This window comes from Eutrigla gurnardus (assembly GCF_963514095.1).
Source record: "Eutrigla gurnardus genome assembly, chromosome: 10".
In the NCBI taxonomy this organism is placed as follows: Eukaryota; Metazoa; Chordata; class Actinopteri; order Perciformes; family Triglidae; genus Eutrigla; species Eutrigla gurnardus.
In genome coordinates, this window is record NC_139924.1 from 27,104,148 (window position 1) to 27,167,364 (window position 63,217).

Below are 63,217 nucleotides of genomic sequence, written 5' to 3' on the forward strand. Positions count from 1 at the left end.
CGGAGAGCCGAGAGGAGCCGCCTTAAAAATGTGTTGCAACCTTTCCGAACCGCTTGGATTCTGTGCACTAAATTAGGAATCGCACTGTCTTCGGCATGTTCCTGCTGACTTGAATACTTAAGACCCTTCAGCAGAGAACCCCCCACCACCACCACCACCACCTCAAAGACAGTATTCTCTTTCTGTATCTGTGAATTTGCTGTAAGTTTGTGGGTTTCAGTCAGATTTAAGAAAATGATCATCACAATTATAATAATTAGACTATTGTGGGCATTGTTATGGAAAACAGTTGACAGACCAAACACACTAATGGATGAGACAGCTGTTTACTTTAAGAAAAGATAAGCATATATTTGAGAGTATATGGATCCCCCTTCATCAATTATGTTATTATCGATCTAACAGATGATCAGCTGGTTAAACATTTGTTTATTTACTTTTTAAAAAGTAACTACATGATGTAATCTGTGTACTATGTCTAAATTATAATTGGTTTGAAATATGTTAAAAAAGAGATTTGTTTGTTTTTGATGTGTCTAGTTCAATACAGACAGTGGCTTTTGGGGGTCTCTAGCCCTTGGGGGTCCCTCCACTGGGTCCCTTTAGACCTTGGGGGTCCCTCCACTGGGTCCCTTTAGACCTTGGGGGTCCCTCCACTGGGTCTCTAGAGGCCTTGGGGGTCCTTGGCCTGAAAACGCTGAAGACCTCTGATCTATGTATTTCCCTCATATAATAATAAAGTCTGGCTTCTCAAATGTATTTCAGGAAAACGCTGTAGAAATGCAGTCTTCATGGTTCACCATGTAATGTGATTTTCTGTCTTGTGTAAGTCACAGGTCTGATCCCTCCCTGGGGTTGAAATGAGATTTAAATGTTGCCTTTTAGTTCCGACTGTATTCACCAGGCGATGGATGAGATGAATTTTTTGGTACAAGTAAAAAAAAAGTACAGAGGACAGAACGGCCTTGTGGTTGTTTGCTCGGTGCTGGTGAACTCATTGTCTGCAAGTCCGGCTAGTAAAAAATAAACTTTCTTGCAACTTGTGCCATCTCTCATTTCCCTTTTTTTTTGACAATAAAACAAACCAAACACAACCGCTGAGTTGTGGCAACAATGTTGCTGTATTATGTCAAAAAGGCCATGCCTGCAATAACGTGGCAACTAATGGTTTAAAGGAGCATCTTCTCAGGGTCATCTGGACGTGTTTGTGGCAAAAATGTAATTTGGATGTGGAAATGGAGGGAGAGCACGTTGTGTTATATGTGGGAGTTTATACGTGGCGACCTGACCTGGCACTCTCCGAACCGACAGCCAATCCGTGTCATCGCGTTTGACTGAAATCTGGTTTTCTAGACATCCAAGAAGCAGAAGTTTCACTTTCCTCCACGAAATTATATGTAGTTTTAACTTTACATAATTGGGTTTTCCAGCTGTGAAGGTCATAGGTCAACCTGGAGAGAAGTGGTTTCCAAACGGTCTGGCTTCGGGACCTCTTAATGCCAAGCCGTGACCCAAATCGAGGAAAATCTTCAACTTTATTTTACTTACTTATTTTAACTTTAATTGATTTAATAACAAGATGATGAAGTTTGTCAGAATATCGCTGTATGACTAATTAACAGACTCTCAACAATGCTTTCTTGTACAAACATGAAATAAAGAATTCCAACTACTTGAATCTATAACTATTAAAAGTAATCAGTCACTTATTCAGTCATTAAAAAGTGTTTTCAAAAAGACTCAGATTATGTAGCTTTAGCTGAGAAAATGTACTCCCCTTCAAAATAAAAGCACAGGATTATTTTTTTGCCCAGGCTGAAAACCACCGTTTCCTTTCTCGTGACTTTATTGCACGATGGTCAAATTATTTTGAGTGAAGTGACAAAAGTACAAATAGTATCTATCGCAGTAATGTAACAGCATTACAGCTCCTTTGTGTTTTATGTGGGCTATTCAGGCCGTTTAGCCGGGAATGCTTTAAAACCCAAAACCAAACGCTGCCAGACATTACTATAAAACTACTGAGAGCAGAACGGAGAGGAGGACACGACACGCTGAAGCCCAGCAATGTCATATTCTTTGTCTGCATCTTTTTCTGAAGACGCGCTGACAGTAATTATGTTGAGCTTTTCATTTGTGTCCCTGTAATCTAGAGTCTACAACACACGGTTTGGCATTTCAACATTCGTAACTATAAAACTCATTTTCACCAATTCACCAAGACACGCAAACATTTGTTAGAGTTGTTTGACGATAATTGCCTGAATTCTGTCAAATCAAATGTGTGTCATATTGAATCAGTGCTGCCTCCTATATTTGACTTCCTTAGCTTATCATCTCAAGGAGCCCATAAATAAATAGGCTTTCAATGAGGCGGCAACCTCCGGTTCTGAAAAGTGAAGCCAAAGCTGAAGAGCAGTAAACTTGCATTCCTTCTACTGGCCACCAGGGGGCGACTCCTCTGGTTGCACAAAGAAGTCTGATTCCATAGAATAGACAAACTCTGCTTTGCTCTCTTGTATTTTTTACCTCAGTAAACATTGTAAACATGATTTATGGTCTAAATCTCTAGTTTAAAGTCTTCTTTAATAGTTTAACACATTCATAAAATATATGCATACATATTCACAACAAGTTAATCAACAAAGTACGATGACAAAAGAGGACTTAAACAGCAAGAAGTTGCACACTGGTAGAAGTCAGTCACCTTCATATTTATTAAATCACGTCCAAGATTGCGACTGCGACACGTAAAGGAAATTCATCCTTGAAACATAAAAGAAGATCAAATCTACACACTGTATTTGCATGGATGACACTGTTGAATGATTTGTTTATGAAATGGAAGACATAACGCCACCTTGTGGAGATCACTCTCACTGCATCCCAGTCAGGAATTCGAAGCAAATATGTATTTACCTATTGTGCTTTTCTGCTTTTCTAAGTGCGATATAGGCCTTGTAGTTTGCTAGGAGGATGGGCTGTATTGCAAAATTAAATCCCCCTACTCTTTTTTCCTTGGTGGTTGTCGCAACATCTCCTTCTGCTTCTACAAAAAATGACTTCTGGTGTTTATCAAACCTTATTTGCGGGTCATCTAAGAAGTGGCCCTGAGTAGATAAAAGTAGTAGTATAGTAGTATAGTGTATTATATTAAAATTATATAATATATATATATATATTGAATTAAATAATGCACTTTTTATTTAATTCAAATTAAAGTATGCATTGTGAGAAATAAGCGAGGAAACTGTGCTGGAAAATGTAATACAAACTGCATGCTGCAGTAGCTACCTAACACCGGGAGGTGGCAGTAATGCGACACCGTGGAACCTCCAAAGAAGAAGAAGTGGCTGTCTTGCAGCCTCAGCAGCATCACATGAGATGGGGCTGATGTTGTGTCACGTGAGGTGTCTCTTAAAACATGGCTCCGACTAGCTCAGAAACAAAAACATCCTCTGACTGACCGCCGTCCGAAAACATGGTGGAAGTAAACGTCTCCCCGCTGCTTCTCTTCCTCGTTTCATAAAAGGCACCGATGCACGAGCGAATCATGCGCGAGACTGGCGCCGTTAGCTTCACGCTAGCTAGCTAGCTAGCTAACTGTCAACCGCTCCAAAGTGGTGAGAGGTGAGCTAAATTGTTAAACATATTGTTGTGTAATTACAGTGGAGTTACATTTTTAACCAGAGTGGCTGTTTTGGTTTAGCTTTGTGTCAATACGGTGGTACATACGGGCTTTTTGGTGTCGTAACGTTAGCCTCTTCGTCAGGCTAACTGTTAGCGCCAAGTTGTCGTTACTTCCCCATAAACGTTAGCCTTCGGTTTCCCCGTTCAGACAACAAATAACGTGAAAGGGCTCATGAGCTAAAATACATTTAGTGCTCAATGTGTCATGTGTAGCTTAAAACATGCATTGTTTTAAATTGGGACTTTGGACGTTGCCAGCTAGCATTATAGCTAACGAAATCAATGTGAACTTTTAACTACTTCTAGAACTTTATCGTGAGTAAAAGTGAGTTAAACATCTAGATAGCTAGCTAGTCACTAAGTACGTGTGCTTGTGGGGAAGTTTCCAGTTTAAATCTACTTTAATGAAAATGTCGCCAGCGGTTTAACGTTAGATGTGTTGTGTTGATGGACCGGAAGCAGGAGACATGTCACGTGATCACAGCTGAACTGAAACATCAGGGCACATCCTACTTGTCTGCCCTGTCTGTCTGTATATTGAGTGGTCCTCTAATGGAGAACTGTCCATGTTAATTGTCCATTTATGCTTCTCCGTTGTTTTCCTCAGAGGGATTAGGCGGAAGAGGAGATCTGCTCTCGATGACTTTGATTTCTTCCTCCGTGGATGTCTGAAAGTCGTCCTCGTGGGAGACAGGAAGTCGCAGCATTACGCAGCAGGACTTGATCTTTTGGAGACTCCACCATGGATTGGCTGATACGTGCGGTAGAGAAAGACTTGGGGGTGGATCGGCGGCAGCAAGGACCGGGTCCCCGTCCCAGGGAGCTCATCGCCCTCGTGCCCACGCGCTGGGTGATGGGTCTGAGGGAGAGGAGGATCATGCGCTGCGCCCGCTTCGACAGCATCAGCGAGCCAGAAATCCGCACATACCTCCAGTGTTCCCAGGCGAAGCTGCCTCCCGGCTGGACGCGGGTGTGCATCCAGGGTCTGAGGAAAGGCAAGCTGGGCTACAGGTTGGCCAGAGACCCGTGCCGTCAACAAATGGAATTCACGTCACAGGATTCTTACGTGAAAACCATGCAGTCCGTGTCGCAACATAACGTCAGGTACTACACATACGGTGATATCATATAATCCACATCTGGGCTCACAGTTGAAAGAAGATTCCCATTACAATTGACTATTATTTGCGAACTTATAACTAAGAGGTGAAACAATGAATTGATTAATCGATAAGCTGAGTGACGAATCTTTAATCTGCACCAATATTGAGAGTGATTACTTGTTAAATTAATGTGGGTTTTTGATTGTTGTTCAGGAAAAACAAAACATTTTGCTTTGGGAACATATGCGGGGAATTATGGATTTTTATTTTTACTATTTTCTGACTTTTTACAGAGTAAATTATTGATGGGTCATTCCGTGTCATTTCATCAAATTTCTGAAAATCTTCCCACCTGACCATCTCAGAATGTCCTGAAAAAATTCAAGTACAAAGACACACTTGTTAATAGGACACATCCAAAATATTAGGTCTCTACTGTCAATAGTTTTCTCATGAAACATCATTGAATGAAGGGTAGTTTAGACAGTTTTTGGCATCATGCTCTGAAAAGCCATTTTTAAACAGCAATATCTGGAAAACTATCTCACCTGTGGCCTTCAAAATTTTTACAGAGTATATCTGTTACTAATAGCCTCCAGACATTTAATATCAGGGATGTAGCTCAATGATAACCTAGTATGGTAGGTACTTAAAATTAGGCTTTTTGCAATAAAGTAGTACATTTGAAGAGTGGCTGAGCTCCCATTTTTGCAGATAAAATACTTCTATCACTTCTGCCTCTATCTCTGGTGTTAGCTTAAACATTCTACAAAATATGGTTTCTCTTAGATTATTAGTTTCACAGATATTAAGGCTCAAAAATGGAAGTAAACACATCTTTGCCCAACTTCAGGGTCATATTCCAAAAAACTGACAACACGTATCAGGTCCAAACTTACTTTTTTTGAAAGATCATATTCTTGTTAAAATCATATTTAAAAATTGGGAGGGTGTTTTGCCTCAATTTGTCGCAGTGATTTTTTAAAATCCTGATATTGGTGGGGTTTTTGTGGCCGTTTTTGGTACTGCATGTCTTATTATCCTACAAGTAAACATCACAGCAGGGCAATTCAAATGTGTTTTTTACCATTTACCAAAGACTTATATGTGACTAAACGCTACTGATAAATTTAGCCTCACGAAAACATTAAAATTTAGCACAGTTGTAGTTACAGAGGCAATAAGTCCTTGAATGTGAGTTGAACATGCTGAAAGCAGCTTTTAATGTCTTATGAACAAATATAGCATAATATTGAAGACTGTACATTTTGTCATACTTTAAGTATATAAATTACACAACTAAATCAAATAATAATCTTAATTTGAGCATAAGATTTTACATTACAGTACAAAAGTCTCCAAAGTTTGATATTGAATAACAGTTTGTCTCTATGCTCACTATGAGACAATATGTGAGTTATGATCAGAAATAATGGCCTCATTTATATAGCGCTTTTCTCCAAAGCGCTTTACAGGAATGACTGTCACTCACCCATTCACTCACACATTCACACGCTGACGGCGGAGTCAACCACGCAGGGCGACAGCCAGCTCGTCAGGAGCAATTGGGGTGAGGTGTCTTGCTCAGGGACACCAGGCACTCAGCTAGGAGGAGCCGGGGATCGAACCAGCAATCTTGCGGTTGCCAGCCGAACGCTCTACCTCCTGAGCTAAACCCCCCCATGTACTGGTTCAGCTCATGCACCCACATGGCCCTGCCAAGAGTTTCTACTGGCCAAGAAGAGAAGATGTGCAATGTTCCACTGCAGCATAGAATTGCAAGATTTGACGTTCCCTCTACAGTAACTGGGCGCATGTATGCCATCAAAAAAGATGAGCACAACAGAGCAGAGATGTACATTAGACAATTTCTAAACTGACTGCCAAATTAATGAATGTGACGAAGGAATTGGATCTAAAAGATGAAAAATGTGTGATCCCTCATAGTGAGCATAGAGACAAACTGTTATTCAATATCAAACTTTGGAGACTTTTGTACTGTAATGTAAAATCTTATGCTCAAATTAAGATTAAGATAAGAATTAAGATTTGGTTGTGGTATTTATATACTTAAAGTATGACAAAATGTACAGTCTTCAATATTATGTTATTTTTGTTCATGGTTTAAGACATTAAAAGCTGCTTTCACCATGTTTAACTCACATTCAAGGACTTATTGCCTCTGTAACTACAACTGTGCTACATTTTAATGTTTTCGTAAGGCTAAATTTATCAGTAGCATTTAGGCACATGTAAGTCTTTGGTAAATGGTAAAAAACACATTTGAATTGCCCTCCTGTGATGTTTTCTGGTAGGCTATTAGGACATGCAGTACCAAAACCAGCCACAAAAACCCCACCAATATCAGGATCTTTAAAAAATCACTGCGACAAAATGAGGCAAAACACCCTCCCAATCTTTTAATATGATTTTAACAAGAATATGATCTTTCAAAAAAAGTAAGTTTGGACCTGATACGTGTTGTCAGTTTTTTGGAATATGACTCTGAAGTTGGGCAAAGATGTGTTAACTTCCATTTTTGAGCCTTAATATCTGTGAAACTAATAATCTAAGAGAGACCATATTTTGTAGAATGTTTAAGATAACACCAGAGATAGAGGCAGAAGTGATAGAAGTATTTTATCTGTAAAAATGGGAGCTCAGCCACTCTTCAAATGTACTACTTTATTTCAACAAGCCTCATTTTAAGTACCTACCATACTAGGTTATCATTGAGCTACACCCCTGATATTTCATGTCTGGAAGCTATTAGTAACAGATGTACACTGTAAAAATGTTGAAGGCCACAGGTGAGATAGTTTTCCAGATAATGCCGTTTAAAAATGGCTTTTCAGAGTATGATGCCAAAAACCGTCTAAACTACCCTTCATTCAATGATGTTTCATGAGAAAACTGTTGACAGTAGAGACCTAATATTTTGGATTTGTCCTATTAACAAGTGTGTCTTTGTACTCAAATTTTTTCATGACATTCTAAGATGGTCAGGTGGGAGGCATTTGATGAAATGACACGGAATGACCCTGATCAAAAAATAACAGTTAGATCAATTAGTAATCAAAATATTCACAAGCTGTAGGCCTAATATCAGATTACCTTCAACATAAATGTACTTGCGATTGTGGATTCCTTTTAGTGTCTGTGTGTTTGTTTTTTGTGTAAAAACAAGCTTTATTCATCGCTACCTTTTCTGGTTAGGACAGGATTTCGTATCCACTGTTGGTGGGGCCGCTCAATCATGCACTCATAATGACATTAGGCATGTTCACTCTTGCTTGTTGTTTTTGGAAGGTTCCAGTGGTGAGAAAGTAAAAATGATCTATTTAGCTTGTTAATTTAATCCCCAATACGTTAAATGTCTTGTTTGAAGTGAACTTAAAGCTAACACGTGTGAGATTTATGTATGAGTTTAAAAATATCAAAGTTGAGTTGAACATATTTGAGAAAGGAATGAATCAATCTTTTGTCTCCCCCTTTTTTTTCAGGAATCTGTGGCGTGACGCTCATAACAAACTTGTGCAGACATATGCGGGAGCCAATGGGCAGATGCATGTTGCAGCTGTAGATGCAGTGCGTCATGCTTTACAGAAGCTCTTCAATTCCACGTTCATCTCATCCGACAGAGTGTCACCATCCCTGTCTCCAGCCAGAGAGAAGGACAAGGAAAACTACCTGCCACACAGTTCGTCTTGTTCAAAGTCCCAGTCAGAGCATCCATGTCCGAATGTTCTGCCTGCAGAGTGTCTGCTGGAGACGGCAGAGATGCTCTACCTTGTTCTACCTTATACTCAGTATTCACTCCATGACATTGTCTCCTTCAGCCCAGCCAAGCTTGCTAACAGCCATGCCAAAGTGTTGTTCATTCTCTACCAGCTACTAACGGCCCTGCAGGGATGTCACGCAGCAGGTCTGTCTTGTGGAGAGCTCTCCCTGCAGGACATAGCGGTAGATGAACAGCTCTGCAGCCGACTCAAACTCAACCTAGCCCATTACGAGGGACTGGGGCTGGAAGGGGACGCAAGCAATGATGTTACTGGCAGACAAGTGCCAAAAAGTGTCCTGCCAAGGAACAATTCACCCGTGAGCCAAGAAAACAAAAGACTTTGCAAAGACTGCTTTGATGGCCTGAAGAAGTTGGTTCTGGACTGGGTCCACGGACGAGTCAGCAACTTCCGCTACTTGATGGAGCTGAACAGGTTAGCGGGACGGCGAGAAGGAGACCCTAACTATCACCCGGTGCTGCCTTGGGTGGTTGATTTCACTGTGCCGTTTGGAAAATTCAGAGATCTCAGGAGGTCCAAGTTTCGGCTCAACAAAGGGGATAAGCAGCTGGACTTTACGTATGAGATGACCAAAGAGGCTTTGGCTGCTGCAGTGGGTAACGCGGTCGGTGGGGGCGGTGTAGGTGGAGACCTGGGTGGCTCTGTAGGTGCTGGTGGCGCTGGACAGCCTGACCATCTCCATGTACCTCATCACATATCCGATGTGCTCTCAGACATAACCTACTATGTCTACAAAGCCCGGCAGACACCCAAGCCTGTGTTGTGCAGCCATGTCAGATCCCAGTGGGAGCCCAATGAATACCCAGCCAGCATGGAGCGCATGCAGAGCTGGACCCCTGATGAGTGCATTCCAGAGTTCTACACAGACCCCTCCATCTTCCGCTCCATCCACCCCGACATGCCAGACCTGGATGTGCCTTCCTGGTGCAAGTCGTGCGAGGAGTTTATCGAGGTCCATCGGCGCCTTCTGGAGAGCAGAGAGGTCTCCCAGCACTTGCATCACTGGATAGATCTCACATTTGGCTATAAGCTGTCTGGTAAAGAAGCTGTCAAGGCCAAGAACGTGTGCCTGCACCTGGTGGACAACCACACCAATCTGACTACCTACGGTGTAGTTCAGCTGTTTGACCAACCACACCCGCCACGCTTATCCTCTTCCCAGTACGCCCCGGCAGAACCTCCTCTCCTTGGCCTTGCCGCTCTTAATGTGCCTTCGCTACACATCCCTCGAATCAACACCGCGGCTGACACCGTGGATGGAGTTGTGCCAGAGTCCATGGGGTGCGAGTCCAGTGGCTGGACCATGGTAGACCGGGATGAAGAGCTGGAACAAGGTATGGAAGCTCTGGACTCGTTGGCGTCCGCTGGCTCGTCCAGCTCTGCGTCCTGCTCTGTGCCAATGCCGAGCATCAGTACGGCGGGAGGAAAGTTGGGAGGGGAGCACACAGCACTTATTTTATCTCAGTCCCCGAGTTCATTCCCCGGTGATTTCACAAGCGGCTTAGGCACGGGTTTACGCAGTGCCATGTTACAAAGAGGTGGGCCGATGAACAAAAAACACGGGGAGGGGCCGGTGACCGCCGCCAATGCAGAGGAAATCAAGATTGTCCTCCCCGAAGGCTTCAACCCATTGCAGCCTTTGGAAGAGCTGGAGAAGTTGAACAATTTCCTGGTTAAGAGTCTGCACGCTGACGTACGTCACCATGCAGGATCCACGGACTGCACAAGAGATGGCGTCGTAACTGAATCTCTACCTTCTCTTACACAGCTCTACCAAAGAGACATGCAGGCCCTTGGCGTTGTCATCGCTGAGATATTCTACTCCTCTAAACTGAGAGGACTGAAACCAGGCTCCCCCCTGAGACAGCGTTTCCAAGCTGTTATGAAGCTGTGCTCTGCCAGCCTCCGTGATGTGCCACTGTCTTTGCATCATGCTCTGGAGACACTGCTGCTAATAGAGAAACACTCTGGAACAAGACATCGAGAAGTACCAGATTGCCCACGTCCACTCCTTTTCAAATATGAACCCATCCGCGATGGTCTCCCACCCCCACACCCCTGCCAGTTACTCAATTCGATCATCACCCCGTTTCCTTTCCCTTCCTATTTTGCAGCACTTCACCAGTTTATCTTTTCCTACCACGCCAAAATGGAGACCACGTGTAGTCTTCAGGGAAGAGATGTTGTCTTTCAGCTGTGGCAGCAGCTTGAGACACTGCTGCGGGGAAACATCACAGCTGAGGGTCTGGAGATTCTCCTGCCCTTCATCCTAGCCCTCATGCTCGAGGAGTCCACCGCTGTCTATGCGGCTTGGTACCTTTTCGAGCCCATCTCCAAAGTACTGGGTCCCAGAAATGCAAACAAGTACTTACTGAAGCCACTGATCAACGTTTATGAGAACCCTCACTGCCTGCGAGGACGTTTCTATCTCTACACTGACTGTTTCATTCTGCAGCTGATTGTGAGGCTGGGCCTGCAGGCCTTCCTGTCCAGCCTCCTCCCCCATGTGCTGCAGGTCATCACTGGCTTTGAAAGCTGCATCTCAGGCTCTGCTGGGGAAGCTGGCAAAGGGCTGAGGGGCGGCACGTGTAATCTAGGAGAGGAAGAGGAGGAGGACTTTCAGTGTGGGGAGGTGCGGCCGTCTTCTGGGTCCGTTAGCGGGAATATGGGAGGCGGTAGCGGTGGCAGTGGAGGAGTCGTGGTCGGGGGGGAGTCGGGGATGGTCGATTACTCGTCCGGCATCAGTCTCAGTGACCAAGTGTTTCTGTCTGAGGCAGAGGACTTCCAGAATGGGTTCTACAGTGGGGGAGGTGCTGGGAAACAGCAGAGCCAGAACTCCGCAGCCAAGGATCAAGACCAGGAGTCCCTGAGTGTGGGGAAACTAAGCGACAAAAGCAGCACGAGTGAGCTCTCGCTAAACGACGGGGACTCAATGCGGGATCGAGCCAGTCTCAAATCGGCCGACAGCAGCCAGGACCTGAAACACGCCAGCGAGGGAGAGGAGGGAGGAGAGCTGGAGGAAGAGGAGGTGGCTGAGACTAATGAGGGTAAAGAGGGGGCGGACGACCCTACTGGTGCCAGCCTGGAGCTCACTCTCTCCGGTTGCTCAGGAGCGACAGTCGCCACTCTCGAGGGTGAGTTTGTGAACGGGATGACGCTGGAAGAGACGGAGAAAGGCATTGTGGGAGAGCAGGAGGAGGATGACCACGATCAATCTGAAGAGTCTGGGGAGAAGGAGCATAAGATTCTTCTAGGTGAGTGAACGATTGAGGTTTTTGTGAAATCATTGGTTGATTAACTGATAAAATGTGAAATTATTTGAATCATGTTTAATCATCACACACAGATACAGTCTGCAAAACAGTTCGGTGGCTGTCGGCAAAGCTCGGACCGACGGTGACGTCTCGATACGTAGCCAGGAACTTGCTGCGGTTGCTCACAAATTGTTACCTTGGTATGTAAATGTGCAGCGTGAAAATTGCCTCATTTATGCATTTATATTTTGCAGTATTGACTCATAGATTGTTCTCTGCCTTGCAGGACTTGAGAAACACCAGTTTGTGGCCGTGGCTTCTGAGGAGAGCAGTCTGGAGAGTGTGGGGATGGGCAGCGTGTATGAGAAGAAACCTGTGGTTGGTGACCAGACAGCCGGACCCGTGTTGGACTGCCTCATCTACATAGCTCAACTTTACGGAGAGCCTGTACTCACCTACCAGTACCTGCCTTATATAGGATATCTGGTACGTTTAACGTTGCATTAAGCTGGTGTTTATTTGTCAAAATGTGCTTTGAGCTCACGTTTATGTGCATCTCCAGGTTTCTCCACCGCCATCGCAGCGTCTGAACACGCGGAAGGAGGCGAGTCTGCTTGGAGCAGTCGCCCTCACACAGAAGATCATCGTCTTTCTGTCCGACACCACTCTGATGGACATGCTGATGAAGATCAACCAGGATGTGCTCCTGCCGCTACTGGACTTGCTCACCACCCCCCGTATGGGGTAAATAACACACACACATTCAACCCAGCGCATACACATGCGATAGTGTTATTCATATTAACAATGAGCCTCATTCACCAACCATTCTTTGGTTTCTTATTTGGGATTTCTTCTTGGGTAAGAACAGAATCTACAGGATCCGTTATTGTGTTTTATTCAGGTCCACAGTTCCACAGTACTATTTCATACAGTGAAGTTTGTATTATAGTATATATGAATTATAATACACAGTCGTTTGAAAAGCATTTAAAACTAGTCTATAAAATTCAGTCGATAGTGAAAGTGTCTGTTTCATCACATTAATACTTCAATTAGGTGTTAATCTGCATGAGGAATAATGATGAAGTTATAATAATCATCCACTTATAGTCATTAATTCCACCCAGACAAACTAATCGCCATCATCACTGTATTATACAAAGCATTATGGTCTTTTAAAAGAAATAAACATTAGTCTGACACTTCAACACTTTTCATCCACATCTGCTGCTTCTAAATATGACGGCTCATGTGGCGTTCACTTCTTGCAGGAATATCCGCGTGTTTCCGTGTGTGCACACGGCCCTGCAAAAAAAATACATGGGAAGATTTTGGTTAATGGGGCCCATTGGTTTGCTTTTTACATGCTCAACTGTTTTAAAACATTTTTTAAAAGGATGGTATGATCAGAAACCGGGCCACAGTAGATTCTCAGACTCAGACAACTTTATTAATCCCACCAGGGGCATTGATTTCAGCAGCTTGCATACTGGCACAGTACAAAAACACAGTACACACAATAAATACATAGGGAATAAGTTACTAAAGTAAATAAATAGAATAGAATGCAAAGGAATACAGTGGATCCACCGAACAAAGTGAGCAAATACATAGGTTGCACATGTTTGACCAATAAGATTCACATAGTAAAAGGAATAAAATCATTATAAAGAATCTAAGAGACGATTCGTCATCCATCCTCTGCTCAGTTGCTGCCGTTCTGCTGTTCTCAGGTTCCCCAGCGGGGTGCAGACGCGCACCGCCGTCTGTCTCAAGACGCTCAGCCTGATGGCGCTCATCTGTCTGCGCATCGGGAGGGAGATGGTGCAACAGCACATGGCTGACACGCTGCGTCGCTTCTTTGCCGTTTTCTCTCTGCTGCATTCCCTGCAGCCCCAGGTACACACACACACACACACACACACACACACACACACACACACACACACACACACACACACACAGACTGACAAGCATGATGTCGAGTTTATTTCCAGAATGCTTTCAACAAGCAGATCTGTCACACAGAGCAGAGAAACAAATGACAGAAAGGCAGTTGAAAATAAAAAGGAGTCAGGAACTTGGAATTCAAACTCTCTGACAGACGGAGGGAGACAGAATATGCATCTGTGAGCATTGCAGGGTGGCTTTTCCTGTTGCATCAGATAATTTAAAGTTCCTTCATGTCGTTGCATCTGTTGTCTTTTTGAAATGGAGTTGGGGGGAAACAGATGTGGTGATTGTCTTGCTTCTAATGCAGCTGGACAGCGCCCCTCGCAGAGTTGTGGGAGATGTGACGGTTGTGGACGTCTGCACACCTGAAGGGTCGACCGTGACGTATGAGTTGGGCGTATTGGACGAGCTACAGACTGTGTTTAACCCTGAGATGGCCCACGCCTCCTACATCCCCTTCTACTGCCTCATAGGTCGGAAACGCCTCGTCTTGTGCCATGTTTTAAACACCTTATCCAATCGGGGGAAAAAGGCGATTTATTCAAATATGTTCCGTTGTGATTTCTGTAGGTGACACGGCAATTCGGAAGCTGATTCCCAACCACGAGCTGGTCTGGCAGTTGGCCCAGTCCTACCACCAGAGTCTGCGTCGGGGGGGTCCAGAGGCGAACCTCACAGCCCCGTCGAGGGCGGAGCTGCCTCCGTCCTCCTCGGGTCTCCCCTTCGGCAGACGGGTGGGCGGCAGCCCGTTCCCCGCGCCCTCGTCCAGCCTCACCTCGCTGGGAGACTCCGCCCCCGAGTCGGGCACGTTTGGGAGCCACCTGGTGGGAAACCGCATCCAAGTGTCCCGGGACACCGACTACGACGGTGGCCCCAGCCTGGGCTTAGCCAACTCGTGGGGACGCTCCAGCCACGGCACGCCCATCATCACCTCCGCCTCCACCTTCACCACATCGTCCGTCGGCGCCGCTTCCTTCTCGTCCTCCTCCTCCTGGGTGACGGGCCCGACCCCGGAGGACAGCGCCCTGAAGCAGGAGCTCCCTCGCAGCGGCCGCTCCCTGCAGGGCAACTGGCTGGCCTACTGGCAGTACGAGATCGGCCTCAACCAGCAGGATCCACATTTTCACTTCCACCAGATACGGCTGCAGAGCTTTCTGGGCCACTCGGGCACCACGAAGTGTTTGGCGCCGCTCGCAGGAGAGGATTACTTCCTGTCTGGAAGTAAAGACAAGACGGTGAAGCTTTGGCCGCTGTATAACCACGGGGATGGAACGCAGGAGGTGGAGCCTCGGCTGACGTATACCGACCACCGGAAGTCCATCTTCTACGTCGGCCAGCTGGAGGCTTCACAGGAGGTCGTCAGCTGCGATGGTACCGTGCACCTGTGGGACCAGTTCACAGGTAAGAGCCTCACATTAGAATGGTGCATCTAAAACTCGAAAAAGCTTTCTAGTCGTTCATTCAAACGGGTCATTGTTGTCCTTTTTTAAGGCAAGCAGATCCGCTCGTATGAAGCCATGGATGGGAAGAATCCCATTACGGCTGTCACCACCATGCCAGCGCCACACTGCAGCGTTGTGTTTGGCAGCGCTGATTCGATTCTCCGCTTCATCGACCCTCGCAAACCTGGATTGCAGGTAACACTTTCACTTAGCAGGCTCCTTCTGCCAATTATCAATGTGTTTTATATCAAATCAGTCAGGCTTCTCCGCTATAGAGCTGTGTCAGACTCGACAGTGACACATCTCCCCCTCCTTGTGTCTCCAGCATGAGTTCCGTCTGGCGTACAACAACGTGAGCGCCGGCCTCATCCGCTACCTGGCGGTGAGCCCTTCAGGCCGCACGGTGGCCGCAGCCTTCTCGTCCGGCTTCATTGTTCTGCTGGACGCACGCACCGGACTCATTCTGAGGGGCTGGCCGGCTCACGAGGGAGATATCCTCCAAATGAAGGTGTGTTTTCTCTAACCAAGGCCTTCACTCTTGCCTCTATGTGCAATTAACTCATACGTCGATGTATCTTTTCAGACTGTTGTTTTTGCAATGAGGTACATTTTTCTGAGCTTTCACGCAGCAAATAAAGGTATCAACCAATCACATTGGGTGAAATGGATATTCAAAATGTACATTAAAGTGTAACAACAACACGAAGAACTTCATTGCTCCTTCCACATACCAGATCTACTCCTACAGTTCTTACCTTTCACAATAAAAGCCCAAAATATATATAAACACAGCGTAACTATTCACTAGAGGGATTTTGCTAAAAGAAAACTAAATAAAATGCCTGCCAGACGCTGCTCTGGGTCAGTAGCACCCCGGTAGTTGGTCCTCTGCCTATGTGAATCTTTTCAAAAACTTTATATTTGGAAAAAGTGTTGCAAATTCACATTTCCGTGTTTATTCGTCACACACTTTAGTCAGCAGTTACAGATGTTCAATAAATATGTGGGTAGTCTTTTTGATTTTTTTTGGGGTGCGAACTTTACTGGAAGATGATCTGCTCGTCACTTGATTTAAGATAATTCTGGGTGATGCAGTTTGTCACATGACTGGGCGGGTCGCTCTCTATACTGTTGTTCAAATACAAGCTGCATCACTTTGTTGAGTTGTGCTTTCTGAAAGGGTTTAAAGGGGGTTGGATGATCTCTATATGGTTTCTATAGGAGATCTTGTGTCTTTTGAACAACCAGATGGGGAGAGAGCTCGTTTTGGCCCTCGTTAGCTGATTTGTAAGTTTTGGCGCTTTGATGCATTCCAACATGGCTGTTGTATCTGTGTACCTTGAGTTGACCCATATTACAGCCCTCTGCAGTTGTCAGGAAGAGGAATACTGCTCTTCAATGAGCATTCACCCTCTAATTTAATAGGTTGAGGTCATTTAATCATGAGTTAGTGCCATATATGGTAGTATGTATAAACCTGAGCTATTGCATGACATCAGTACCTTCCCAAAACAATTTGTCCGACAATAGATGTAAGACATCACGACATCACATACTTTAAGCCAAAAGTCGTGGCTGATGATACATATTGATAAAAAGATGACTTTTATTGTGGCGGTCCCTGAAGGCAGCGGTGGAGCGATACTAAGTGGTGCAGAGATGGTGAAAGTTGTACCCAGCAGGTCTGTTGTCAACAGTGCTGCAAGGATGAGCAAACTTTATTTAACCCCAAATTAGGTCAAGGATTGTATCTCTAGTTTTAAAGGCACAAGTTTAGGCAAATATGAACACAGGTTACTCATTAGAAAGACCACAGTGATTCCCATTGGCACAGTCATACTCCTCAGACTTCCCCCTTAATTTGTTTGTTTTTTATCAACCTGGGAAATTGACAAATATTTTTTTAGATTATTCTAAATATATATTTTTTTTGTAAATGAATACTAAAATAATCTAGTAAAAAAAAGATAATGAAATTTAACTTATTTAACTAACACAGGTTCTGTTTGTGGGGATAGTGATATAATATTTAAAATTAAATCTAAAGCTATGCACAATATTATCCAAATTACCATTAAAATAGGCTTAAAATGACACTTGAATACTTTACCTTACATTTTATTAAAAAAAAATCATAATTGCTTTACCCATTTTATATTTTAGTGGGAAAAAAATTAAACTTGAATAGGACAATCATAAATCATAAGGTCCTCCTGCATGAATAAAGGATGACATCTGTTCTTTTATCATTGATACTAAAATAGACCCTCGTGACCTCCTCTTGTGTTTTTACAGGCTGCAGAAGGAAACTTGGTCATCAGCTCCTCCACCGACTACACCCTCGCCGTGTGGAAAGAAATGGAGCACAAACCCCTCCGTCAGTACAAGTCTCAGTCCGACCCCATCCACGCCTTCGACCTCTACGGCCCCGAGATCGTGACCGGCACGGTGGCTAACAAGATCGGGGTCTACTCCATGGCGGATATCTCCCTGAGCCCCGTCAGCAGCACAAAGCTGAGCTCGGAGAACTTCCGTGGCACTCTGACCAGCCTGGCGGTGCTGCCCACTAAGAGGCTGCTGCTGCTGGGCTCCGAGAACGGGGCCATCCGGCTGCTAGCTTAGCAGCTCCCATCGGCTACGCCTAACACTCTTAACCACGAAAGTGTTTTATTCCTGAAGACACCGGGTGTCTCTCTCTCTGTCCTCTCTCCTGTGCTTCAGGTCAATTTTACTGGAAGGGCACTTTCTCTAAATCAGCACAAGTAAAGGCATTGTACATACAAGCTTCACGTCTACGAGTTTTGTTGGCACCCAAATAATGAGCAAAGGAAATCTGTGCCACGCAGTTAACATCCATCATGTACAGTAAATCCCATGATTTTTAAAAAAGAAAAAAGCCTATAGATGTATAGAAAGAATATACTGGGAAATTCTTACATTTATTCGTTTGACTAGTTATTCTGTTCAAACGAACGAATCGGAAGACGTGCTCAGGAAGGTGGAACCGAGCCGGGTTCTTTTGTAGTGTTTACACTTTCCCAAATAGATGCATACCAACACCAAAAAAAAAAAAAAAAAGCAGAAAAACACAAACCATTGACCTCAACTTTAATTTCCCTCGATGTTAGAATACATGCGTATCCAAATGCACTGATTAAACTATGCAGTATTTGTAGATCAAATGATTTGTTTGTGTTGGCGTTACTCCGTGTTTCATAAGAGTCGTTTCACCGTCGAGCGTTTATACGTCGGGAAAACAATGAAAGTCCTCGAGTCTCGGTGCATCTACTCAGAACCCAGACGCTGGACAAAAAGTCAATTTACTGATGCACAGCCTTTAATTCTACTGCACAAGTATGGCCGGAATTGTAACATTTGGATTCTCACTCAGATTTTAAAAGCCTGAATGTTTTTATCCACTAATAAATTACTTGAAGTTGCTTTGGGGATTTTTAAAAACGTGTTTAGAGATTGTTGATTTCGTGTGTTAGACTCACCACTTTATGACGACAAAAGCTAACATAGGAAACAGTCGATGCCAAGAGAAACACATACAGATACATGCTGCATGTGAATGTGTTGAGGAAAAAAATTATAAATTGATTGTTTTTTTTTAAATGTGGCTTAACTTGCTCCTCATTGTTTAATTGCAAATTGACCCAAACTCAACAAAACTCTCAAACAATCAAAGCTCTCCCCTTTGTATGATTTTACCGCTGTCCTTGTTGTAAAACACACTTTGTCTACTTTTCTAATTATTTGCCCAAAGCTCAAAATGCTCTGATAAATGTACACCTTTTTTTTTTCGTGATATTTTGTCTTTTGTTTTTGTAAGCTCAATAATCATAAAACACCCCCGACAAACGTTGTTTTGACAATTTTGCATTATTGCTTATTGGTTACGATTGTTCCAAAAGAAGAAACAAAAAAATCCTTGAAAACGCATATTTATTAACTGGATTAATAAAAAGTTGCTTCCATGTTTGTTGTTTATGTTCCAGTCCTGTGTCTTGTGAGTCAGATTGGACAAAGTCCCCTCTTGTGTTTGCAGACGGCTGTCATGTGATTTTTTTTTTTTTTTTTTAGAAGATATCACTTTTTTTTGCTGAGTGGTGAAATGTGACCAAATGTACTTAAAAAGGTTATTTCTTCTTCCTAATGCTCATCCTGTCCTGAGGAATCGGTGAACGCGACGTATAAAACCGCACGTTCCACTTGGTGTCGTGTCAATTCTGCGAAATGTGTAACGCATCAAAGCCAGGGGTTTCTGGGAAATGTGGACGTGTGTTTCACATGCGTAACTCTTGATATCAGCAAGCTGTATTTGTCTTTCCCACGCAAAGTTGGATAAATTCCACTTTTGCAATGAATCCGTCATGTTTTCTGTAGAAGATTTAGTTGTCATGATGTTCTTACTCACCTGCCCATTGATATGCAAAGAAGATAAAAGTCTTCGGTATTTAACCCCCGGATGAGTCTCGGTAGCTGCATTTACAAACAAATAGTGTCCCCAATCAATGCAAGTTGATGTTTAACCGCTTGCTGAGTGAGTGCCAGTCTTTCACTCTCAGGAATTCTGCCGTCCGCTCACTTAGTCGCTCCTTTTTTGGACTAGACAGCAGGGTTTTTATCTAATTTAATTTAAGGTAAGATCACATTTATTTGAATATACTGAGATACCGTTGTACATTTGAGAGGTTAGTGCACTTAATACTATTCATAGATATCTCCCTGTTTGTGTAAAGGTCTGCAAAGTGGGCTGAATATGAACATAATGCATCAATACTCAAAATAGTTTCTGCCACCGCAAGTGGGTTTTCTGTGCCTGGAAGTAGCCTGTAACGATGTTTTAGTCAACAATAAATCTGCATTACCGGGGTGATCTTCCAGGCAGCCGGGATGTGTCTGCTTTAAAAGCGCACACGTTGCATTTCTGTGTGGAAATCCTGGTGAGAAACCCAGAAATCCTTTTGTCTGACTCCCCGATGCTTTAGGCACATTTCCAGATGATCTGGGTTCCTTCAGAAGAGAGGGCGACTAAGTAGAACCGACGTGTTTGAGACCTGCAGGCATCACAGCAAGAAACTAATAAAGAAAAGGTGAGAGATGATTTCTTTGGAGATGATTGAACACAAGCTGTATTTTTTTAATAATTTCCCTCTCTTTCAGTTACATTGTAAGGACATGGACCTTCGTCTGACACTCCTGTTGATCTGTCTCTGCATTCAAGGAGTCCTGGTAAACCACTTATTACAGATGATTAGAATCTGTGTTGATTACATAATGCTCGTATAGATTTAAGATTTTTATTGTCACACACGGTATAAACAGTTATTTGCAGTTTCCCTTCACACAGTGACGTCAAGTAGAAAATATATTTAAAAAGTATTTTTGTATGGGCCCTGAGAAGATATGGATATAAATATGAAAGGAAATAGTGCAATGAGATTGTTGTTTTATGACAGAATGTTGAGGTGGCAGAAGATGACTCGACCCCTTTGGTGCCTCTGATCCCGTTGATGCCCAGTCACCCCAGAGAGGTCAGGGTTCAGGGTTTTCATTATACTTGTTGTGTCAATGTGTACTTGTACTTTAACACTTCTTTTCCTGCCTTTTTAGAATGTAGAACCCCAAAGTACAGCACAACCAGGAAGAGAACCCACAGAAGCACCTGTAATCCCAACCACCGTAACCAGCAGCCCCAACGGGAGCTCGTCGGAGGAAGAGCAGGACGACGTCTGCCTGTTCGTCGGCCGGAGCCCACAGTCCAGGAGGGTCATCGCCGCCGCCATCCAGAAACTGGGCGTGCAGCTGCTGCAGAACCTGGAGACGACGCCGGAGAAGCCAAACGTCATCATCTCTCCTCTGAGCATATCGTTAGCGCTCTCCCAGCTGGCTTTGGGTATGTGCACCTTTAACTCGTTAGTGTGTGCAATTAGAACGTGATGAATTGTGTCTCATCCATCCTTTTTTTTTTTTACAGGTGCAGCAAATGAGACGGAGGAGCTGCTGATGCATCATCTGCATGAAAACACCCTCCCCTGCTACCACCAGTCTCTGCATAACGTCCTGGCACAGCTCAGAAACAACGACCTGCAGGTCGCCACGCGGATCTTCCTCCGCCAAGGTCAGGGAATCATTCATTGTTGGACAAGTTTATTCTACACAGCTCAGTGGGATTTCTCTTGTTGCTCATTGAAGCACACCTAAAGAGAGGGTTTAGAGATATAGAGTGGGTGTGTGTGTGGGCGGGTTGTTTTACCGGTCATGTGGGGACATATGTCTGATAACGCACTGTGGGGACTCACCTTTTTTTCTCAAAACGTAAATCATTACATTTTCTTTTCCTCCGGGAAATGAATGTAATTCAATGTAATGTCCTCAAAAGTCATGAAAACACAACTGTGTGTGTGTGTGTGTGTGTGTGTGTGTGTGTGTGTGTTAGGCTTTGAGCCAAAGCAAGACTTCGTCCATGAGTCCAGGCGGTTATACGACTCGGAGCCAGCGGTGTTGGAGAGCCTCCAGCAGATCAACGACTGGGTGGAGAACGCAACCAACGGAAAGATGACGGACTTCCTGTCTGCTTTACCTCCCAACCTGCTGCTCATGCTCATCAACGCGGTCCATTTCAAAGGTAAAAATGTTCCACCATATTCCCATAATTACGCCGCTTTTCCCCTGAGAAATGAAAGTCTTCCTCTTCAGAAGCTCCTTGTAGAGTTTGAATGATGCTGTGTCGCCTGCAGGAGAGTGGAAAGCTCGATTCGACCCGCGCTTCACCACCAGAGGTGTGTTTTACCTCGACGACAAGCACACGGTTGACGTAGAAGTGATGGAAGACGCCAAACACCCCTTGAGCATTTACACGGACAAAGACCTCGACGCTCGGGTAAAAATGCAGTTTCATTATTTAAATACGGTTTTAAAAATGTACACTTACATGGGGATCTCTTCCTCCTGTGCAGGTGGCACGCTTCCCGTTCCTGAAGTTAATGAGCTTGCTGGTGGTCATGCCCATGTCCGGCCAGATGAATGTGTCTTCACTCTCTGCAAAGCTGAATATCTCCAACCTGTATAATAATATGCCCAAGGAGAGGGCTGTTCAAGTTAAATTCCCCAAATTCAAACTGGAGTATGCTCAAGACCTCCAGGATGTTTTCACCAAACTGGGTAAGACCTCATCATTTTCATCATGTGGGCTTTTTTATTTATTTATTTTTACCACACACACACATTCCTGTTGCTCAATGAAATCCGAGGGACTGACTCTGTCCTCTCTGCTCTGTGTTAGGCCTCGGGGCGATGTTTTCCAGTCCCAACCTGGCTCAGATGGCAGACGGCCCCCTGCTGGTCTCCAGCGTGATGCATAAGTCCAGCATGGAGATAAACGAGGAGGGTGCGGAGGCTGCCGCAGCCACCACTGTCGTCATCTCGCGCTCATCCAACCCCGTGTTTCACCTCAGCCAACCTTTCTTCTTTGCCCTTATGGACGATATGACTGAGGTGCCGATTTTCATGGGTGTCATTAACAACCCAAATCCTGGAGCTCCGATCTCGGAGAGAGAAGAAATTGGAAGTAAAGATAAAATGGGATTCCCAAACGATAAGAATTACGTTGGCTCATTTGGAGGCCCACCTAAATAGGGACTTACACATAAACCCTCAGACCCTCTCCAATGATTGTACAGATTAAATGTACAATATCAATTAGCTGGCTCAAAATGTGTGTGTGTGGAAACAGATGCTTCATGTGTCTTTGTTTCATTGTAGAATAAACACACTAAGGAGCCCGGTATCCCGTGTTAAAAATCAAATATTTCTTTCCAAAGATTTCAGTTTTACTGCATTAGATGACGTGGCCTCGGTCGAGTAACTCTTAAAATTATAATTAGATACAATAAAGGGTTTACAGCCACAGTAAAATCTCTCGGCATCTTTAATCGATTGCAATTTCCAAGGTATAAAAATGTAAAGTGACAGCATTACTGCATCATTTTGTATGTCGTTGATTTTTTTATTCTTTTTTTTTTTTTTAAAAGATGTCATCTGATGGGCTAATAAACTGAATTGATTTATACCACAACATGTCGAGGTTCTTTGATTTACGAGTTTTATGGTTTTGAATGAAAAAAACTGTATATTGAAATCTGAAGGTAAACTGATGCATTCATGAAACTCGGAAACGGCAAAACCCAAGGGACGTTTGTTGAGGGTGCTGCTGGTAATTTAACTTTTTTTTTATTAATATGCCATTCATTTGTCTTTTTCAGCTAACAGAGTTAACCACTCATACTTTGGCAAGTAACTAACTGGTATTTGCTCCCATTCCACTGGTTTTCTCCTCATCTCTGCTACGAAATATCGACTGGTTTTAAAGCGGTATAAAGCCATATTGATTGGCGAGTTTGCAGTCAATAGTGTATTTTTTCCCTTGACATCAACTTATTGTCCACTGTGTCTAATTTATTATTCAAACAGTAAAATAGTTTTGCGATAAAATAACTCAAAGTGTACGATTTACGGTGGATTGTAAAATATCCTATTTTTTTACTCTGCCCCTGAATGCATGGCAATGTGACGTCACGTCATTCTCGGCGCTGACATTCACGCTGGCTGATCTCGGGCCCGTTTCTTTACACTTGTTACCGCGCTAATGGTTGTTCGAACTGACGCCAGATCTGTGAGCGGAAACGGAAACGGCTAGGCAAGCGCGCGCGTTTTGTCCCAAGCTGTTGGCGCCACAGTCACAATTCACCCAGCAGAGTTCGCGTCAGTCGGTTTCACGCAGAGCTGTCTTTATTTTTACGTTAGCTCGCTAAAATCATCTTCGCGTAAAACATGACGAAGCTGTCGGAAGGAGCGATAGAGGTGAGTGACGCGGTGTTAGCCGTCATAACGCGACTTTTTTGTGTGTTTTTAACGCAGTCTTTGTTCGGTTTGGTGAAGCTAGCGGTGGTCTGTTTTCCTCTGCTAGCTAGCTTAATGTTGTTTTACTGAAGTTAGCTTTACGTAACATTAGCAACGTTCACAACGCTAAACAGCTAGCTGGTCTGTGTTGTATGACGTTAGATAATAAGGTTTTTTTTAATGCGTCCACATGAATGTCGCACTAGACAACACATTACTTAATTAATGAAGTGTGTGTGTGTGTGTGTGTGTGTGTGTGTGTGTGTGTGTGTTCAGGCTCTATCAAACGACACCGGTGGCAATGACGCGGTGCTTCAGTTGGTGGTGAGTAAAAATAATATTAATATTACTAATATAAAAGACTACAATAATGAATATAATTTATTATATTATATATTTAGAGAATGTGTTAAGAGGACAGATATTTATTGACAATAAAACAAGAACAAACTATAGAGACATGGCATTTTTATGTATTTATTTATTTTCTTCCATGTTAATGTGGTTTTTACTGGTGTGAAAACAATACATATAAAAAAAAACTACAATATTATTCTTTGGCAGCTCTTTAGAGAAACACCAACAGATCCTACTATGAATTTTTATTGACAAAAGACTGACAAGGCAATCACTTATGTGCACTTTGATTTTTTGATGCATCAAACTGAACAGAATAAATGATGTCTTTGGATTAGACAGATCATTTTATTTTTACATTGAATACTTTCACCTTTTCAGAACCTCCGAAAGATTGATGGAGGGAGCGGCACCTCTCGCTTTCGGGTGATGATGAGTGATGGAATCCACACGCTTTCCTGTAAGTTTGTGTTTATTTATTATATTTTTGTCAACAGAAGTTGGCTTTACTGTAACACAGATTTGGATCCACAACAGACAACGTGATGTGTAAAACACGTTATTGTGACTCTATTTTGTAGATTTTATGTTATTTTTGCAGAACAATAATTGCAAGAGAAGATTGATACTTTCACTTCAACTTCTGTTGTGCTGCAGTTCCTCTGCCACTATTAGAATTGCCATGGCAACGGCCGGCATGAATTATAACGTATCTGAAATGTAACTGTGGGAATTGGATTAAGTGCAGCAGACTCAACGGCCCATCACGAGCTACCAGACCGGAAAAAAGGAAGTCAACAACCCAGCTAGGACCTTTTAAGTCTGCTCCGCTTACCCAGCATGCATCCTGGCTGTCTGATGTCCAGTCGCAGGATAAAAAGATGGATGCAATAAGACTTCCAGGCTGAGCCAGCAGCAGGAGGTCGGCGGCGGCACCTTTATGGAGACCCGGCTTCATCCTGGCAACCCGGGTTAAGCTGTACTACTGGCCAGAGCGCGGGACACAACTTAGTCAAAGTTGCTGGACAATAAATAATTTTTGTTGCTGCTGTTTACATTCCTAGTGAGGCTAATTTTTAATAAATGTGCTACAGGAATGCTCTTCTGTTTGTTCAGCACTTTGGTCAACTGCGGTTGCTTTTAAATGTGCTGCACAAATAAAGTTTGACTTCATTCTGGAGCAGTTTATTCTGAAGAAACCCCTTTTTATTGTAGTATGAACACACATGAACATGTGCTTCCTCTCATTCTTTTTTTTTTTCCTACACCTTTTGCAGCGTTCATGCTCTCAACGCAGCTGAACTTCATGGCCGAGGAGAACATACTGGCCCCCAACTGCATCTGTATCCTGAAGAAGCACGTGACGAACATCCTGAAGGATAGACGGTACGCACTTCTTCTCCACACGTCACTTATATCAAGATGTTTTTCCACTGTTTTGTATGATTGTTTTCATAATAGTGAGAGTGTTTAGTAATTGCCTTCCTGCACTAAATGGATGCAATGTTGTTTTTATGTCTTACTGCAGGCGTGTGGTGATCATTTTGGAAATTGAAGTCATCAAACCTGGAAAAGAGGTTGCTGGTAAAATCGGTGACCCCACTCCTTACATCGAGGGTAAGGCTGTGTGCTGAATAATGCATGTTCCTCCTGAGTTTGTGAGATTGATATTTCTGCATCCGTCCGTCTTAATGGCTCCTAACTGCAGCCTCACACGAATGTTAAATCTTCCTCGCAGGTCAGACCAAAGCCCCGCAGTCGGCGCCGCCTCCCGAAAACCGCGTCCCTCTGCTGCAGCAAAATAGAAATGAAGGCGAGTATTTGATTTGATCTCTCAAACGTGTGTTAAAATGGGTGCAAATTCATTATTTAAATTTCTCTAAACCACCACCAGATGGCAGCGTTCCTCTGCTGCTTTACACAGCTTTACAGCACACAAGTCATTGACAGCCCTGTTGAGAAACATTTTCATATTTAGCTTTCTCAAGCCTTTTTCCAGAGTTTTTTTTTTGTTTTCCAGCGTTATTGACACTCGCAATTCTCCAGACCTCCCGTTTATTTGCATGTGATCCACGGCATCATAAACTTAAACAGCTATGAGGCTGATGGGTCGATGTCAATCGTCAGGTTTATGTTTTTTTTTTGATGCTCAGGAGGAAACAAACAAATACACAGCAACACAGACTTTCAAACATTTATTTTTTTCAAACGTGCTCATGCCAAAGACAAGCATCGGATCACAGCAGCATCACATGTAACTCGGATCAGCAGGGGATGTGCCATCCGTTCTGTCAGAGACGGGTTTTTGCCGTCTTCTGGCGTGTCATAGCAGGTATTCATCCCTCTAATCTGCCGTGTGGGAATTGAGGTTGTGGCAAGCAGCCTCCTCATCAGCACAGTCATTGTTCATTTTTTTTCTGTGTGTGCCGGTTGATCTGGAGGCTTAATTACCAGAAGTGCATTGGTTGGCAAAGTGGGAGGACTTAAGTGGACACTTTGAACTCTAATCCTCCGCGTGAGACGCACACAAATCAAATGTGCAGCGCTTGTTCAAATGGGGGGAAAAAAAATCTGAAAGTCGGGGCAGCGCCGCTCTCCTGGGGAAGAGCAGCTCCGGTTTGTTATAGCATTTCACACTCTGCCCTGATTCCGTGAAATATGAATCATCCTTCTCACCCCCCCGAAAAAAAATGCTGGATCACACATCTCAGCCAACTTTGCTGGACAAGATTTTTTTTTCTTGTGTTTCCTGTAGGAGTCTTTCCTCATGCTCGACTCGAGAGCCAACGGCGGTAAATTTGCTTTAAGTCATTAGGTTTTTCTTTGATGAAACTTCCCTCATGAAGTGAGATAATTACAGTGATCGAGCAGTTGCAATCCAAAGAAATTGGATTTTTGTAATTTGTCTCTGATGAATAATGTATGTGCCTCTCTCTTGACTTCTCTCCATCACCGCTCTTCATGGATCATTTATTTCTCTCTTCGTTCCTTCAGCAGCGCAAAGAGGTTTCAATCGAGACTTTGGGAAGAAGACCCCATCTGCTATGCCCAGTACTCCGGGGGGCAGCTCCAAAATTGTGCCCATCGCCAGTCTCAACCCCTATCAGTCCAAGTGAGTGTTTCCTCAGTCGGGTTCATGTCACGGGGTTGTTTATATGCATGTTTGGGACCGGAACAACACACATTTATACGTTTATAAATTGTGTTTTCAAGTAAATGCAATAAAAACTAAGCATCAGCAAAAGCACATTAAACACATTATCATGAGGAGCAGTGGAAATATGTTTATTGCATCATCTGTTCAAAGCCAGACCTGATAATTGGCCAATATTCTCAGCCAGTGTGACCTTTAGGATTGAAGTCGGTGTCGACGGCGTTTGTCCACCAGTGAGCGCCACATCTTTATTTTTCAACTTGAATACGTCCTGCTCAGTGCAGCTCAGGGCCACACTGCTTTAAAAAATACATGATGAGCCTCATCAAAAATGTTTGTTGATGCAAAACTATAATTAAAGAAAATACTAATCAGCCGTAGGCATCCTGAAGTCCTGCAGATCCATCGGGGACTAAAAGGTGCAATGTCAGCTTATCGAAAGGTTGAGTTTGTGAATAAATGCAGGAATGAATGAATAAATAGAAGCGTTTGCAGGTTAGGGAGGAGATGATGTAGGAATGTATTGCAGATTGTGACACAATAACTTGATGAATTTCCATTATTGGGATAATTGTAAATATTGTCACGAGTGAATTAAAGCTGTTTATCTTGAAAATAGAGCCTGATTTGAAGAATACATGATATGAATATATAATTAAATGTGTTTATTCTTTATGTATGCAGATACATTATGATGTTTTTCACAAAAACACGTCTAATCTGCGACTCGATACAAGTATTTAAGTGATATCAGTACATTTTGGTGCCATTTTAAGCGTTTTAAACATATAATTATTTTATATTCGTCCCATGCTGAGTGTAGTCTTACATTCTCATGACTAACCTGAGGCTTTGCGTCGTCCGGCAGGTGGACCGTCCGCGCCCGCATCACCAACAAGAGCAGCATCCGAACGTGGAGCAACTCCCGCGGCGACGGCAAACTCTTCTCCATGGAGATGGTGGACGAGAGCGTGAGTGTTCATTTTAATGCAAATTAAAGATTTAATGAGTTGGAATCTGTACCAAATTTGCCATTTTTTTTTTATTTCAGGGAGAGATCCGAGTGACGGGCTTCAACCAAGAGGTGGACAAGTTCTTCAGCCTGATCGAGGTTGGCAAGGTGAGACGTTCCTCCACATCCCGGTTCGTCCTAATTATCCGTCAGAACTGTCTTTCGCTGTGCCGTTAACGGCGGATTTGGCCGCGGACTGTTCCAGCAACAGCTGCCAGTACTTTGTGAGTTAAAACCACAGAGACTATGAATGAGTCATCTGGCTACACTGTACCCATACAATAAGCGGCTTATGATCATCTGCCAGCCTTTGTTGATTCCCCCCCGCTCCCCGACTGTCTGAAGTCGTATCTCGTTTGCACCATTCAGGTGAAACGCTCCCCAGATCTCTGACTAACGTGCGATCGCATCCGTCTGCACCCGCCAGGTCTACTACATCTCCAAGGGCTCGCTGAAAATCGCCAACAAGCAGTACACGTCTGTGAAGAATGACTACGAGATGACTCTGAACGGAGACTCCAGCATCATCCCCTGCGAGGACAGCTGTGACGTTCCCGTGATGCAGTGTGACTTCGTCTCCATCGGTGACCTGGAGAACCGGGAGAAAGACGCCATCATTGGTAACGATTCCTGAACCCAACGTGTGGTCGTTGTGTTCCCAGGGGAACCCGACGGATTAATCAGTCGCCTGATATTATCGCCAATATATCGGTATCGGCGCTGGCTGATATGCACAGATATGAAACATCCATTTTTGGAAGAATCTAATATGAAAAGAGCTGCTAGAATGAGTCAGGAATGGTGTCATAACCTAGTTTGGCCAGCAGAGGGCGATGCCACTTATAACCACAACACAGCCTCCTATAATGTTGAAATAAGAATAAACAAATTAAAAATGGATCAAATAAGCAGCTCAGTTAAAATCAGCATCTGATTCTGATAAGTCGTTGCATCCATAACAGATTTATTTATCACTCCATAATCGGTATCATCAAAAATCAGTTGGGAAAACAGCCTGCGACCCTAACTACACATACAAAGACATGGCACGCTGTTAAAAATGATGATGTCTTTACTAGAAAACGTTGAATTATTGAATGGATTGTTGTTGGTTCACATTTCTAAACGCAGGTTTTGGCAAGTGTTCCTGCTGTTTTTAGGTTTTTCTGGAGTGAGGCGGCGGATAGAACAAATGACGCTGTCGGCTTTAAACTCCTCCGAGTACAACGTTGTAACAAAGAGAACGGCTGAGTGAAACATTCAAAGGCAGCCTCGCTTGTTGGATAATTAAATCTAGCCTACAGTCCCTGACAGGTTAACATATGGTGGAGGATTGGAGTTTATTTTCCTCCCGGTGACCAAAAGAGGAATTGAGAATTCTTGAGCCTTTTTGCCGTTGACACACCAGACCCCGCCTCGGCTCTGGAACTGAGAATGAAACCTTTCGGGTGCAGAGCCGGTGGCTCGGGTTGTAGCGCTGAGTCAGCACTTTTCCCCGTTTGAAGCGAGGCCACGTTTTTATGAGGCAAACGTTTTGATGAGTTATGTATTTAGTACCTGAGACTCAACCTACAGGGACCGGAGTAATAACGTGCAGTCGCCCATCAGTGAATGCACTAAACTACAGGCCTCCTATAGTGTCTGTTGCATACGTGAAGACTGTTTTGCTTTGCTCTGTGAGACCTGAACGCATCATAATTCTCTTAAGCACTGGTGCATTGCGTTAAAAAGAAGCAGAGCCAACCAACTGAAGCTCAGAGCGGCCCCCGCTCCTACTGGGGTGGTTCGCCCCGTAATAAGCTCTCATCAGCAACAGGATTGAGTTTGTAGCGGTGAGTAGGAATGCTGGATCTGCTGTGAGGTAATTACAGAGCAGAGAGTGCAAAAGTGCTATTTAATAACACTGATGACAGTAATTGCCCGTAGTGCAGATGGACTTTTGGGTCCTTCGGCAGAACCGAAGTGAAAATGAGAACCTGCCGTCGCAGGTGAAAAAAAAACTCTGTTGCATGTTTTAATGAACTTTTTTTGAGTCATTTCTCTTCTGCCAGTCGACATCAAACGTGAGGCTTTGTTAAAATCCTTTTACCCGGCGGGGGGGGGGGGGGGTAAATACACGAGTAATGTCGGTGAAGCCACTCCTGCACAATTACAAATAAGCGGCGTCGGGTCGATCACGCTTGATTGCATTAGTCAACAAAGTGTGCCTGATGAAGTGCATTGGTGGAAATGATTAAAGCCTATTTTTCATACGAGTCCCTCGTACATTATGGATGGAAGTGCCGGGTACGCAGGCCAGTGACCCCCCCCACCTGATTTTGAAATGAATGAATCGCTTATTTCCCATGAGCCAATTTGAGCCGGGAGCCGCGGGACCCCAGAGCGACCTGTGGCCGTAAACACTACAATCAATATTTATGATATGTATATTTGGGAACGCTCTAAAATACGAATTTATCAGGAAAACTACAAAAAACACTTTTTTCCCCAAGTACTTGCAGATACCAAGTACTGATATGAGTACTACCATTTAAGTCTGAAGTAAAACATGTTTTATTTACGGATATGACTCACTTTCACAACATTCAACTTTTCCTGATACAAAACAGAGCAGAGTTTCAGTAGGATGTTAATAATTAACGGTGGTTAAAATATTTATCAAAAATAAAAAGGCTAATTGGAGTAGTTTGTAATCCTGTTCAGTCCACCTTAAGTGTTCCTCGCTTCGAGGCTAACCTTCACTTTAAGTATCGGCTGGCTCACAAAGAGACAGGAATGTAGCTCGTGTCTCCTCAAGGGTGTTGAGGAGTTTATTCCCCGACAAATAAACTGTACCCACAATGCACTGCTGTGTTAATGCTGCACAGCCAAATTGACTGATGTGGTGGAGACGTTTTATGGACTTTGTGTTTAGTTCACATCCTGCAGCTGCAGATAAATGATTGATTTACGGATAAACGTTGACTTCAAGGTATCGAAGAGTTTTAGGAGTACTCCTATAATGTGTTCAATCCCCAAACAAACTCATCTAGTCTTGTGTCTTCCGTTACAGACGTGATCGGCGTGTGTAAGAGTGTGGACGAGGTGACCCGCCTCACCACCAAGAACAACAAAGAAGTCTCCAAGAGGACCATCGGCCTGATGGACATGTCCGGGAAGCTGGTGACCGTCACGCTGTGGGGAGAGGAAGTGAGTATGGACGTCACACTCGGGAGTATAATCACCTTTTTAAAATCAATCCCAACCTTCATGCATAGACGCTAATTGCTTATTGTGATGGTTCTGCTTTTCTCGGAACACAATGCCACGAGTACCTACAGTGCAAAACCTTTTGTTCGGCTCATTATGAAGGTTTTCTGGTTGCAGAAAGGCGTTTGATTGCGGATCACAGCGGTTTCAGAAACAAAGACATGTAATAACTATAATAATGTGAGGTGTTTCATGGAGTGGTTGAGTCCTGCCGCGGGCTGATGAAGTCGTCGAGGGGGCGTTGGGCTCGCCACCATTTCTTTTCCTCCTGACAGGAAGCACAGTGTTCCCTGTTTGTTTGTCGGACACATACACCGCTTCCCACTGGGACTCGCTGAGCTGCACAAGATGTATAGTTTCTAGAGAACAATGGCAATACCAAGAAGTAAGGGCGGGATGTATTTTTCCCCGTCTCTGGAGGCTGTTCCGTCCCCCCCCCCCCACTCCTCCCTCTGTTACAGTCTTTTCTTAGTTGCTGTCCTCGGGTTACGACAGTAAAGAACCTTGAAAACCTCCAAAACTAAACATGAAGTAAACGTGATCTTTCTTTATAACCATTTTTTCCTCCTTTGGTTCACAGTAAATTATCTCTAACTATTGGATTTAGATTCATGATCCCCCAGATGATTTCATTATTATTCTTCCTCTTTCAGAGTTAAAAACTTGAAAGCACCTTCAGTCCTGATCATAAGTGTTTGTTTACATAATGCTAATGTTGATTAAATGCCAGGGGGAGTTTTTTTTACTTTCATTGTTTTAGTCTGGGTTATGTCAATGAATAACAACAACCTGGAGTTTTGAACCATTGCATTAAATTGGAGAGAAGATGTGCCTCCCAGTGGAAACCAGGCAAATAGTGTATTTGACAAATATGAGAGCTCAATCTGGAAGAAACTAGTAACAACTACAATTTGGGAACCAGGGGTCTCGTTTGAAAGGCTGTTATAATAAAATGCATGATTTTATGCTGTATTGGCAGTGGGATCAAAAATGGTGGTTTTAATGGTTTTGGATTTTGGCTACGCAGTTTATTATCATCATCATTGGAGCTGAACAAACAAAATTCAAGAAAAACCCATGCCAAGATGTAAGCCATACGCTTTAACTCTTCCTAAATGTCCCTAGTGATGCATGAGGGTGATGTAGAACTGTGAACCCGGCGATACTCCTCAGCTTCATCAACCAGGAATGAAATCGGGAGTAACAAACCAAGTTTAACGAGTGTTTGTCCTCCAGGCAGAGAAATTCGAGGGCTCGGGACAGCCCATCCTGGCCATTAAGGGGGCGAAGCTTTCAGACTACGGAGGCCGCTCCATCTCAGCGTCTTTCAGCAGCACCCTGATGGTCAACCCGGACATCCCCGAGGCGTATAAGCTCAGAGGCTGGTGAGTGAATGTGAGATACACCGGTGATGAAGTAATGTCAGAGCAGGTGTGAAACGTGGTCCGTGTTTCACGGCGGGAGGCTTTTGCTTCCTTTCACCCGCTGTAAGTGGGCGTCTTTGAACGCAAATATTATCATTTAAAATGAAGAAGTCAAAGCGTTAAATGGTTGCAAGGCTGCATGCTCCGATTCTCATTATCAAGATTAGATGTCCCCCATTACCCACAATGTGGGGGGTTGCTTCAATGAAGCATTACTTTTAAATCATATTTAATCGGAGTAAATGCAGTTTTTTGCTCCTAATCACCTTTCCAGATGAAGTGAAATCCACACTGTGTGATTATGTTGATTGCAGCATTTCTTTTTAATGTGTCGTATATTAGGGCTGTTGGAACGAACTCAGGGAATCAAATATAATTCCTATAGTAAAAAAATCTGCACTATTCCAACGCTGACATTAGGATTCTTTTTTTTTTTTTCTAATGTTAGCAAATCTCACCCTCCTCGCCTTGGCCTTCCCACATAAACGGATGCTTTTGACACAATCTCACTAAATAGCCAGCAGCGGCGCGTCACGGAGCTAACCGCCGATACAAAGATATCGATGGAGCTCGAGAAGCGACGTCGTCGTGACGAAGATGCGTTCACGCTGCTTACTGCTAGCTAGCTCGACCCGCGTCTCCATCGGCTGATTCATCTGGAACGAGAGAACGTGAAAGTAGAGCCGACGGTGAGACGAGGAGGGCGTAGCCATGGCAACGGGGACCCAGCATCCCCAGGAGAACGGCAATGTGGTGGTTTTACTTTCTTTAATTACTAATCTAGAAAGCTGTCAGCTGTTGGTAATTCAACATATTTATTGGTGATGTTATTGGAACGCCCTCTAGTGGACAGGAAGTAAAACAACCACATTGCCGATAATGGCATTGGCAACGTATAAGCCTCTGTAGCGTAGTTAATATTAATAATAGGCTGAATTTGAGCATTAAATATTCAAATATATTTGAATATTGAACAAAATATGCAATGAAATCCCAATAGTATTATAGAGCTCTATGGTATATGTGTTGTTTCACGTTTGTTTTTACGTTTTAGCTGAGATCTCTGTGTAAAAATCAGTGTGTGGATGTGATCATGCGTATTTCATTGGAAGAACTAGAGACAAATGCAGAGCTGTCAGACGGCACAGAAACACAATGGAAGCATGTGACTCTCGGCTCCTTGAAGATTTCCTGTTGGCTTTTCTTTGAACGGGGAAGAGAAATATTTAAAGACTGAGCTTTCATCTTTTACTCTGGCTTACGTGCCAGTTCCTCGATTCCTTATTTTCTAAACTACCTCTCCCCTCCGGTGCACCAAACTGAATCGTGCATTATATGTAGTTTTTGCACAGGATTGATCCGTCCTTATAGATTCTCGTAAACAGGCGGAGTCTGCCCCTCCTTTCTGGCATGAAAGCAAATATCTTGTTTTGTGAGCCGAGATCCATCCAAAGAGATTAATTTATTTACCTCCTCATACCAGCGCCTGAGGAATGAATACCAGTAAACACTTGAAACATTTTTTTTTTTGGCGCTTATACGTGATCAGATGAGCTGATCTGCATCATCAGAGCAGTGAGAAGTGATTCCAGGTTGAAATATCCTCAAACGTGCGTCTTTAATGAGACGCCTCGGCTCGGTAATTTCCTGGTTTTAGAAAATATATTTTGTGTTTTGTCATCTTCCCAGAATGCCAACTGCTGTGAACCGATGGGATTATTTTATATTTGCGTCTTGATGGAAATTGCTCTATTATCAGGACCCCTCCTGGGTTTTTCTTCTTCTTCTACCTGAACATTAAGTCCCGAGTCACGTTTTCACCTTCCTTCTGGAGAGCAGGTTTTTTTTTAAATACTTCCTGTGCTCCCTTCTGTTTAATGGCAGAAGGTTGTTCCCCACGTTCTCCAGTCACTTCTCACCTGGACGGCCAGAGATAATGATCCTCAACCCTCTGAGACCCAGCAGGTCCCCGGCTAACGGTGCCGTCTTTAAGGGGGCGTAGCGGTCTTGGAGCTAGAGTGGAAATACTGCTATTATATGAATTTAGCACATTTCGACGAGGGGAAAACTGGCATGGTGTTTTTTGGTGCCATGACACGTTTTCGCCTGTTGTAAAAATGGCTGTATTTGAATATTTTTGCATACTTGAACAGTCTTCAAATTGCATGAATCAACATAATCCATCCAATAACGACTGGAAAGCAGAGACTCTTTCCAGAACAGCAGTCTTTGCTTTTTAAAATCACATTTTTTTGCAGAAAGTTAAAATAGATTTACCAAATCACAGCGTGGATTCTTCTCTGGTGTTCCTCAAGGTCTTGATGTCTTAATGAAGATTTTTTTAATCAGTTCTTAAGTGGTAAAATGGCAAAATTTTGCATGAAATCTCTGTTATAAATAGTATAAAGATAAAATAGCTGAAACAACTTTTTTAAAACATGAGTGAGAATCTTGACACGCTGCTGAGCTGCATCTCAAATTAGTCTTCAGGTTCCCGGCTTTTAGATGAGGTCGATCACTTTTATTCCGTCTCTCCCTGAAGATCCTCTGAACCCACGAAAGAAAAGACGAGTAGATCTTAGGCCCCGCCCACACGGAACGTTTTGTGTGTAAACGCAGAAGTCTTGCGTGTTTCGGCCGACCGTCCATACGGATCTGTACGGAGCACTTTTTTGAAACCAGGTCCCAGAGTGAAAAAGAAAAAAACGGCACCCCTCCATTACGTGTTCGTGTAGACGGCAAAAACGCATACGATGACGTCATCGCCTCGCCCCTCGAGCCTGACCTCTGCTCCTCTGTACGACGGCGTAGTCCATTGTATGAAAAAAAAAAAAAATGGAGCCGAGAGAGGGGGGCGATATTCTGAGAAAAAAGTTGCAGATTTGCTACTTTTTTACGATGCTAACAAACAACCGACATTTATGCTAGCTAACCTCCCATGAATGTCGCATTTATTTTTCTAATTAATCCATCACAACATGTGACAACTCCTCGTTAAGGTCCTTAGGGTGTCGGCTGTTGATGGTTATTGTTGGTTTTATTCATATGAGGCCAAATTGTCATCTTATGGGTGTTTATTGATCGGGTGGTCTGGTGGATAGTAGCTGTAGCTTTCACTTGCAACGGCAAACATCCGGTTAAGCAACGTGTTTACCTCCCCATGCACCGTCTCTTCTTTTGCGTTTTTTTGGTGTAGCAGAAACGGCGCCACATATAGGCCTGGAATATGTACTACAGCGTGCTGAGTCGTTTACAGTGGATTCACAGATATTCTTGAAACGAATCCAAGGAAAAACGGGGAGAAAAAGATGGTTTTGGTACGTGTGGACGGCCTCTTACTCTCAATCCGAGTGAGTGAGAATGCCAGCCAGCCAGGCTTCACGCTGTGAAGAGGGCGGTGAGAATCACTCCCTCAGCCGTTCCCCTCTTATTATTTTATTGTGCGTAATATTGTGCTGCTGCTAAGTGTGGCTCTCGGGCTGCTAGCCGTCCACAGCCGAGGCCCTTAATGATGCCGTTAGCCGACGGAACGAGGGAGCAAATCAATTAAACCCAATGAATAGTTGGATTTTTATACATTTTTTTCATCTTGCACAGATAGAAACCACAGCTTGGCCGCTGAAACATCATTGTTTTAGTCGTCTTAATTGAATTGTGTTTTTGGGCGCAGGCCTTCGGGACTTCCTCAAATGAATAGTCTATCCTTGGCGGGCTGTTGACTCAAACGCGTGAAGAGTAAAACGGTGCAGCTCAGCACTTTTCCAACATGCTTATTATGAATAAGAATGCTGCTCTAATTATCTCGATCTGGGGTTTATCCGGTGTCTCGGTGCGTTGTTCTGTATCCTCTCACCCAGTGTACAGGGTTCATATGAGTGCTGGAAATCCTTGAAACGCTTTTAGTGAAATTTTAGTGTAGTGTCCTTGAAGGTGCTTGAAATATATGTTCTATGTGATGACATATATTATATAACACAGAGAAAAGAAGATCTCCATATCTGAGGGACTGAAAACAGCATTTTCTGACATTTCTTTATGAAAAATGACTTTTGATGATGAACAGATGATGAAAATAGTTGGTGATTATATTTCTGTGGATCTGTTAGTGGAATTAGTTTTCCTTTCATTTGTGGTCCTTCTGTAAAAAGCTGTCTCCAAACATCATGTTGGTTGTTTAGAGGACAATAACATCTCATTTAATGTGATGAACAAGTGACATAATAAGTAGACTGAATACTGACCATTGGATTGATACAAATATGGAGTTTACCACAGCTGGAAGGGGCTGGAAAAGCATGGAAATGCACCTTGAAATGCTTGAATACGACTTTGGAAAAGGTGGAGGAGCCCTGAGTGTAGAAATCTGACACGCTTTCATCCATCGACCTGTGAAGACGTCCACTAGATGGCGACAGCACATTTCAGAGACGTGCTCTCTTCTCCTACGCAGACACTTTCCCGTTAACTCCACTCTGTCGTGCTCGATGCCGTCGACACACTCATTTAGTCCCAGCTGACCTTTTCTCCGTCTTCCTTATCGAGGCTCCAGTGTTTCCACATGTAGCACACAGCATATATAATCACGTCGGCCCAGCAGCCGCTTTAACACGGCGGCCTAATGAACACGATGCCTCGCTAATTAATTGACTGTTACCCAAATGTTCCCTGTGCTGTATTGATAAAAAAACAAAAAACAAAAGTGGCTGGATGACAGAGTTATTAGCTGGATTTAATTGGTCGCTTTTCTGACTGAATTCTGTTGCTGACAAACGGAGGAATTCTTCTCTTGCTGGCTTTTGTTGCTTATTTCTGTCACTTCTCAAAGAGGCCTTGAACCGGAGCACCGTTTGTTCAGAACTAAGTGTCATGTTTGGTTGGATAACGAGTTCAGTCTATATAATTCAAAACCATTTGCTGGTTGCAGCTCCTCAAATGTGAGGATTTACTTTTCTAAATTATAATTTCATATCATGATCATCCAGGCCAGAATACTCACGATCCTCGTTTTAAGCATCAAAATATGCTCAAAACTCTAATTTTTTTGATGAACTCATTTTTATTCCATCAGATCTTTTTTTTTTGTGAGGATCATAAAGGACATAGAAATATTATGCTTAAATAAAATAGAAAATATAGAAGCATTGTGTGAGTCAGTTCTTTTAATCGATTAGTTTTCAATTATTAAATGAATCAGCAACTATTTTGATAATTGACTAATCTGTTTTAATCTGTAATTGTTTTTATCTGATTCCAGTTTGTTAAATGTGATTATTTTCTGGTTTCTTAGCTCCTCTGTGTCTTTTAAACTGAATATCTTATTGGCATATTTCACTGTTTTCTGACATTCTATTGAGCAACGAATCAATGAGTCGAGAATGAAAATAATCCTTACTTGCAGCCTTAGTTCTGGGAAATTATAGTAATCATTTTGTCTATAAAATGTCAGAAAACAGTAAAAATGCCTATTAAGCAATCCAGAAGATAATGGGCGGATTAATGGATCTTAAAAATAATTGATAGCTGCAGCCTCTACTTTTGATTATGCCGCTCGTACCGGCAGGAATAGACGACCTAGAAAATACTTTGCCTGTTCTAAAATACTTCATCTTAGAGAGGATTAATAATAACTTGTCCAAAATATCCTTTATTCATGCAGGTACGCAGAGGTCAAGTACATCTAAAACTCCAAATAACGGGTCAGCGGGGCGTTCACTGTGGCTCGCTGCACCGTTTAAATCCTGTTTTACCTGGAAAACACTGGAGCGATACCTTTGTTCTGTTTTCCCATTAAACACTTACACAACAGAGCGCCGTACATGACAAACTCATTACAATTCACAAGTTGTGACACGGCGCCGAGTCTGCTGACGCTGCTGTCCGGGTGCAGCAATGACATGAAAACGCTAGATTGCGAATAAAACTGCAATATTTTCTCTTTTTTTTTTTACACAAACATAATGTGATTTGATATGAGGAGAAAGAAACACTTTGCTGCTAAACATGAATATAATTATTTATTTGAGTCACTCTCTTGTGGCTGGGATTATTGGGGCCGATTCTGATTTGAGTAAAAAAAAAATGTAATAATATTCTTCAAAAAGTCATGTTTTTATCCAATATAGTCAGGTAAATCAGGCGGCCTCTAGTGTGCATTATTATTATTATTATTATTATTATTATTATTATTATTATTATTATTATTATATATTAGAATAAAGGTGAATAAATACAATAGTTCCCTGAATTTTTTTTTTTTTTTTTTTAAGTAAACATTTAAAAAAAGGGATAGAAGTGCCTTAGAGCCTACATTTAATGGATGTAGTTTTATCAAAATAAACAAAATAAAGACCAGAGAGTAGAGCCGAAGTAGCGCATTTTAAAATAAAATAATTGTAAATGGCTTAAAAAATGACCCATATCCATAAAAATGCTGAATATCAGCGCCAATAATCGGTCGACCCCCTCGTAGAGCAGCCATGTGACGCTGTGATGCCTTTTCTAGTCTGCAGTCGTGCCTTTTGAAAAACGCGTAATGCACCTTTAATCATCTGGGCTGTGTAGTTTTCCTCCTTTTAGAAAAAAGAGCCACGGCAGGAAACGATTCGTCAGATTATCGAGGTTCTAACCGCGTGGAAAGCAAAACGCCGTGCAGGTGAGCAACCTGGCAGCGTAGAGAAATTGCTCACATTCGTCAACGAGGGTAACTTGGCAGCGTTGCCGTTGCTTTGGCCACACACACGTTAATGGGGATATTTTCAATTAGTCATGCCTCCAGGAGCAAAGCACACTCTGGCTGTATTTACCAGCCGACCTCCCATTGTGTGCCACTCTGCCACGTAGCCAGCAGATTAGTCGGCTCTATTGATCCATGTGACCATTTTAACCCCCCCCCCCCCCTCATACTGCGTTTTACCTTCACCCATCTTTCTTCCACCGTCGTCCTTCTTCCTTTTGTCTGAATCACTGGGAACATTGGGGGTGAAAATGGGTTTCCGATGTCAGCCCTGACCCTCGCCAGCTCATCTGTCTCCCTGCTGTTGATTTATTTCACAAGCCTCTCAGCCGAGTCAGCCTCGCTTTGACGAGATTAAAAAAAAAACATTTTTAAGATAACTTGTGGACTGTCAATCATGTAAGCAAACAATATATCTAAATATTGTCGTATTGTGATGATCCCTGCTGCGATTCGTTATCGATACACTGGTGCCAAAATTTAAAAAAAAAATGTAATAAAAAAATCTATTATTTTTCTTTTTGATTTTTTTTCTTTCTTTTTTTTAGATTTCTATTAAAATATGCAAACACTATTTACCACTATATACCATGTTGCCTCACCAGAGTCACTACTTCATGACCCCTCTTGGCTTTTGGCCAGTTTATGTCTATATTGGAATGATGTCACATGTTCAGCCAGTCTGTGTTAAAGAGGATTAAACTGGTATTTTGCGTTTTCACTGGTATTTTTTCAGATACACAGATATAAGATATCACTGTTACTGTTACTCTGTGATTCTTATTTTTATATACATACATATAATCCTTACTTGCAGTCGTGTATCTGTACCCGAGTGTGACTGGTATTCGTTCTCTCTCAGGTACGACAAGGAGGGCCACGCCGTGGTCGGTCAGTCTCTGACGGAGGCGAGAGGCAGCGGCGGCGGCGGAGGACGCAGCAACTGGAAGACTCTGTCTGACGTTAAGACCGAGCAGCTGGGACACGGAGACAAGGTATATATGAATAAATATATATGTAGCTTTTGCCTTGATGCATTAAAAACAGTCCTCAGACGTATTGTTATTCAAGGGTGAATCTTTGAAGATATTCAAGGACAAACTGAAAGCAGCCAGTGAATCTCAAACACGAATCACGATAAAGCTGCATTTATTAAAAAAAAAACTCTAAAGGTGTCGTGAGCGGAGGTGGTTCGTGCATCGGATCAGACCCAGAACCCAGCAGAGAGACCATAGATCAGGTCTGGCCTGGGAATGCCTTGAGGTCCTGCAGGGTTTTGGCTTAGATTTGACCACGTTGTTTAATTAGAAGCATTCATTTTTGAGTACGGTATTCTGTTATTCTACAGTGTTTGTTATAGAAGGATAGTTTTATGCGTGGCTGTATTCTCAGGTTTAACAAGGAAAAAGATCTGAATACTAAAATTGAAAGTCGAATACTCGCCACAGTGTAACCTTGTCACTTGTAGCTCTGCTACAAAGGTACTTCCAGCCGAGTCAGTGTGATGAATCTTCATAATCACGACTCATAAAATCCCTGCACCACCAGGTAGGTGGTGCACTAAATCGTATCCCAATCTTCCGCTCATTAATCCCCCTGTATTGTGGGTGTCCTCACGCAGTCCTGGTGTATTATCATTATTATTATGGTGAAAGTCCCATATTTCTCTCCTATTGATTACTGAGATTAAATACCTTCCATTCTTTGCCCTCGGATAAGTAAAGTAATACTTGTTCTTTAATCTTCCCCCCTTTTCTTCCATATATCCTGTTGAGGGAAATTGTGCAGTGTATAAATTTTGTAGAGCAGATAATGAGACCTGTGCAGAGATCTTAACTCGTGTAATTTAACATAATTTCACATGGTTTGCACATTAGTAATCATCACAGTATGATGAAAAATGTCCCATTAAGACAATAGGACGATGGAAGTGATTATGATGAGGCACCGAGAGACTCGAGGAAGAATAATTTTGCTCCAATTGTCTTTATTTGGAAGCTCGGAGAAGACTCCAGGGCTCCGGATTCAAACCCAAACATGTGGATTTAAAGCTATGGTCTACGATTTGGAATAAAAAACATCCATTCAGTCTATCAGCCTGCATAGAAATTGACCAATGGGAGCCATTGGTCCAGAATGCTCCATTGGCTCGTACCCAACATCCAATCCCCTGTCTCCCTGCTCCTCGTCGAATCGTGGAACACTGAGGGGAGGGGTTTGGTTGGGGGGGCGGGATGCTTTTTTCAAATCTGTCTCAGAGGTTCAACTGATTTTCAGAATGTAGACCATAGCTTTAAGGCCCCGTTTTCACGAAGGGAAAACGCAGATATTTCCACGTGGTCTGGCCTCTCATTTACACGAAAACCCCGTTTTTATCACAGAAACTGGGTTTTAGGTTCTCAAGCGCCACATAATGCGCCAGAAAATGCTTAACGTCATGAGAGCGCCCTATGTTTACAGCTTGTTTGGCTGTCATGGATGCTGTTAAGGTGGTACTCATATTTAAGTTTGTGCAAACATTTGGCCCGTTTGCATTTGCAAATACTACTGCTGTACTATACCGAAGAGCAGAGGCCAAGGAGTGCACGGAGGTCAGCATTAAAATATTGGTTGTTTTGAAAGGAACAGGAAGTCGCTCATGTTATTGGTTGTTGTTGATTCTGATCGGCCTGCATGGCTTTATCCTTCTCCCTACACTGCCGGCCCATAGGTTTGGAATAGTTATAATGGTGCTCGACGGCGTATTTATGAAAACGATGTTGTGTGCATGATGTTATTTTTGAAAACGGAGGGGGGAAATATTAGTTTCTCTAAATACCCTGCTATGTATAAACCTGGCCTAAGTAGCCGTCATCTTTGCCTCTGGATTAAGTGAGAAATAGGTTTTGGCGAATGAGCCGTTAGCGTGAGAACGACCCCCGTCCTCTCGCATGTCTTCGCCGTTATGCCCACAGCTGAGAGTCTGCTGTCTACTATCTATCTGGAGGCCAGCTTCAGCAGCCACACCTTATTGTTTCACACTTAAACTTAAAATCCTGAGTAGCCATTAGCCCCTCCCACCCCTGTCAGGTGAGCGGCTCCTCTGGGGGATCAGGTTTGACCCGGGTCCACGGAGGCGTCTGATGAGGACCCGGTACTGACAAGAGGGGACGTGGACAGCCTTGGTTCAGCTGCATTGAGACAAGGGGGGCATCGGGGGGTCAGACCTCTCAACGTGCCCCCTACACACACACACACACACACACACACACACACACACACACACACACACACACACACACCAAAGTCTGCTTCAATTAATTGTGCCTGTCACAAAGTCTTTGTGTCAGAATGTGGAGTTTTCCACGCTGCTCCCGTGCCCTCCCCTGACGGCGCCGTGTCGCCTCCTCGCCGGCCTGACACGCCGTTTCTAAAGGAAACCAGTCCTTCTTTCATCTCTGCAGCCTCGGCCACTCACACACTCATTGAAGAGGGAATTACTTGATTAATTGCACCTTTTTTGTTTGTTTTTTAAACGGACGTTGACGTCTAGTTTTTTTTTTTAATGGTAAATCAAAACAATAATTAAAAATGAGCTCCGGGTGATTTTCTGTCTTCGCTTTGTTTTGGGGTCATTTAACACATTTAAGGGCTTATCACCTTTCAAAAATGACACAAAGTATCAATTGTCCTGTTTTGGATGTTAATTGGGGTCTAATGCCGTTCACACACTAACACAATGGTTAAATGATTGATTTTGGGAGCAGTTCTGTTTTTTCATTTGAGTTATTTTTTTAAAAATGTCTTTAGAAAAACATTCGCCAGTTTTCTTAAAGCTCAGTGCAACACTGCAAGGTGTGTTGATTGACTCCGGATCACTGAAGTATTAAGATTTTGATGATGTGTTCTAATTTTTCACTCATTTTTCCAAAGGGCTGGAATATATATCTATATCTATTTTATGTTACTATTGTGATATGAGACCATATATTGGATATCATTAAAAATAGCATAACTGTTTCCTTTTCCTGGTTTTAAACGCTGCGTTACAGTAAAGTGATGCCATTTGCTGAACTTACCGGACTCCAGTGCTTTTTGGAGAAACCATAGATCCAGATGACTGCGGTCATATGCATTTCTTTACAGTAGCATAATGGTATTTACATAGTTGTGATATTAATGATTGGCTGATGCACTTATGGCACCCGGCTGGCAGGCTGTCTAACCCTGAAGAAACACATTTTAATCTCTATTTTTCACCTGTCTATATATAAATTATCACATTCATGCCACCTTTCATAAGTGTTTACGTTAAACGAGTCATCAGGATTCTGGTTGGGGGTAAAACTTGTGCATCTGCTGCACAAATATGTCTTTCTGACTTGTTCACAAACACCATTATGTGCTCCTTTTTTTTTAAATGTCGTCTTAATATTAATTTCATGCTGTTTTTATTCTCGGCAGTCAACATATTTATAGGGGTGGGTAAAAATATTGATACGGCAATATATCGCGATACTTTGCTGCCCAATACAATATCAATTTTTCAACTCCAAAGATCGATTTAGAAAAAAAAAAATTCTTGTTTAGACGCGTTGTGAATCCAGTACTTTATCATTTTATTTTTAATATTTATTCCAGTGAATTTCATGGGAATTAATAAAATGGAGAGGCTGTTTTGAATGAAATAGTTTTGACTCAATTTGTCCTCAGATCAATATCTGATGTACATATACAGGTACTTGTGTTTTCATCTTTATTTATATCGCAATATCGTGATACGTATCGTATTGTGACCAAAGTATCGTGATACGTATCGTATTGTGACCAAAGTATCGTGATACGTATCGTATCGTGACCAAAGTATCGTGATACGTATCGTAACCTAATCGTGATACGCATCGTATCGTGACCTAAGTATCGTGATACGTATCGTATCGTGACCAAAGTATCGTGATACGTATCGTATCGTGGCCTAAGTAGCGTGATACGTATAGTACCGTGACCTAAGTATCGTGATACGTATCGTACCGTGACCTAAGTATCGTGATACGTATCGTACCGTGACCAAAGTATCGTGATACGTATCGTATCGTGAGGTTCTTGCCAATACTCACCCCTACATATTTAACATTCAAAAACACAAAAGGTCCACTACATTCCAGTGACATGAACTCATTGTTGACCTGCATGTGTTTGTTTTGTGTTGTTCCTTCCAGGCGGACTACTACACCTGCATCGCCACCATCGTGTACCTGCGTAAGGAGAACTGCCTCTACCAGGCGTGTCCCAGCCAGGAGTGCAACAAGAAGGTGGTCGACCAGCACAACGGCATGTTCCGCTGCGAGAAGTGTGACAAAGAGTTCCCCAACTACAAGTACCGCCTCATCCTCTCCGTAAGTAGACACACACACACACACACACACACACACACACACACACACACACACATATATATATATATATATATATATATATATATATATATATATATATATATATATATATATATATATATACACACACACACACACACACACACACACACACACACACACACACATATGCTAATGTCTTAAATGTTCTGCTCAGCCTTGAGCAGCTTGCCTCCGTTGCGGCTACCTGTCTCACCCCTCCAGTCCTTGTCATTGACCTGTCTCTCTGTTCTCCTAACTTACTGTCATTATTCTGTCTCCTGGGACCCCCCCCCCCCTCCCTCCCCTTATGCCCCACCCCCCCCCCCCCCCCCCTTTGGTTCAACGTTGCAATTTAAAGCAAACTTTCTGACGCAGTGCAATGAGGAATAATTGTGTTGTTTAAATCGGAGCCATGTTGGGTTAATGGCTGCAGCTTTCCATACTGTGTTGTTAGTCATTATGCAGAAAAGTTCAGAGGAACATAAATACAGACCCCCTTTTTATTCCTCAGCTTGTTATCAAACAAATGTTGTTTTGCAAAGAAACACTACATATTAAAAATAAATAAACAAATAAGCCAGTCGCCGCCAGCCATCTGAACTTAAGCGGCTTTTGTTTTCCTACCACTCACCAGTCAGACGGTTTATTCTTCACAGGCTGTAGCATAAGGTGTGAATGTGCTTCCTGTCGCCATGACTCGGCTCGTTTTGCCAGCAGGACGGAGGCTCATTAGAGGATGTGATGAGTTCTTAACTGCAGAGCCCATTTAAGTTAACATACCATATTTTAGCATCCAGTAAACATTGATCTTTACTGTGTGTGTGCATTCCTTCCTGTTCACTCTTTCCTTTTGTTTTTCGGCATAATCCGACAGGCCAACATTGCGGATTATGCGGACAACCAGTGGGTGACTTGCTTCCAGGAGAGTGCAGAGGCCATTCTGGGTCAGAACGCAGCTTACCTGGGGCAGCTCAAGGACTCGGTGAGACTCCTTCCTGAATATAGTACTGGCCTCGGGAAATGGAGAGGCTGTGTTGACACCAAATATGTGCATTCTCCCTCACACACAGACACTCCTGCATAGACAAATTTGTGTTAAAGACGCCGACTGTGCTTCGTTTCTTCCGGGCACAATTACTTAGAAAATCACAGGAGCTGTTTTTGTTTTTTTTCTCTCCCAGTATTCAGCTAGCATGACACAAGATTTTATTTCGCACTTAAAAATTGGTGATGAAACTAACGTTTGAAATTGAGCCATTTTTTTTTGTTTTGTTTTTCAATTTCAGAACGAAGCCGCCTTTGACGAGGTCTTCCAACAAGCCAACTTCAACACTTTTATCTTCCAGAGCAGAGTGAAGCTAGAAACGTATAACGTAAGTGAAAACAGGAATAGTAATGAGTCCGATACGGCGCCCGCGGAGGTTTGTTTGTTGCCGTTGCAGCGTTGATTTGCTGTAACAAAATAGAACATATGCCCCAAAATAGAAAAACTGATGCATCCCCTTAACCACCACCGTTCCTTTTGTGAGCTGAAAATGCGTGACACGTAAACAGCCTCTTTATGTTTGCCCATTCACTAACAGAGCGACCCCACTCTTATTGTGATTGACGTAACCATCTTTTACAAAAAAATCGAACGGCTTTGTGAACACACACACACACACACACACACACACACACACACACACACACACACACACAGATTAGTCGTGGCCACCGTTTCCTGAAGGCCACACAGATAGAGGTTTGTTTTGGGGGAAGCACATAAAAGAATTGATTGGGCTGGGACTCTGAGCAGGAAGTCTGGACGGGCGCCAGCGGCTGCAGCCGCCTCCAAACCCCACAGAAGACCACTGTGTCCGTCACATTCAGCCCTCGCCATCCGCGCCGCCAGCGGCTCCTCCACGAGCATGTTGCTGGCCGCTCTTATTGCTTCCAACAGAGACACCTGCAACCCCCCCGCCCTCCCTTCCCCTCATCTCTCCGTCGCCACAAGCCAGCCATTGTGCCTCCCGCTCTCACATGTTGCCGTGTGTTGTTCTTGATGTGAGACAAAGCGCGTCATCGACACCCCTCGGATCCCGCCGCGTCACAGCGAGACGCCGCGCAAACTCTGTTATGAGGTTTACGAGGAGTCGAGGAAAATTACACTCGTTTTTTTTAATTCGATCAAGACGCCGTCGCACGAGGAGTGTGATGAAATTATCCCTTTTAATTACATTAAAGGAGACCGTCAGCGCTTTTTAAAGGTCACCTTGGTTTATACCTTTATGTTGGGACGCTAGCCATCAGGGCCCGGTTTCCCGATAACGTCCACTCTACGAAGACTCCTACGTTATGACTTACCAAAGTTGTTTACCTCTATAGTCGTGGTTCCCGAACGGTCTCTTAGGAGTCTTCTTAAGAAACACTCCTTACGTAGTTCGTACACGGCGCTGTCCAGAAAGAAAGTGCTGAAATCGATTGCTCAGAGTTCGATTTTCCATTTCATGCGCAGGTGCATGACAGCATTATATTATAAAATGTAGGCGATTGCAGTGTTTTCCAATAAAACATTGCTAGAAATCTTTCTAGGCCTAAACATTTATTTAACCATGGTCGAACATACTACCATATACTGATTTAAAAAAAAAGATATAATAAATATAGAAACAGCGGAGGAGATTGAGCCAATTACATCCTTAATTACATGCGTATTTGTTGCCGTTGTAGTCTAAACTTATGCAATATAGCCGCGGCGTCGGTCAATATATCCATGGGATTGAAGTTGATCCTTATGAATTATGTATTCCAACGGCTCCGAGACGGCGACGTCTTTGGTTCAGCTACTTTTGAGGTTGAGGTAAAGCTTAGCCTTGTGATGAAATGCATGCGCATTTTATTTTTATTTTCTTCATGAATGACTTAAAACCACTGGTGAAACACAACACTGGCAATGTGCAGTTCCATGCGCAGCGGGGATTTCTGGATTACCGTACAGTGGTGGCGACTAGCGTCAGGAAACATCGCTACGGTAGAGCTAAGAAGGCTCTAAGAGCGCTCCAGACCACTCTTACCAACGTATGACGTACGAAAGAGATTCGTAGCAAAGAACGTTTCGGGAAACACGCGAAATGTTAAGTAGGAACTCTAAGTAGGGGTTACGAATGACGTAGCGTTAAGAAGGCTTTAAGAAGGCTTCGGGAAACCGGGCCCTGAGCTTTAGAGCAGAGATCTTCAACCTGGGGTCCAGGACCCCTAGAGGGTCCGCTGAGGTACTGCAGGGGTCCCCCGGAACCATATAAATATGTACAAAAATACACATTTAACACGAATACAACCTACATTAAGCAAATATAAATCTTACTGTTTATTATGTTGTGAAATTGTGATGTAGAAATACCAAAAATAGAAAATATCAATCCGTCAATTATTAGCATTGTATACATACATCATTACTTTTATACACTACACCTTATTATTGGCCCACTTTAATAAGGAACACAATGTTATATGATATGTAATAGCCAGGGCAACCTTGGCCTGAAAACATTTGAGCTCTGATTTAGAGCTTCAAACACTCGTGATGGAACAGCTGATCAGCTAGTTGGTCAAAAGAATACTTTGCTAATCAATTAATTGTCATTTTTTAAGCAAATTAACATTTAATTGCTTTGTTCCAGCTGTAAAATGGGGTGTTTTGCAGCTTTTCTGTTTTTATCTCATTGATGATATCAGACAAAAACTAGCATTTTTATTATACAATACATTACATACATATCTAACGACTTGATTACTATCACTATAAAACTGGGAAGATAATGCTTTTTTCGATTGTTACAAAGAAGATTTATTGGAGCTCAGCATGAAAGTCAAATGAAAGTATTTTTGTTTTTTTTGCTTGACGTTTCCACTGAACAAAAACCCAAATAAGCACAACGTTTCTTAATAAGCAAAACCGAGCCGCTGTTGAAGTCGAGGAGTTAAGCATCGAAATTACCTTCAAGTTTAATTAAAGTCATTCTGGCGTCACCATTCTCAAAATAAATGAGCATAAAGCCGTTTTAATGGACAATATGGCCGTGCCAATTAATCCAGTCTTCTTACTATTAAACCAAAACACTCCATGATTAATTACAATGTATCAAAACGAGTGTTGTTGCATCGCGTCATTTTGAAAGTATTTTATACATATTATTTGAAAGGTAATTGTGTTGTAACTCTCCACACGTCGGCGGATTGAACGACTTCATTGCGGTTTAGTGTCACACGTGTCGTTAACTGTCAAAAAGCAATCTTTTTAAATATGACCGCTCGGTACTCTACTCTTAAATCTCTCCCGACATCGGAGCGGTGAGCTCGCGGCTGTAATATATCCGTTATTGAGGTCTCACCGTCGCCGAGGGCCGCGTCCAGCTGTGTGACTGATCTCAGCGTATGATATTAATGATATATTTTGATATTGAGATATTTAGGCCGGGTGTCTTATTTAATTCTAATCACTAGAGCTGTTTTCTGGAGTAGCGTTGTGTGCAGTGATCAAATATCCAGGCAGACAAATCCTCACCTGAAGTCAACCTGACCTAAATGTTGAAGAGAACAGACGTCTTGCAGCAAGATATCACTTCTCTCAAAGAGCAGGCGGATAGAATAATGTTTTATCATGTTGTGTTTTTGCTTGTCGCTGCCAATTTTCTAGGCGACTCTTCATCGCCACTTCTCCTCTTGTAAAGGCCGTGTATTATTATTATTATATATATATTTATATGGGATGTAACCTTTCTTGTTTTGAAGGTATGAGGCGGTTAGTTTCCTTGGCTGTTTGTTGTAAGTGTTCCTGGCAGGTTTAACGCTGTTAGAAAAAGGTCACACACTGTGTGTGTGTGTGTGTGTGAGTGATGTTGGATGGTTACACACACACCTCATTAATAAATCCTAGTTCGGAGTCAGTGGAGGAAGAAGAAAACACTGCTGCTATCGTGCTATCGATTAGCATCATGTTCCAATTAAATATCCGATAGCTTTGCCAAAAATGTGTTTTAACCTGTGTGTGTGTTCTAAAGCGGTTCCATCTGAGACTTGATCACTGTTTGAGGGAAAAGTTGCTTCAGCTCTGTGACGTGAATGTCAGAGTTAAATCCATGACGACCTTTGTAGAAACTGGACGGTTGGTTAACAACACTAAAAGCTGCCCTGTGGAGCTCCCCTCTATATAAACCTTCACTTTCTATTCAGCGTTACCCTGGCAACACACATCGGGTTTCCCTGCTTTCTCCCCGGATTCTTGCTTATATGTTCATATCAACGTTTTTAAATTGATGTTGATCAGCAGAACTGAGTTATACACATTGTTTCCTGCGTTGAATTACATTCACACTCGTTACGCATCAGGATACAATACGAGTTTCAAACTGGAGTATGACGATTATCGTACCGCAAATCATCAAAATATACTTCAAACTCCTGCAGACATGGGGGTTTAGCTCAGGAGGTAACCGCAAGATTTCCAGTTCGATCCCCGGCTCCTCCTAGCTGAGTGCCTGGTGTTGACTCCGCCGTCAGTGTGTGAATGTGTGAGTGAATGTCAGTCATTACTGTAAAGCACTTTGGAGAAAAGCTCTATATAAATGAGGCCATTTTACCATTTACCAGACACCCTGGCATCACTTCACTACACATCACAGAAAAACACTTTTCTGTTTTTATACATCACAGGTGGGACCGTTTCCCCTTGCTCTTTCATTCTGTGTCACTCTTTCTTTCTTTCTTTCACTCTTTTTCACTCTTTCTTTCACTCATTCTTTCTTTCACTCTTTCTTTCTTTCTTTCCTTCTTTCACTCATTTTTTTTTCACTCTTTTTCACTTTCTTTCTTTCACTCTTTCTTTCTTTCCTTCTTTCTTTCACTCATTCTTTCTTTCACTCTTTTTCACTCTTTCTTTCTTTTTTTCACTCTTTCTTTCACTTTCTTTCTTTCACTCTTTTTCACTTTTTCTTTTTTTCACTCTTTCTTTCTTTCCTTCTTTCTTTCACTTTCTTTCTTTCATTCTTTTTCACTTTTTCTTTCACTCATTCTTTCTTTCACTCTTTCTTTCTTTCTTTCTTTCCTTCTTTCACTCATTTTTTTTCACTCTTTTTCACTTTCTTTCTTTCACTCTTTCTTTCTTTCCTTCTTTCTTTCACTCATTCTTTCTTTCACTCTTTTTCACTCTTTCTTTCTTTTTTTCACTCTTTCTTTCACTTTCTTTCTTTCACTCTTTTTCACTCTTTCTTTTTTTCACTCTTTCTTTCTTTCCTTCTTTCTTTCACTTTCTTTCTTTCATTCTTTTTCACTTTTTCTTTCACTCATTCTTTCTTGTACTCTTTCTTTCTTTCTTTCCTTCTTTCACTCATTTTTTTTTCACTCTTTTTCACTTTCTTTCTTTCACTCTTTCTTTCTTTCCTTCTTTCTTTCACTCATTCTTTCTTTCACTCTTTTTCACTCTTTCTTTCTTTTTTTCACTCTTTCTTTCACTTTCTTTCTTTCACTCTTTTTCACTTTTTCTTTCACTCATTCTTTCTTGTACTCTTTCTTTCTTTCTTTCCTTCTTTCACTCATTTTTTTTTCACTCTTTTTCACTTTCTTTCTTTCACTCTTTCTTTCTTTCCTTCTTTCTTTCACTCATTCTTTCTTTCACTCTTTTTCACTCTTTCTTTCTTTCTTTCACTCTTTCTTTCTTTCTTTCACTCATTCTTTCTTTCACTCTTTCTTTATTTCTTTCACTCATTTTTTTCACTTTCTTTCTTTCTTTTACACGATAACAAGATAGACGTGACGATATTCCCGATTATCCCGATAACATAAATTCACCTTTTATCTCGATCTACAATAAACTCCTGCATCATCTCAACATGTGACGCGTTAATTTTGTACAAATCATTAGTGGAGGTTTTTGAGTCCGTGTATCTAATCCTGGGGTTTTCAGTCTCCTGTATCTCAAACTTTCCTTTCGTCTAAACATGTTCTGTGTCTCTAATCGGTAGCGTCGCACACACAATCAGAGTTATTGTAATGGGCTGTTCCTGAAAGCGTGTGGGCTCCGGTCCAAAGGAAGATGATTTACATTTCACCCACTTCAGCTGCCGAGGATTAATGGAGACAGAAAGCGCGCATCCTCTGTTTTAAATGCAAAGAATAATAGCCCCGGTGGAAATGACCTTCCCCGTCTAGACAGCCGTGGAGGTGGTAATGGCTTTGGAAACTGCTTTTTGTGAAACATTCATCTGAATGCCAACACAATTCACAGACCCGGGCCAAACATTACGCCTTGGGCACGGGGAGGGAACAAGCCCAGATATAGATAGATAGATAGATAGATAGTTAGTTAGTTAGTTAGTTAGTTGGGAAGGATGGATGGATAAATGGATGGATGAATGGATGTTTTGGGGTCAGATTCCAATATTAGGGAGTTTTTAAAAACTAAAACTAAAACTAAAGGGCCAGGTGTTAAAATGCAGGTGCTCTGATAAAACAAGACAAACGAGAAAAGACAGCATGAGTTCGTTTACCTACTTTGACTCGGCAAGAAGAATGGTTCGACCTTGCTGAGAGCTACTTCCTGTCTCCATTCCACGCTGCTTGTATGTGAGCTGGAGCGCCCTCTGCTGGACGAACTAAATCACCCATGCATCTGTTTTGCTGCCTGGTATATTTTGGGGAAAAAACAAGTTTTTATATTGAAGCAAATCAGACGGCATGTATGAAGATACAGAGCTATCTGTGATTGGTCGATATCGGCCGAAAAATTTGCCTCAAATTGTGGGCTAACTAAGAATTGGGACGATACAGGATTTTATCGCATATCGGGATCAAAAATATATAAAAATGGATTGTGGTAAATTTCATTTATCTGTCTTATCTGTATCTGGAAAGTGATTCCAGTACGCTTTGGTGCCATTTTTTTAAGCATTTTTTTGATGATTGATTGCAAATTCTTGACTCACATTTATTTTATTTTTTTTACATATATATATATATATTTTATATATTTATATATGTGGTCTCATCTACACATAGCTCATTTCACACCGGTATGAATTTTGTCGAGTTGTAAATGTAAATGTTTTTTGTAACGTTCCTCTTTTAGTTGCTTTGCTCTGATTGGCTGAGCAGAGACACTGAAAGCGAACATATGAATGAGTTTCCTTCTCGTTTGTCCGACAGGATGAATCCAGGATCAAGGCCACGGTGATGGAGGTGAAACCCGTCGACCACAAAGAATACAGCAAGAGGTTGATCATAAACATCAGGAAGTTGGCTGCTTAATAGGAAGTTATATTTCCTGCTTTTTTTTTCCGTTTCTGTGTCAACAAACAGCTCTGAATAGGTTTTTTCCTACGAAGCGGATGTTTAGTACTTTTGTGTTTCTTCCCTGTGAATGAGTTATCCTTAAAGCGCTTGTGACTGTTTGCCTTTTCTTTGTGAAATAATGATTGGTAGCTCGATTCTTCTCCTTCTTTTTGTTGTTGTTATTGGTGAACATAACAGACGTTTATTCTTTTCTGTTTTTCTATTTGGGGAAGCAGAGCAGAGAGTGGGTCAGTAAGCCACAAAAGAAATAATTACTGTCTGTTTAAGTCGGCCAGTTGTTCCTGGACTCCGGTCATGTGGGGGGGCGGCTTTAAGCAGAAGACCAGGACTAGCACTCTTTCTGACGTGCACTCAGAACAGCCAAGCTGGACCTGCACAGCCCTGATAAGAACGCCTGCTCTCCCACTCTCTCGCTCTTTTTTGATTTTTTTCCTTTCTTTCTCGCTCCATCTCTCACATAACTTGCAAACATAAGCAAATAAACACATGCACAGTGCAGCAGATGTCCTGCCGTCTATTTAAGGAGATACAAGGTGTTTCTGTAATTCTGATTTTTGTAAGAATAAATATGTTTGTCATCAAGTTATTGCCTGTTTTTATGATGGATTCAAGTCTCCCTGTTAGCAGTCTTTTGTGTTGGTTGACGGTAGTGTGTAACATTTTGTGTGTGTGTAGGATTTATTCCAGGCCCGGGACACACAATGCCCCTCTATCTCCGCAGGTTCAGCTCAGATGTGCGTCCGACTCCCAGCAAACCTCCACATTCATGTCGTATTAAAGCAGAACATCAGTAAAGCTGCGCCGCCGCCCCCGTTTTTCATGCGATAACATCCCCGTTTCCTGCCGAGCGGCTGCATCGCTGCCTGAGACGGATTTAAAAAGCCCGTCTTTAAGTGGTGAGCTACGTTTTACTTTCATTTCTCGTTCTCCCCCCCCTCTCGCATCCCGCCGGCGCTGCGGATCTTAAAAAAGTAATTTAATGTGGGTCGATGGTGTCAAAGGTCACCTATGATGCCTCAGACTGCCAGTCGATACGCGGTAACAGCAGAGAACGGGTCTCTCAGGACCCGGTGGCTCTTTAGCCGACCGGACCGGAGCGTTTTATTGAGTAGCATTGCTGAGAATACTTTCTCACATCTGACGTCCCCTCATACCTTTTCTGTGATGTGATGCAGCAGAAATGTATAACATGAAATGCATATACTCAAATTAAAAGTACTTCAAAATTGTACTCGAGTACGTTACTTCTGCTAGTGTTTCTGATGAAGAAACATGTAAATATTCAGTGGATCTATTTGGAATCTTAATCTTTTATTTTAGCTTTTTTTTTACTCAAATTTTTATTGAAATCTAAATTGTAGTACATCATACAGCACAACATACTATATACATAATTTCCTCTAAAATAAAATAAAAAAAAACCATTCCCTTTTTAAAAAAAATAAAAAATAATTATTTAAAAAAAACATACCTTTAAAAATTAAAAAAACACAAAAATAATTTAATTAAAAACCTCTAAATCAAACCTCATTTTGAAGCCAAGTGATGATTAAATTCTCCCACCTCTTTTGTCATTTTGATCAAGCAGCTCTAATTAGGTGGAAAAGTCGGATTCTAATGCATTTCTAATTGATTTTTTGCACTTAAAACTCAATTGGCTGGCTGACTAGCTGGTGTGAATTGCTCTCGCTGCTCCGTATGCTCTCACTGTTTTTTTTTCATTCATCTATTTTTATTTTATTAACGCAGAGAAATGAAATTGTCACACAACACGGTCCGAATTAGAAAATGTGATTGTGTGTCTGAGATGACACTGCTAGGGTCGCATCCCATCAGCACACCCCGGAATGTAAACTCATGTTTGGTTTCTGATACAAGTCGGATGTCAACAACAACGGGTGTCGGAGGGGATAATTGCACAATGACATTTTTCTATAATCACATTTTTTGATAGTTGTGAATGTGAAACATCTTTAGCAAGAGTTTGGAATAATGCAGTTGTGTTGCTGCTCAGTGTGACACTTTTAAATGAGTTTGCTTTGTTGCTTTTCTGATGATGAACTAGTTTGGATGTCTCACTGTTTCCTTTCCATAAAGTGCTTCATGACATCTCATCTGTCAACAATTAAATATGGATGTCCGTGTCATGCTGACTCCTTGTAAAGTCTGTTTATCTGGGGATCTGTGTTTGCAAGATGCTCTATTTTACAGGAGGTTCAGGAGGTTCGATCAGTCGCAGATGTTATTAATAATTACTTAAATTATCTTTTTATAGAAAGACGTGGACGTCGTCATTGTGACAGCTAAGTGTTAAAGTTATCTTAGTATCTAACTAGCATTGGTAGCGTGGTAGAGACCTCATCAATCAGCAGGTAAGCCCCGCCCCTAAAGCATCCCCTGCTTTCTGGTCTGGTGGACTCTAAATGGACCATAATGTACTAAATGAACATCATGCTGGATTGAAGAAGACTTGAAACTAGAGATTGAGACCATAAACTCATGTTTACAATGTTTACTGAGATAATACATCAAGAGAGAAGTAGGACCATTTTCTCATAGACTTCTATACAACCAGAGAGGAGTCGCCCCCTGGTGGCCAGCAGAGAGAAGTAGGACCATTTTCTCATAGACTTCTATACAACCAGAGAGGAGTCGCCCCCTGGTGGCCAGCAGAGAGAAGTAGGACCATTTACTCATAGACTTCTATACAACCAGAGAGGAGTCGCCCCCTGGTGGCCAGCAGAGAGAAGTAGGACCATTTTCTCATAGACTTCTATACAACCAGAGAGGAGTCGCCCCCTGGTGGCCAGCAGAGAGAAGTAGGACCATTTTCTCATAGACTTCTATACAACCAGAGAGGAGTCGCCCCCTGGTGGCCAGCAGAGAGAAGGAGGACCATTTTCTCATAGAGAATGCAGGTTGAAGGCACTTAATCTTTGGCTTCACTTTTCAGAACTGGAGGTTCCCAGCTGCATGTAACGTGGGAGACAATATTGAGATATTCATAAAAATATATACTTGGGACATGAACCCAATATATGATGTAATTGCTCAATCTGCTGTTTATATATGAGCCGTTGGTCCTAATAACTGGACTGACCTGCTGCTGGTGATGATGTGGTGTATATGAGCAGCTGCTGAGGCTCAAGATCAAGGCATGTAAAAAAAGAAAGAAAGAAAGAAAAGGCTGTAAAACTAAACACAGCAGCCATCAAGAATTACAACGTGCCGTCGGTGTTCAGTCTCTTAGGCAATTGCATATAAAATAATATGGAAGTCATTCTTTAAGGCGGACAAAATATATTTTTGCCACGCTGAGACGGGAAATGTCAAAGCCATTAACATGCCAGTAAAACAGATGAACGCACCAACACAGCAATCAATAGCTCAACAGTGTGGCAGCCGTTGATAACCACAGTATGTTTACCGGCAGGCTGGCTCTCTTCAATCTGATGTCTCTGGAACACAGAGGACTTAAGGTTAACGTCCACATTATGTTGTTTAAATGTCAGAACTGATGTTTGAATGTCTGATTTCCTCCTCAAATTAATTAAAGTTCTTCTTCTCTCTGCTGGCCACCAGGGGGCGACTCCTCTCTGGTTGTATAGAAGTCTATGAGAAAATGGTCCTACTTCTCTCTGCTGGCCACCAGGAGGCGACTCCTCTCTGGTTGTATAGAAGTCTATGAGAAAATGGTCCTACTTCTCTCTGCTGGCCACCAGGGGGCGACTCCTCTCTGGTTGTATAGAAGTCTATGAGTAAATGGTCCTACTTCTCTCTGCTGGCCACCAGGGGGCGACTCCTCTCTGGTTGTATAGAAGTCTATGAGAAAATGGTCCTATTTCTCTCTGCTGGCCACCAGGGGGCGACTCCTCTCTGGTTGTATAGAAGTCTATGAGAAAATGGTCCTACTTCTCTCTGCTGGCCACCAGGGGGCGACTCCTCTCTGGTTGTATAGAAGTCTATGAGAAAATGGTCCTACTTCTCTCTTGATGTATTATCTCAGTAAACATTGTAAACATGAGTTTATGGTCTCAATCTCTAGTTTCAAGTCTTCTTCAATCCAGCATGATGTTCATTTAGTACATTATGGTCCATTTAGAGTCCACCAGACCAGAAAGCAGGGGATGCTTTAGGGGGCGGGGCTTAACTGCTGATTGACAGGTCGCTGCCAGCTTGTGTTGATCAGATCCACCCGTTGCTCCTCCGCAGTCCAAATATGGTCACTTCCTTCACTGGTTGCACACCGATGGGTGACAACATCCACTTCATAAGCTAATGTGCGATTCTCCTGGACTGAATGCTTCTTTTTCTTTGCTGAAAGTATTTTGTCGTTTAGAAAATAAAGCAGTTATGTAAGCTTGTATATTAATGGAAACTGTGTAATGTGCCATTACAGAAATGAATGTGCAGTTACCTGAATCTGAATAACCACGGGCCCCGGATGAATCACCCATCTATACTCGACATTATCCGTACGTCTGCAGGAACTTTATCTTTTAAAGGAGCTTATATGCAAGTCAGCCGTGGTCCAGTCCAGCTGCTGGAGGGTCAGCTTCATTACTGGAGGACCTGTGGAGCCCAGACCGTCACCATGGAGACCCCCCGGGATGCTGCTGTAATCAATGGGAGGAAGCACTTTATGTATTTTGCATGTGTGCAGCAAGTCAATGACCTGTTGAGTAAATGAGTGGATGCAGCGTTGAGACCTGCATGAGAGAGAATTTCCCTCTTTAGATGAGGTTTTTTGGGGAAAATTGCTCTTGACAGTCGAGATGTCTGGCAGGTCTGAAGCCAATCGTTACAATAATTGTCGCAATCAAATAAGGAAATAATCCATTGTTGCTTCTGCAGATAGAATCCGTTGATACGGCGCCATTTCCCCGTTTCCACTTTAATTGGATTTGTTTTTTTTTTAGATAAAGTTCTTGTTTGTCTTCTCGAGCACTAGATTATAAGGTGGCGTAGTGAGTCTGTGTTGATGTTTTCTCTGCGACGCCTCGTCATCGTCCTGAAAAACACACTTTAACTTTGATGCAATTCCAAAAGAATCTTCTCAGTGAAGTGTCGGACTTAAGGAGAAAGTTGCACGATGGTAATTGTGGGAGCAATCTCCAGAGATTATATACTTTATACTCGGTTTCAGGTAACGGCGTGCAGAGGCAGTTTGATGTTTGAGGGGGCCGAGAACGAGGGCCGATTCACCCCCCCAACCCTCCACTTGGAATGCATTCGGTTTCATTCTCCTGTTTAATTCCACATCCAGTGACCTTTCTCTGAACTCCTTCGTGTACTCGGTGGCAGCGAGTCGGCTCCGTCTGGTTTCAACGCTGCTAAAAGGAAAGAATGAGGTTAGATGTAACAACAGCTTTAGCTCCGACACGTCATGAAAAGGCTCATGTTTAAACAGAGCTTCCTGTCTCCGTGACTTCCACGTCTTCATCCAGTGTCCGTGCTTCGACCTCTGGAACCTGATCATGAGAAACATGTTTATGTTCTGATTTATTTTAGCGGATCAACATTTTTAATCGATGGGGGGAATGTGAGCCGTCTGGACTCAGGTGTGAGGAGGAGGTCTGCCTGGAACTGTCGATGAGTTTAAGTCGTGTGATGACCCCTCCAGTCCAGTAGGGGGGTCTGTGTTCCAGCTCTGTCTCCTGCAGGACTCTAAATAGCTGATGAGCCACACCTGAGCCAGGTTCCAGGAAGCTCTCTCCTCCCTCCGTCTTCCTCTGCAGAAACAGCTGCTGTCTTCTTTTTTCAGACGTTTTCAGCTCCTTACATCTCCGATTACTGACTTTTGGTGGTAATTTGTGTGTGGGGGGGTCCTGAGGTTTGGTGGATGGTTCTGCTCGTTGACGCCGGTCCTTTTGGAGGCAGGTGCACCTCGTTTGGTGGATGAGAAGCTGCTGCTGGTCTGGAAGCTGCTGCTGCTGGTCTGGGAGCTGCTGCTGGTCTGGGAGCTGCAGCTGCTGGTCTGGAAGCTGCTGCTGGTCTGGAAACGATGTATGTTTTTACCTTTTGCCGCAGGAGACTGATGGTTCCTTTGGTTGGCTGACTGATGGTTACAGGACGGTGTTTGTTGTTTGGCCTGTTGCCTTCAGGAACATAAGCTACAGTTCTTAGCCCGTTTGCTGTGTGTGTGGTTGTTGCTTGGTTGCTCTTTGTGCTGGGTGATGTTCTGGTAATTGTAGTTCTATGTTTACTTGTCCATGAATCTCCATACTGAACTTATGAAGAACTCTGCCTATTGATCTTCTACCATGTTACTGTGATGATGTCTTTCTCAGCTTTCTCTGTAGTGTGTCTCCATGTGTTGGAGTTGCTGTGTGGAGGTTGGTTGCTTGGTTGCTTGGTGGGCTTGGTATAGAACCTACATTGAATGTTGGATCTGTGTTCTGCTGGTATTCCTGGTGGGAACGCAGCTTTTAATGGTTCCTCTTTGTTTGTTTCAGACTTTTTCACACTTGCACACGTGCTCACATCACTGATTACTGGCTTAAAGACTTTGTTTGGTTCCTTGTGGTTGATCTGTGAACATTTTTATTTTTTAATTAACTCGTCTGTCCCTATTTTTGCTGCAGCCTTTGAGCCGAGCTGCAATGTTCCCTGTTTTTTATTTCCTAAAAGGGAAAATAACAAAGTAAAACTTTGTCTCTGAAAAGCACTAATAAGTTCCAAAAGTGTGTGTGTGTGTGTGTGTGTGTGTGTGTGTGTGTGTGTGTGTGTGTGTGTGTGTGTGTGTGTGTGTGTGTGTGTGTGTGTGTGTGTGTGTGTGTGTGTATACAGTATAGATATATATTCTGTAGAGATATAGATATAGTATCGATATAGATCCAGTATAGATATAGATTCTGTATATCTAGATACAGTAGATATATAGATAGATACTCACTGTAAAATAATAATAAAAACCTTGATTACGGAGTAATTTGCTCACTTTTCCCCAGCGTTGTTTTTTTTTTTCTCTCCGTATGAATTTAGAGCGACGATGGTGGCGGGTTCGTCCTGTAGCTGTCGGGTTTTTCTTAAAGGAACAGCACCGGCACCACAGGGGTGTTTGAACATATTCTCATTACATTGAAGGAGAGGAAGAAAAAAAATACATCAAAGGTTCAGCACGTCACTAAAATTACTATTCCTGGTGTGGTTTCCGATATCAAAATAACTTTGAAGTTTCATGTTGCTCTTTTGTAAAAAAGAGAAACCTCACAAAGGAACCGGGCCCCGGTCTTCATTCTGTATGTACAGGTGTGGGTGACCTTGTCTAGGTCCTCTTTAATTGGATGACCCCGTTGCTTTGAATATGGGCGTCTCATCAGCCCAACGCTGAGGAGTGGAATCATCTCCGAGTTCATTGAAGTGTCAAGATAACGAGTGATTAGAGGGTTCGGTGTCGGATCTCATCGCCACGCTGGAAAATATCAAATGTACGTCCACGTCTTTTTTTTTTTATTTATTTTTTTAACCTCTCCGCTGGCAACACTTGTCTCCCTGAATGAACTGAGGGTTTTATAAATAGTCCTTCATTGGGATGCTGATACTGTACAGTTCCTGGATTCTAGTGCATCATCACTCCATCCTCTCTCCCTCCATTCCCTCTCCTCCCTCCATGCCTGTCCACTTTTACACCACTCTGCTTTGCTCTCCTTTCCAGCCTCCATACAGAGACATTTTTAATAGTCCCTGTGGTGTGGGATTTGGACAGGCGTTTTACTTATATAACTGGACTCCAGCTAGTGCTGCTTCTGTGCCTCTATCCCCCTCACTACTTCTTCTCACTCCGCTCCCTTTTCATGCATTGAGGCCGGGTTGGTAACCTCCCGCTTCTGTGAAGTGAAGCCAATAAAAATGCCGTAAATATACAATCTCTCTGCTGGCCACCAGGGGGCGACTCCTCTCTGGTTGTATAGAAGTCTATGAGAAAATGGTCCTACTTCTCTCTGCTGGCCACCAGGGGGCGACTCCTCTCTGGTTGTATAGAAGTCTATGAGAAAATGGTCCTACTTCTCTCTGCTGGCCACCAGGGGGCGACTCCTCTCTGGTTGTATAGAAGTCTATGAGAAAATGGTCCTACTTCTCTCTGCTGGCCACCAGGGGGCGACTCCTCTCTGGTTGTATAGAAGTCTATGAGAAAATGGTCCTACTTCTCTCTTGATGTATTATCTCAGTAAACATTGTAAACATGAGTTTATGTCTCAATCTCTAGTTTCAAGTCTTCTTCAATCCAGCATGATGTTCATTTAGTACATTATGGTCCATTTAGAGTCCACCAGACCAGAAAGCAGGGGATGCTTTAGGGGGCGGGGCTAAGATGACTTTAACACTTAGCTGTGAAGTTGACCTTCAGTTGACCTTCAGCTTCACACCAGAATCCAGAAGGATCCAGATCCAGTGAGGTTATGTTCGTCACATCCACCTGTCGCTCCTCCACAGTCCAAATATGGTCACTTCCTTCCACTGGTTCGTAAAAATGTTGTACTTGAGGCTTCAAAACCGTCGTCCACAAACCAAAGTGTGACATCACCATGACTACGTCCACTTCAGCAGCGCTGCAGAATCCAGTCGTTAGTCCCCCCCCCCCCCCCCCCCCCTTTACACTGTTATCCTATGTTAACTCCATCTTCGGCCTGCACATCATCTCCTCTGTGCAAACGGGGATTTCAGGCGCAATTTATGCATTCAAGCGTGTTTGTTTGACTTTATGCCAAGGTCTTGTTGGGAAAACAAAATATTACTTGCTCCTCCGTTTCTCCCTGGGAAACAGATTTCATCTCCATGTCAAGTAGGCCAGAACCGGAGAAGAGTCACCCCTGGGGGGTGGGGTGGGGATTGTAGCCTCGGGGCCTCACTACAATACGTCTCAGTAGTCCTGCCCTCTTGATCCTCGGGGTGAATCACCGCGGTGACGGATTCATTTTCCTCTCCTGCATCCTCACAGTACGCTATCAAAGTGAAAAGCAATTTATATTTACTTACTGTCAGTGGAAGCTACTCCTGTTTCTGGAACACGATGGAAAAAGGTTAAGTCGCAGCTCTGCACACTTCCTGGAGTCACGTGAACGTCATGGCAACAGAAGTGTTTGCTCTCTTCGTATCGTGACTGATTCTACAGAAACGTCTCCCGTGTGTTTGTAGTTACTGAGGTCAAGTTCAGTTTATCAACCATCTTTACTTTCTGTCTTTTTCAATGTGCACTTCCTCCGTCATCCATCCATCCATCCATCCACCTATCCATCCTCCCTCATCCATCCATCCATCCATCCATCCATCCATCCATCCATCCACCTATCCATCCTCCCTCATCCATCCATCCATCCATCCATCCATCCATCCATCCATCCATCCATCCTCCCATCCATCCATCCATCCATCCATCCATCCATCCTCCCATCCATCCATCCATCCATCC

The 63,217-nt window shown here is 42.9% G+C and overlaps 3 protein-coding genes across 5 annotated transcripts; all 3 read left to right on the forward strand.

Moving 5' to 3' along the window:
- Positions 1-3,397: 3,397 nt before the first annotated feature.
- Positions 3,398-19,225, forward strand: wdr81 (WD repeat domain 81). The gene is made up of 12 exons (XM_084018674.1): positions 3,398-3,630; positions 4,298-4,794; positions 8,297-11,847; positions 11,940-12,047; positions 12,134-12,333; positions 12,410-12,591; positions 13,584-13,749; positions 14,111-14,276; positions 14,374-15,204; positions 15,295-15,440; positions 15,571-15,753; positions 17,541-19,225. Exons 2-12 carry the CDS (start codon positions 4,433-4,435, stop codon positions 17,865-17,867), a joined length of 6,222 nt encoding a protein of 2,073 aa, XP_083874800.1. The 5' UTR covers positions 3,398-3,630; positions 4,298-4,432; the 3' UTR covers positions 17,868-19,225.
- A 515-nt stretch (positions 19,226-19,740) lies between these two features.
- Positions 19,741-23,323, forward strand: serpinf2b (serpin peptidase inhibitor, clade F (alpha-2 antiplasmin, pigment epithelium derived factor), member 2b). 2 transcript variants are annotated; one of them, XM_084018684.1, is made up of 10 exons: positions 19,741-19,891; positions 20,240-20,344; positions 20,415-20,483; positions 20,711-20,785; positions 20,865-21,147; positions 21,229-21,372; positions 21,691-21,879; positions 21,992-22,134; positions 22,211-22,415; positions 22,537-23,322. In XM_084018684.1, the coding sequence occupies exons 3-10, from the start codon at positions 20,430-20,432 to the stop codon at positions 22,887-22,889; spliced, it is 1,446 nt and encodes a 481-aa protein (XP_083874810.1). In that variant the 5' UTR covers positions 19,741-19,891; positions 20,240-20,344; positions 20,415-20,429; the 3' UTR covers positions 22,890-23,322. The 2 variants fall into 2 exon arrangements, with proteins under 2 accessions (XP_083874810.1, XP_083874811.1); XM_084018685.1 differs by lacking the exons at positions 19,741-19,891; positions 20,240-20,344 and having other exon boundaries at positions 20,418-20,483; positions 22,537-23,323.
- A 633-nt stretch (positions 23,324-23,956) lies between these two features.
- Positions 23,957-54,387, forward strand: rpa1 (replication protein A1). 2 transcript variants are annotated; one of them, XM_084020435.1, is made up of 17 exons: positions 23,957-24,113; positions 24,429-24,476; positions 24,891-24,969; positions 25,787-25,895; positions 26,038-26,126; positions 26,248-26,322; positions 27,504-27,621; positions 28,532-28,634; positions 28,715-28,783; positions 29,103-29,295; positions 31,728-31,864; positions 33,161-33,309; positions 40,944-41,076; positions 45,280-45,456; positions 46,352-46,459; positions 46,764-46,850; positions 53,659-54,387. In XM_084020435.1, exons 1-17 carry the CDS (start codon positions 24,084-24,086, stop codon positions 53,758-53,760), a joined length of 1,806 nt encoding a protein of 601 aa, XP_083876561.1. In that variant the 5' UTR covers positions 23,957-24,083; the 3' UTR covers positions 53,761-54,387. The 2 variants fall into 2 exon arrangements, with proteins under 2 accessions (XP_083876561.1, XP_083876562.1); XM_084020436.1 differs by having other exon boundaries at positions 27,507-27,621.
- Positions 54,388-63,217: the final 8,830 nt, after the last annotated feature.

Coding starts and splice junctions, on each gene's coding strand:
- serpinf2b (XM_084018684.1), top strand. CDS start 20,430: ATGGACCTTCGTCTGACACTCCTGTTGATCTGTCTCTGCATTCAAGGA. Junction 21,148..21,228: donor GCTCTCCCAGCTGGCTTTGG/GTATGTGCACCT, acceptor TTTTTTTTACAG/GTGCAGCAAATGAGACGGAG. Junction 21,880..21,991: donor CAACGCGGTCCATTTCAAAG/GTAAAAATGTTC, acceptor TGTCGCCTGCAG/GAGAGTGGAAAGCTCGATTC.
- wdr81 (XM_084018674.1), top strand. CDS start 4,433: ATGGATTGGCTGATACGTGCGGTAGAGAAAGACTTGGGGGTGGATCGG. Junction 15,205..15,294: donor CCTGTGGGACCAGTTCACAG/GTAAGAGCCTCA, acceptor TCCTTTTTTAAG/GCAAGCAGATCCGCTCGTAT. Junction 15,441..15,570: donor CTCGCAAACCTGGATTGCAG/GTAACACTTTCA, acceptor TTGTGTCTCCAG/CATGAGTTCCGTCTGGCGTA.
- rpa1 (XM_084020435.1), top strand. CDS start 24,084: ATGACGAAGCTGTCGGAAGGAGCGATAGAG. Junction 31,865..33,160: donor TCACGCTGTGGGGAGAGGAA/GTGAGTATGGAC, acceptor TTTGTCCTCCAG/GCAGAGAAATTCGAGGGCTC. Junction 33,310..40,943: donor GCGTATAAGCTCAGAGGCTG/GTGAGTGAATGT, acceptor GTTCTCTCTCAG/GTACGACAAGGAGGGCCACG.